This window comes from Jaculus jaculus, chromosome 2 (genome assembly GCF_020740685.1).
Source record: "Jaculus jaculus isolate mJacJac1 chromosome 2, mJacJac1.mat.Y.cur, whole genome shotgun sequence".
NCBI classification, from domain to species: Eukaryota; Metazoa; Chordata; class Mammalia; order Rodentia; family Dipodidae; genus Jaculus; species Jaculus jaculus.
In genome coordinates this window covers 6,219,715-6,287,786 of record NC_059103.1, presented here as the reverse complement: position 1 = coordinate 6,287,786, position 68,072 = coordinate 6,219,715, and the positions used below count along the sequence as shown (strand labels likewise).

At 47.8% G+C, this 68,072-nt stretch overlaps 1 non-coding gene and 1 pseudogene across 1 annotated transcript; both read left to right on the top strand.

The window, feature by feature from the left end:
- Positions 1-10,940: 10,940 nt before the first annotated feature.
- On the top strand, positions 10,941-47,580 carry LOC101601163 (annotated as a pseudogene).
- On the top strand, positions 25,072-25,178 carry LOC123458934. The gene has a single exon (XR_006635868.1). It is a non-coding gene; the product is annotated as a U6 spliceosomal RNA (small nuclear RNA).
- Positions 47,581-68,072: the final 20,492 nt, after the last annotated feature.

The following is a 68,072-nucleotide window of genomic DNA, read 5'->3' as shown; positions in this document are numbered from 1 at the left end:
AGAGAAGGAGAGAGAGAGAGAATGGACATGCCAGGGCTTCCAGCCACTGCAAACGAACTCCAGGTGTATGCGCCCCCTTGTGCATCTGGCTTACATGAGTCCTGGGGAATTGAACCCGGGTCCTTTGGCTTTGCAGGAAAATGCCTTAACTGCTAAGCCATCCCTCCAGCCCTCAATAAAAAAAAAAATTTTTTTTTAAAGGACATCTTCCTTATCTCTTCCCTGGAAAGTTATACTCTCCAGGAAACATTTCTAGATTAAGCTTGCACCCTCCCTAGATCACAGAAACTGATCCCTACCTAAGATTTCTGGAAATGTTGCTCCATGTTTTAGAAAACCAGTCCTTCTCCCCTAGACGCTGTGAAATCTGGGCTTTGTCATCATGTAGTAAGCCATGAGTCTGGTCCTTGGCATGTTGTAACCTGTGCCACATTACCAAAATAATAATAATAATAATAATAACCCTAACCAAAGTCACCGGATGAGTTCTGCTCCTCCCTGGAGACTCCCTCCCACCCATGCAGACAGGCACCCTTCCCTCCTCCTTCTAAAATCTATGTTTCACCCTCCTGTAGTCTGTGAATCTCATTCATCAAGGCCGCTGACTCAATGGAAGCTCCGTGTGACCCTGAGTGCTGGCGTCACCTCCATCCTTCTTCCTCCTCTAGGTGTTCAACGACGCCCCATGCAGGTATAATACCCGAGAGAAACTACTGAGCAGACTGCCCCTGCTTCCTAGGACGCTAGCGATCAGAAGAAAGGATAGGGCTGGAGATGTAGCTCAGTTGGTAGAGTTCTTGCCTAGAATGCATGAAGGCCTGGGTTCGATCCCTAGCACCACATGAAGCAGGCATGGTGGCGTGTAATCCCAGCACTCGGGGGGTAGGAGCAGAGCAAGCAGAAGTTCAAGGTCATCCTATATAGTGAGTTTGAGAGGCTTCCTGGGCTACATAATGCCCTGGAGAAAGAGGGAAAGAGAGAGAGAGAGAGAGAGAGAGAGGAGAGAGAGAGGGAGAAAGAGGGCTGGAGAGATGGCTTAATGGTTAAGGTATTTGCCTGCAAAGCCAAAGGACCCAGGTTCAATTCCACAGGACCCACATTAGCCAGATGCACGGGGGTGGGGGGCACAAGCATCTGGAGTTTGTTTGCAGTGGCTGGAGGCTCTTGGTGTGCCCATTCTCTCTCTATCTGCTTCTCTTCTCTCTCTCTCTCTCTCTGGTTGCAAGCAAATAAAAATTATTAAAAAAGAATAAAAAAAAAAAAAAAAGAAAGAGAGGAGGGGAAAGGAGAGAGAGCAAGAGCTGATGAACAGTCTTTGTGCACAGGAAAGACCAGAAGGGTGGGCCGTGATCGCCATCTGCAGGCGAGCTTTATTCTTTCCATCTACGGGCATAGCAACCTGTCCAGCCTCACAGGGCACCCAGAAAAGAACCAAGGAGGATCACTGAGAGTTCAAGACCAGCCTGGGACACAGCGAGTTCCAGGTCAGCCTGGGCTACATGAGACTCTGTCTCAAAAGCAAACAAAAACTGTGCTGTAAATGACATCCTTTGAAATCTATAGAGTCGTAGCCATTGTAAAGACAACCTAAAGACTATCCTGGGTGTATACTGTACTTTTCTTTAGGTGTCTCTTCTTGGGGCTGGGGATCGCTAGGCGGGTCTTAATAGTGCCACGGAGGGCTGGAGAGATGGCTTAGCGGTTAAGCGCTTGCCTGTGAAGCCTAAGGACCCCGGTTCGAGGCTCGGTTCCCCAGGTCCCACGTTAGCCAGATGCACAAGGGGGCGCACGCGTCTGGAGTTCGTTTGCAGAGGCTGGAAGCCCTGGCGCGCCCATTCTCTCTCTCTCCCTCTACCTGTCTTTCTCTCTGTGTCTGTCACTCTCAGATAAATAAATTAAAAAATGAACAAAAAAATATTAAAAAAAAATAGTGCCATGTAACAAGGGCGCGCCTCTAACTCTAGTCTCGTAGGGGTCAGAGGTAGGAGGATCACTGGGGCAGCCAGTTTGAGAATGAAACAGCAGCTGGGGTTCAGGGAGACTCCATGTTGAGGAGATAGGTAGAAGAAAGCAAGGGAGGACAACATTCTCCCCTGGCCTCTGCATGTGTGTGTGTATCTGTACCCACATGTGCACATCTCATACCACATTACACGCAGAGGGAGGGAGGGAGAGAGAGAGGGAGAGAGAGAGCTTAAATCTAAGCCAGGTCTTGGGGGCCGGAGAGATTGCTCAGTGGTTAAACCAGATACTCTTCCTGCTGATGTCCCGAGATTGGTTCTCCTAGTCAAAGGCATCTGGCTTTACCTGAACAGAGGTCCCCTGAGGGGAAACTTCCCAGGCTGCTGGCCTCAGTGTGGGACTGTATGTCCTTCCTAGCGCCTCCTCTTCCTCCGGGAGGAGTCCAGGATTCTTGAAAAACAAGAAATGCAGGGCGAGGCTCTCTGACCTTCCCTTATCCACCCAGGACAAAAGAAAGCAAGCCCTCAGCCCCAGATCGCCTCCAGGAAGCTTAGCTGCCTCCGCGGACTGGACAGTAGCCAGCCCACACCCAGGCAAAGGACACCCTCGCTTCTAAGGCCCATCCGCCTTCCTGCGCAGCTGTCCGTCCCCCGTGCGTCTCATCTCGTTGGCATTTGAATTTCCTCTGCGCTTGTACCCCACTTAGCCTTTCTTCTGCTTGTTTCCCAGACCTGCTCATGAGGGAGAGAGAGAAGGTCTGCCTCCGCCCCACCAGCAACAGGGGCAGATGTCCTTCTCAGTGAATGTGCCGATGAATAAACTTTTGCACTTACTTGCTTACTGGGAATTGAACCCAGGGCCTTCTGCATGCTAGGTTTGAGCCACAGCCCTAGCTGGCTGATTCTAGGCAAGCACTCTACCACTGAGGCTTTTTTTTTTTTTTCTTTTGAGGTAGAGTTTCACTCTAGCCCAGGTTGACCTGGCATTCACTATAAAGTCTCAGGATGGCTTCGAACTCACGGTGATCCTCCTACCTATGCCTCCCGAGTGCTGGGATTAAAGGCGTGCGCCACCATGCTGGGCTCTGTCTCTATCTCTAGCCCTCACAGGGGGCTCTAGGCCCCTACAAGTCCTGAGGCTCGCCCCCACAGTCTTATGGGAGCTTTGCACCCATAGGCACTAACTCCGTCCTCAACAGCAGAGACTCACCGCCCCCTGGGGCATTGGGGCAGAGGTGAAATGCTGTTACAACACTGTGCACCGTAGATCTTTGTTGTAAGCACACGTTTCCATCTTTATTTTCCCTTTAAATAAGCTATCGGAGGCTGGGGAGATTTGACAACCTAATTGACATTTCAGTTTTTTTGTTTTTTTTTTTGTTTTTTTTGAGACAGGTTCTCACTCTAGCCCAGGTGACCTGGAACTCATTCTGTAGTTCAGGGCTGGCCTTGAACTCACAGTGATCCTCTTCTCTGCCTGGTGGAGTCTTGGGGAGGTGGAGCCTTAATGAGGAGGTATGTTACTGGGGGCCCAGCCTTGAGGTTTATTAATCCAGTTTGCCAGTGCTAGGTAGCTCATTCTTTTTTATTTTATTTATTTAGTTTTTGAGGTAGGGGCTCACACTAGCCCAGGCCGACCTGGAATTCACTATGTAGTTTCAGGATGGCCTTGAACTCACAGCAATCCTCCTACCTCTGCCTCCTGAGCACTGGGATTAAAGACATGTAACACAGTGCCTGGCTCACTAGTTTTGTTTGTTTGTTTGTTTTTGGTTTCTGTTATTTTTCAGGGTAGGGTCTCTCTGTAGCCCAGGCTGACCTGGAATTCACTATGTAGTCTCAAGGTGGCCTTGAACCTCTACCTCCCAAGTGCTGGGATTAAAGGTGTGTGCCACCACACCCAGCTTCCTTTCTCTTTAATTTTTTTTTTTTATTTCTTTCTTTATGAGAGAGAGAGAGAAAGGCAGGGGGGAAGAGAGAGAGAGAGAGAGAGATAAATGGGTGGGTCACTGTCACTGCAGATGAACTCCAGACTCATGCACCACCTTGTGCATTTGGTTTACATGGGTACTGGAGAATCGAACCTGAGTCCTTTGGCTTTGCAGGCAAGTGCCTTAGCTGCTAAGCCATCTCTCCAGCTCTGCAGATTCCTTTCTACGATATGCAATATAAAAGTGCCCCATTCCATCCCTCTACCACACCCAGCTTGAGATACTTGTCTATTTTAAGGTGAACATTCCCTTTTCTGTTACAATCAATCCCTGGTTATAAATGTCAGAATAGGTTATAGGCTTATTTATGTTCTGGAATAAAGTATAATTTTGTAGTCCCTCAGGGGTGGGGCAAAATGTGACAGTCTGTTCAACATATGTCCCTCTTGTAAGGTAAAAGTCAGAGGCACGTAAAACATTTTCTGTCAAGTACACCCATATATTTTCATCTCGCTTAAATGGGGTGATGTTTCCCTGGAGGGATAAAGAATTAGCCATTCATAAAAACATCAATATCACCTCAGCTCTGATCCATCCTATCAAGGGGTAGAAGACAGTGTCAGACTGTGAAATCCCTTCTTGGAAGCCAAGTCCTTCTCTGGCTGGCCTCTTCCTTCTCCTCAGTGTGAGATTTCTGGGGAAACTAATTCTTTGGGGCCCATGATTTCAATGGGTTTGAAGTTGTTTCTTTTAAGCATATATCTTTAAAAAAAATGTTTTATTTATTTTTATTTATTTGCAAGCAGGGAGAGAGAGAGAGAAGAGACACAGAGAGAAATGAGCACACCAGGGCCTCTAGCCACTGCAAACAAACTCCAGATGCCTATGCCTCTTGTGCATCTGGCTAACATGGGTTCTGGGGAATTGAACCTGGGTCCTTTGGCTTTCCAGGCGAATGCCTCTAAAGGCCTTTTTTTCCCCTCAATTTTTATTAACATTTTCCATGATTATAAAAAGTATCTTCATGCCTTTAAATCCAGTGGTGTGTTCAAAGCCAGCCTGGCCTAAGAGTGAGTTCCAGGTCTGCCTGAGCAAGAGTGAGATCCTATCTCAAATAAAACACCTCCCTTCCCCCAGTAATAGCTCTTCGCCTCTTAGGGTAGTTCCATTACAGCTCTTTTTTTTTTTAAAGTATTTATTTATTTTTGTTTATTTATTAGAGAGAGATAGAGAGTGAGTGTATGGTCTCTTTGAACTGCAAATGAACTCTAGACACATGCACCTCTTTGTGCGTTGGGCTTTATGTGGGTTCTGGGGACTTAAACCCCAGTCATCAGGCTTTGCAAGCAAGTGCCTTTAACTGCTGAGCCACCTCTCCAGCTCCTATTACAGCTCTTGGTAGGCTGAGGAGGTCAGGGCTTCTTGCCTCTGGCAGCACCTGGAGTTTCAACATCTGGGAGGGCCAAAGTTTTGATATTTCCAACAGCCCATCACCGCGGCTAGTGTTACCATTCCCAGCCTCAGGAGTTCGGGATCCTTGGTCCTCTGAGCCAGGCCCTGTGGGTTCTCTTGTCACAGCCTTTGGTGAGAGAGTCTCAGCTTTCTGCCCTCCCTCTGATTGCTGCCCTGGCCACTCCACATCACCTGCCTCTTGTTGCTGTGAGGCTCTGCTCTGTCACTTGGAGTCTGGGGTCCAAGAGTGATCACACAATCCTGGCAAGGCAAATGTTATGCTCCTACAGAAGGCATGCAGCCATAAAGAGCTCGGCAAGCAAGCACACCCCAGGGGGGGCAGTCCGGGGCCCTGTGCAGAGTGTCCTTACTTTCACTATCGGGTAAGCTTGGGTTTCAAGCACTGGTGACTCAGAGAGGCCCTTCCTTCCTTCCTTCCTTCCTTCCTTCCTTCCTTCCTTCCTTCCTTCCTTCCTTCCTTCCTTTTCTTTTCATTTTTTTGTTTATTTTTATTTATTTATTTGAGAGCAACAGACAGAGAAAGAGGCAGAGGAAGGGGGGCGTGCCAGGGCCTCCAGCCACTGCAAATGAACTCCAGACGCATGTGCCCCCTTGTGCATCTGGCTCACGTGGGTCCTGGGGAATTGAGCCTCAAACTGGGGTCCTTAGTCTTCACAGGCAAGTGCTTAAGTGCTAAGCCATCTCTCCAGCCCTCTTTCTTTCTTTCTTTCTTTCTTTCTTTCTTTCTTTCTTTCTTTCTTTCTTTCTTTCTTTCTTTTTGATGTAGGGTTTCACTCTACCCCAGGCTGACCTGGAATTCTCTACGTAGTCTCAGGGTGGCCTTGAACTCATGGTGATCCTCCTACCTCTGCCTCCTGAGTGCTGAGATTGAAGACATGCACCACCACACCTGGCTCTTCTTCTTCTTCTTCTTCTTCTTCTTTTTTAATGAGGTAGGGTCTCATTCTAATCCAGGAGGGGCTTTTGTACTAAAAGGCATTCTCTAGACAGGTTTTCCTATCTCATCCAAGTCTTTGATAGTAAAGATAGAATGTCTTTCATATCTCTCACGTGGGGAGGCACAATCTTCTCCTGTCACCCTGCCCTGAATCTCAGCCCTTTAAAAGCTTCTTTGTTAAGCCATCCTTGGTTCTGATTCTGCGTTTGGAAGACGTGAGGTTTCTATCTGTATCTTGGGGCTTTGATACCTATCGGCCTAGGCATGCACTGAGTGCCTTCAAAGCCTGTGCATTTTCACTCCGGACAAAGGAACCTGAATGACAGGTGTTCAGACCCGTTGGTTTGTTAAGCCTGTAACCTCAAGTCTTACATGAGATATGTGTTCATCTAGTTGCTCTTACTTCTTACATCCTCTTGGCAAAATGCAAAAAAAAAAAAAGAAGGCTGGAAAGATGGCTTAGCACTTAAGGCGCTTGCCTGTGGCGAAGCCTAAGGACCCATGTTCAACCTCTCTCCAGATCCCATGTAGGCTAGACGCACAGAGGTGAGGCAAACGCAAGGTTGTGCATGTCCACTAGGTGGCACAAGCGTCTGGAGTTCAATTGCAGTGGCTGAGGCCCTGGGGCGCCAATTCTTTCTCTCTTTCTAAAATAAAAATAAAAAAAATTAAAATAAATAAAAATGAATAGAGCGGGGGCTGGGGAGGTGCCTCCATGGAAAAAACACTCAAGCTGAAGCACTGACATTTGATCCTCAGACCCCACATAAATCTGGAAGTCATATTTAAACCAGAAAAAAAAAACCAACAAAAATAAGCCGGGTATGGTGGCGCACACCTTCAATCCCAGCACTCTGGAGGCAGAGGCAGGAGGATGGCTGTAAATTTGAGGCCAGCCTGAGACTACATAGTGAATTCCAGGTCAACTTGGGCTGGAGTGAGACCCTACCTCAAAAACAAAAAACAAACAAACAAACAAAAACAAAACAACAACAACAAGAAACCCCCCACAAAACTTGGAAGCCATGGTGGGCTCCCATCATCCAGCAGGTTCACAGTGACAGCAAGGTGGGAAGTGAGGCCAGAAGACTTTCCCAGAAACTCAAGGCAGCCCAGCAAAGAACTGCAGAGCGAGACCCCAGAGCCAGGCTTGGCAGTTCATGCTTATCAAACCTGAACCTGGGAGGTGGAAGGAGGAGGATTCCTATGAGTTCAAGGCCAGCCTGGGCCAGAGAGAGAGAGAGAGACCCTGCCTCAAAAAAAAAAAAAAAAAAAAAAAGTGATGGGCTACAGGGATGGCTTAGCAGTTAAGGCACTTGCCTGTGAAGCCTAAGGACCCATGTTTGACTGTCCACAGATCCCACAGAAGCCAGACACACAAGGTCACATATGCAAAAGATGGCACACATGTCTGGAGTTTGATTGCAGTGGCTGGAGGCCCTGGCACACCAACTCTTTCTCTCTTTCACATAAAAATGCCAGTCTGTTAGGCTTGCCTAAATAAATAAATAAATAAATAAATAAATAAATAAATAGATAAATAAATATATGTGACAAACAACAAAAACTATTCAGGGCTGGGGGTGTGGCTCAGTGGTAGAGCACCTTCCTAGAAACCCCCTAGTGAGGGGTGTGACTCAGTGGTAGAATGTCTTTCTAGAATCCCCATGAGGGGTTGGGCTGTGGATCAGTGGTACAGCACCTGCCTAGAATCTGGCTTACAAAGTGTGCCCAGCCCAGTTCATTTGCCCAGGACCCATGTAAACCAGACACAAAAATGACAAAAGCACTGGGGTCTGTTTGCAAGAAACCCAAGCACATGAGTGGTGCATGCATGTGTGTACAAACACACACACAATCAAATTTACTTATTTTAATGTTTATTTGAGAGTTAGAGAAAGTTAAAGAACACATATCTCATGTGTGTATATATGTATATATATATATATGAATATATATATATATGAATATGTATGTATATGTATATGTATAGGTGTATATATGTGTGTGTGTGTGTATGTATATATATATATATATATATATATATGGAGAGAGAGAGAGAGAACCCTCCAGGGCTGAAAACAAACTACAGACGCATGCAACTTATTTTAATAAATAACACTTGTCCATGGAAAGCGCCGGGTGGGGCTGGGTTTCCCTCTCTAGTGGTAGAAGCTGGGCGTTGGGTGCCAAGATGTGGACTCCCCATGTGGGGAGAAGAGCCACTTGGACAGAGTGGACAGAGTGGCTTTGTTTCCTGGATCGTTTGAATTCCTTTAGAGGTTTCAGTTTGTAAACTTCAGCTCTGATCTTTGTTATGTTTTGACATTTATTACCCTGGGGTTTGGTTTGCTCTTGTTTATCAGTGAACTTGAAGTGCCCTCTGAGTTTGTTGGAGAAATATGTGATTAATGATGTAGAAATCTGTGCCTGTAATCTTTCCTTCTCAACCTGCTTTTTATTTTTTTTAATTTTTTAATTTTTTTAATTTTATTTTTTTAATTTTTTTATTTTTTTATTTTTTTTAATTTTTTTGTTTATTTTTATTTATTTATTTGAGAGTGACAGACAAAGAAAAAGGCAAAGAGGGAGAGAGAGAGAGAGAGAGAGAGAGGGAGAGAGAGAGAGAGAGAATGGGTGCTCCAGGGCCTCCAGCCACTGCAAATGAACTCCAGACGTTTGCGCCCCCTTGTGCATCTGGCTAACGTGGGTCCTGGGGAATCGAGCCTTGAACCAGGGTCCTTAGTCTTCACAGGCAAGCGCTTAAGTGCTAAGCCATCTCTCCAGCTCTTTATTTTTATTTTATTTTATTTATTTATTTTTGTTTTTCCAGGTAGGGTCTCACTGTAGCTCAGGCTGACCTGGAATTCACTATGTAGTCTCAGGGTGGTTTCAAACTCACTGCGATCCTCCTACCTCTGCCTCCCGAGTGCTAGGATTAAAGGTGTGCACCACCATGCCTGGCTTTATTTTTTATTTTTACTTATTAGAGAGAGAGAGAGAAAGAGGCAGAGAGAGAGAGAGAGAGAGAGAGAGAGAGAGAGAGAGGGAGAGAGAGAGAGAGAGAGAGAGAATGGGTGTGCCAGGGCCTCCAGTCACTGCAAACGAACTCCAGATGCAGTCAGCACCTTGTGCAGCTGGCTTACATCTGGGGAATTGAACCTGGGTGCTTTGGCTTTGCAGGCCAGCACCTTAAGCGCTAAGCTATCTCTCCAGCCCTCTAGTTTATTTTTTAAAATCTGCATCATGAGTTTCCACCGAGGGTGTACTCACGGAGCAGCTGAGAGAGAACAGTGTTTGGACACCATCCCACGTGGCGAGGAGCCCGCCCAGTACACCTAGACTGTGATGACCACGGGGCGCAGGACCTTTGCCAGGTGAAGATGGCTCACCAACCCCTAACCCACTTGCCAGTGGTCGCTAGGCTCGTTCACGTGGACCAGATCGATGGCGCCTCTGCCACTCAGGAAGTCACGGTGAGGAAGGAACTTCACGGTGCACATGTCACTCAGATGTCCCATGTGATCCGTAGCACACCGATTGTGTGTTGTGAGGGAGCATGCCACGGTGACCAGGGAGGGATGATGGCAGGGCTGGGAGGATTGAGGGCAGCGTTGGCTCAGGTGCTGAGGCAGCTGATTACCGCCACGGGCTGGCCTCGCCCGCTGAGGTTAGCACCAGGACACATCTTGTTCAAATTATGCCACTTTGGACTGGCTAGGAGTGTCACCAAGGGCCACGGCCTGCAGGAGGCTTGTAGCAGTGCCTTGTACTGTACCCCAGAAATCCTAAAGGGTGACCCTACCATGGGTTTGTCATGCTGTACCACATGGGGACGGGGTGCCTTCCTGATGACCAAGCGAGCAACAACTGGACGCTGGGTTTTCAGGTTGTCGCCGCGAATGTCTCTGTTTCATCACAGGCGTCCAGAGGCATCACTGACACACCGTCATCCTTTCACGTCTGCTCTGTGTCAGCCCTGGGGTCAAGCTCGTGGCAGGTCAAATTCTGCAACACCCTTGGGTCAAGGGTGTGCAAGGAAACCCATAACCGTGGGCCAGAGACACAGTCCCAAGCGTGCGGAACCTTAACATTCTGGGCACCATGTGCTGCCTCAGATTTAAGCTCCAGCCACATAGTACAATGCTTATGAGAAGAAGTCTATAATGACATTTCAACATGAACCACCTTGGGCCCTGGGGGACATCAGGGAGTGCTGGGCATTGCCAAGCACAGGCTGGAGCCTCCAGGAGATAGACCGGAGCTGCCAGGCATGGCTAAGAACCTCCCCCCTCCCCCCGCCACAGGAGGCCACTCCCTCTCCAAGCCCAGCACACCTGAATGTAGGCACTACCCATAGCTCTGTGACCTTTGCCAGTTGCCTAGAAAACTCCTTATATGGTGTTAGCCAGCAGCCTTCACATAGCCCATCCCCTGCGACCGTCTTCCCGCTACTATGTAGATCACCTGACGCTCTCCCTAAGTGCTGGAATGAACGTCCCTAGGCATCGGCTTTGAACCTATAAGTCCCCTTAGGATCCTCTTCCCCCTGTCATCTGCTTATAAACCCATTTCCCTATTGAATAAACGAGAACTACTCTCTGAAGTCATCTCCTGGGTATACATCCCTTCGTGCACATGGCCATTCAAGACCCTGCTCTCCACGGTGGCCTGGATGCCTTCAGGGAACCGCAGCCCCGAGGATCCAGGGACCCACGGCTGGTGCCTGAACAGGGACCCTCTGAGATGCGCCAAGGTAAGTGTGTGCTCTCCCAGACAGATGACTGTCATCTGGGGACATCGGACCCTCCTGTGGCCTTGCCTCCATGTTTTGAGGACTGGCAGGTTTCTCTCTCTCTCTCTTTTTTTTTTTTATTAATTTTTTTGTTCATTTTTATTTATTTACTTGAGAAAGAGGCAGATAGAGAGAAAGGGCACACCAGGGCCTCCAGCCACTGCAAATGAACTCCAGACGCGTGCGCCCCCTTGTGCATCTGGCTAATGTGGATCCTGGGCAATCGAGCCTTGAACCGGGGTCCTTAGGCTTCACAGGCAAGCACTTAACCACTAAGCCATCTCTCCAGCCCTTGAGGATTGGCAGGTTTCTCTTTTTCCTCCTTCACTTTCAGTTCATGGCATCATCTTGGCATTTCCACTCTTTTTCTGTCATGAGCAATTTTGTCTCCCACCAAAAGGAATCACAGATTCATGGATTATGGGCTCTCCTGAAAGTTAGGGGAATTAAGCTGTCCCAGAGGGAGGCCAGCTCCTTTGGGGAGGAAGTCCTCCAGGTCACCCCCTGGATGCTTTCTGGGGATCCATGTGACCCAGACACGTGGACCCACATAGTTTATCTGGCTAGGAAACGCAAAGTTCAGGAAGGAAATTTCCCCTCACTTCCGTACCATGTCCTTTCAAGTTTCTCTACTAGGGCAGCAGTGAAACTGCAAGCCGGCTGCACAAGCGTTCCAAAGCGGCCCGGGTTGCAGCGGTCTCTGTGGCCTGGGCCCCCTCATTCCTTTCTCCTTGGGGAAGCCGGACGTGGGAGGCTCCTATCCACTCCCCCGAAGACCATGTTCGATCCCGGCCGGCAAGCATTCCAGCCATGTCTTGGCCATCGCCTCTTCTGGGTGAGAGCCCCGGAGCGGGGTGGGGCTGATCTGAAGGTAGTGAGTCATGCCCAGCTGCCACCTCCAGCGCTGGCACCATGATGTGGCCAAAAAAAAAAAAAAAAAAAAAAAAGAAATGAGAGAGAGATGCTTAGCAGTTACACACTTGCCTGTGAAGCCTTAGGATCCTGGTTTGAGGCTTGATTCCCCAGTACCCATGTAAGCCAGATGCACAAGGTGGCGCAGGCATCTGGCGTTCATTTGCAGTGGCCGGAGGCCCTGATGTGCCCATTCTCTCTGCCGTCTCTGCCCCTCTCTCTCTCCCTATCTGTCGCTCTCAAATAAATTCTTTTTTTTTTTTTAAAAGGTCATGTTTAACTAAAGCCTATGGTGAACTGAAAGTTTACACAAACAATGCTGTTTGTTACATGATATCATAAATATAATTACTGAGTTTATGTTCTAAGTCAACTTCAACTTACATAGAAAATTATTACAAACAACAGAATTCTCTCTGAGGTGGTGACTCATAATTTGCCAGGTATTTTAAAAAGATTGTAATGTCCTGTTACTTAAAAGAAGGAGGTAAGTGGCCTGACTTCTAGGCCAGCCTGGCTCAAGAAACAAAATTTGCCTTAGTTACTCCTAATAAAATCATTTCCAAGTGTGTTTGAGGTATTGATGACATAAAATTGTTTTAATCTAGACTACTTGCTTGTCAGTGAGTATAATAGGATTAATCAATTTGGTGTAGTTTCTCTTAATAGTCTTAGAAGCAAGATGGTTAATTATGGGGTGAGATGAGTTGATTGAAGGAACTGGGAAGGAATTTTTCAATGTTGGACATAGAATGCTCATTAAAAATGTTTTTTTTTTTTTTTTTTTAGTGGTTCTTAGATCAGAATGTTAAAGTATGTGGATCAAGCTGTGTGCGTGTAGGAAAGAATTTTCAGGCTAGTACCTAAATACCATGCCTAAAGTTAAAGATTTTTCAACTGTTTACAAACTCTTAAGGGTGTTCTAAGTGATTTAATTTCAGTCACTATAACCTTTCTGCACCTGTTAGGTAAAATATGTTGGGATAACTTGTTTAAGCTTTATCAAATTTAAGTCATGGGTAAAACATAAAATTGTTTTATGTTAATAAAAATTTATATGGTACTTAAACTCAATGGCTATCAAGATTAAGCTAAAATCATTGGTTGTCAAATGGTATTTGTTCTTTTTTTTCTTTTTTTTAAATATTTTTTTGTTTATTTTTGTTTATTTATTTGATAGTGACAGAGAGAAAGAGGCAGACAGGGAGAGAAGAGAGAGAATGGGTGCGCCAGGGCCTCCAGCCACTGAAAACGAACTCCAGACGCGTGCGCCCCCTTGTGCATCTGGCTAATGTGGGTCCTGGGGAACTGAGTCTCGAACTGGGGTCCTTAGGCTTCACAGGCAAGTGCTTAACCACTAAGCCATCTCTCCAGCCCGGTATTTGTTCTTTCAAGACAGATTTGTCAAGGGTTGTATTAGAATTTAGCTGTCTGGTTTGGTTCAATAAAGACCAGATTCTGCTCTATTGTATGTAAAGTAAGTGGCTCATTTCTGACACCTTAAGTCCAGTGCTTATAACAAAATTAACTCTTAAGACATATTCCCTACTTTATAGTACAGCCTCATGCTCAAACATTGGTCCTCATCTGAGAGAAATAATTTCAAGTTCTGTGGTTCTGTTTCCAATGTTCTCTGGGTAATTGATACCCACACAGGTATCTGAACCAATCAAAGATGCTTTCAAACACAGGTGCTAAGACTTTATACTGTCTTGTCCTTTTCTGACAATTTCTAGGTTAAATTAATTAGTTAGTTTGCAAATTAATTGGTATTGTTTTCAAGACTGATAACAGGTTCTGCCTGTATTTATAAGTATTAGATATTTGAAATGTAAGATGTACCTACTTCCTATGCCTCAGATATGGCTTATGCTACCACAGGACACCAAATTTTAAAAGGTTGGACAAAATGATTTTAGAAGCCCTTGTGCCATTCTTTAACTAAATCTAGTTCAGTAATCAAATGTGCTCTATATGTACATATACCCAGGCTGGTGTAACTTCCTTTCTAAGTGTGTTAATTACCTATGTAGAAGCTAAAGCAAACTGGAACCATCAGAGCAAGAGGCGCCAATATATTGGCCTGTGCTCCCAGGTCATGAGGCCACTGGAGATGATGGGACACTTCTACACTGGGCCCCTGGTAAGTCACCTGTCTTCGTGAGCAGGGAGGATATGGAGACCCAAACAAAATTGTTGTGCAGTCTGAAACAGAAAAATCACAATTGAGGAGCAATCAGTCCTCCTGACTTCCCAAAGAAGAGAAAACTACTTGGCCAGCATGGCCCTGACTCCTCCTAACAGACAGAAAACACCAGTGAGCTATAGGGCTACTCCTGGACCCCTAAACTCTCCTTTGGAGAGCTATTAGTGTCCTCCATAATTAATCCTTGATTAAATTTTGGATATCTGATTGGTCTTAAACACTAAGAGAAATGTATAACCAAAAACAAAGAGATACCTCTAATATATGAATGGCCTATTAAGCAATACAACAAGAGTTTTCCAAGAGGGGAAACAAACAAGACCTTAGGACATTTTCTCCCATCTCTAATAGTTCTAATTCTATTTTAAAAAAACAACAACTATAAAGCTGGGCATGGTGGTGTCTTTAATCCCAGCACTTGGGAGGCAGAGGTAGGAGGATTGCCATAAACTCAAGGCCACCCTCAGAGTACAAAGTGAATTCCAGGTCAGTCTGGGCTAGAATGAGACCCTACTTCAAAAAACACAAAACAAAAAACAAAAAACAACCCTCCCCCCAAAAAAACAAAAGAAAAAAAAAAACTATAGATGTCAAAAGGGTTCTTTTCAAATCTAAAACTATATAAATAAGTTCTGAAACCAAAAATATATTTGTACAGCCTTTAATGGCACCCAATGGCTCTCTATTATCAAGGTTAAATGATGTGTATATGTTTCTGATAACTCTGCTAATATCTCTTCTGTCTTACAAGCCATATGGAAACAGATTCAGGCTGTGTCAAACACAACTGTGACATTCGGTGGACAGTTCTGGAAGAAAATCTCAGCCAGCTCATGCTCAGATGGTCCTGAGACAATCTAAGTCCGTCTACCTCAATCTGTGGTTCCTTCATTTCCCTTGAAATCAACAAACTGTTCCCATCCGTGGGGCGCGTTCTTTTTGTATCACTTCAATAGGACCGATCTGTCCAGTCTGGTCCCGGTGTGTGGAAGCAGAGTGAGCTGAGTAGACGCAGAGAGCGGAGGATGGCTTCTCAGGGAGGACGGGGTCAGCCCACGATGAGTCCCATGTATGTCGGTCACTGAGAAGAGTCCCTCTCAGCCATCTGTGCTTTCCAGTGGAGGCACGCCGTCCACACGGTTGTGCAAATCCCGGATCCAGGCAGGAGGAGGTGCGTACATACCATGGTTCAAAGGCATTGTAGGTGCCAGGGAATCTGAACTCAAGTGTATCATTTAAAATGCAAAATTCATGACCTCACAGGGCCTGACACTACCTATACAAGACCATCATAACAGGAGGAAAAGATCATGATATCAAAGGGGAAAGTGGGGGGAGGGAATCACCATGGGATATTTACAATTATGGAAGTTGTCAATAAAAAAACAAAAAACAAACAACAAACAAGGGCTGGTTAGATGGCTTAGAGGTTAAGCGCTTGCCTGTGCAGCCTAAGGACCCCGGTTCAAGTCTTGATTCCCCAGGGCCCACGTAAGCCAGATGCACAAGGGGGTGCACCCATGTGGAGTTATTTGCAGTGTCTGGAGGCCCTGCTGCGCCCATTCTCTCTCTCTCTGCCTCTTTTTCTGTCTGTCACTCTCAAATAAATAAATAAAAACAAAAAACATTTAAAAAACAAACAAAAATAAAATAAAATAATAAAATGCAAAATTCAATTTTTCTGGTTCCATCCATAACTTACTTTTAGTATAGGCAAGCTACTTAACTTCTGCTTTCTTAGTTTCCTAAGAAATGAGCTATAAAGGGCACTCAGTGTTCCGGGGGTAAAAGCAATTCTAGGTATGACGAAAAGGGCCCATTTTATTAAAAAAAAAAAAAATCTAATACAGCACACACATATACTAAAGCTGTAAATGACATCTGTGAAATCAGCGGTCCACCTCAGTTCAGTCTCTAACCCAAGGTGGAGTCCTGTCCTCGCTTTGCACGGTTCCGGCCCCCATCCCTGGGTTAGGAGCCAGCACCAGGCAGGAAAAGGCCTTGTCCACTTCCTGACCTGGGCTCTCTTCAATCAGTCATTCCTCCCAGCTCTTCCTGGAGACGAGCAGGGTGCATGTAGCCGTGTGCCCACAAGGTGGCGCTCACGAGCGTTGCAAAATCAATTGCTACAGGCACGTTCTGTATCAAATTTTAATTTTAGAAAACAGTAGTTTCACGGGGTGTGGTGGTGCATGTCTGCAATCGCAGAACTAGTGAGGTGGAGGCAGGAGGGTCAGGAATTCAAGGCCGTCTTTGGCTTCACAGAGAATTAGGTTATATAGTAGGTTTGAGGCCAGCTTGGACTACATGAGACTCTCAAGAAACAAGTGTCTATGTGCCTGTTTATGTGGACATACGGCCACAGCATGAATGTGGAGATTTAGAGGACAACTTTCAAATGAGCCCTTTCCTTCCAGCTCTTTAAAAAACCATGTATTTGGACTCAAGAGATGGCTTAATGGTTAAGGTGCCTGCCTGTGCACCCTAAGGACCCATGTTTGACTCTCCAGATAACACATGAACCAGAGGCACAAAAGGTGAGGCAAGCGCAAGGTCGCCCGTGCCCACTAGGTGGCACAAGCGTCTAGAATTCGATTTAAGTGGCTGAGGCCCTGGTGAGCCAATTCTCTCTCTCTCTCTCTCTAAAATAAAATAAAAATACCCATTTATTTAAGCCCATTTATTTGTGTGTGTGTGTGTGTGTGTGTGTGTCTGTGTGTGCATGCCAGGGTCTCTTGCTGCTGCAAATACCAGATGCTTGCACCTCTTTTGGTATGCACACGCCACATACAGTGCACATATTACAGATATACATGGACACACACACACACACACACACACACACACACGCCATTCCCCTTGGCTGGTTTGGATGTTGGTGCGGGAGAGGTGCTAGAGAAGGCACAGGAATGGTCTGGAAAGCTTGGAACCTGGCAGAAAGACCTAGTGACTTGAAAGTTTAGAGCTTACAGTTGCACTAACTTGGGGGTCTTGCCTCTTCCTATCTCTCAAACCACCCCAGTATCACTCCCCACTCTCCCGTTTCAGCACCATCCCTGACTGCCGGCTGCCCCGGGCGGACCCTCACCGGGGCTCCTGTGTCTCTGCTACCCACTCCCCCAGGGTCATCCTTCTTTTCTCTCTGGGAAAAACTTCCCCACCTTTTCCCTCTGTCACCCTTCAGGCCTTAGTTCTTAGACCTCTGTGCCCTCTCTCTACCTTCCAGTCATGGCCCCAAGATGAAGAAATGGGGGGCATAAAGAGGGGTGACATATGTGTAGACAGTCCAGGGCAGACTGGGGCAGCTTAACCCCACGGAGAGCAGTGGATCCTGGGGAGCCGTGGGCTGGGGAGATGCAGAGAGCATTTCCTGGAACAAGCTACTCTTCACGCTATGACTAGCCCTGGCCCCGGCCCCCAGGCCCCCAGCCCTGTGGCTTCTGTCTCGCCACAGCTACCTTGTGGTGTTAGCACCTGGCATTGTGGAAACAAAAAGAAAGTGCACAGCCCACAGAAGGCAAGACCACTGCAGGCCAAGAACTTGACAGTGGACTCTGGAAGCAACACCCTGTCCCCAGCTCCTGACTCCAGCCCCTTCCCCGGGGCTCAGACCCAACTTACCTGAGGCTCTTTTGGAGAACCTTGCAAATGATGAAAGGGCGGGGGTTGCAGCTCAGTGGGTAGAGAGCTTGCTTAGCACGCATGAGGCCTTGGGAATGCTCCATCCGCAGCACCACATAAACTCGACACAGTGATGCACACCCGTAATCCCAGAATTTGGGAAGATCAAGAGTTGAAGGTCGTCAGGCTGGAGAGATGGCTTAGCAGTTAAGGCGCTTGTCTGCAAAGCCTAAGGACCCGTGCTGGACTCTCCAGATCCCACGTAAGGCAGAGGCACAAAGGTGAGGCAAGCGTAATGTCGCACACTCCCTCTTGGTGGCACAAGCTTCAGGAGTTCAAATTCAGCGGCTGAGGCCCTGGTGTGCAGAGTCTCTCTCCTCTCCCTCTGTCTGTCTCTCAAATAAAAATAAACTTAAAAAAATTTTAAAAAAATAGTTAAAGGTCATCTTTGGCTACGTATCAAATTCTAGGCCAGTCTGGGCTATATGAGACCTTATCTCAAAAAAAAAAAACAAAAAAACTTATAGGCAGTTTCTTACAGATGTTCACTGCTTAAGCCTAACCTTTCCTTTTCCTCTCTCTCTTTTGGATGGATACAAGCCATGTATGTCCCGACACTAGGCTTTCTTACTATGTTCTCAACAGATCTCCTTTGCTTTACCAGAAAGAATTATGAAGATGGAGACAAATAAACTAACCCTCTCGTACATACCCAAACCTGATATCACACTTTCCCAGATTTCCTGTGTCCTGTGAGCTCTGTGCTTCAGGACCACGCCACCCTCCTGGTCTCTCCAGTGAGCCCTGACCTTTCAGCTTCAGGAAGCGTGGGCTGTCTTCTTAAGCCAGACACCTTCTGCACTGGGCTAGTAGCTCAGTGGTATTCCATTCCCAGTTCCACATTTTTTTAATATACATATATGTATTTAATTTATTAAAGAGAGCGACAGACACAGAGAGAAAGACAGGTAGAGGGAGAGAGAGAGAATGGGTGCGCCAGGGCCTCCAGCCTCTGCAAACGAACTCCAGACGCGTGCACCCCCTTGTGCATCTGGCTAACGTGGGACCTGGGGAACCGAGCCTCGAACCGGGGTCCTTAGGCTTCACAGGCAAGCGCTTAACCACTAAGCCATCTCTCCAGCCCCACATTTTTATTTTTTAAGGAAACTAAGAAAGAAAACAAAATAACCCCTTCTGATGAACCACAAGCCTTTGACCTCACCCAGCAAAACGACACTATTTCCCCAACGACCTCCTGCTGGACTGTGGGGCTGTCTAGACATCAACAGATTCAGGCTTCACCTGACCTCCTAAGACAAGACTCCCTGGCTTCCCCATGTTCCCAGGGACTCACTGGTCACGGCAGTCAGAAAAAGTTTCTACCCAGTGTGTTGTGGGTTGAATTGTGTTCCCCCCACTCAAAACATTTTACATGTTGAATCCGGACTCCCAGAGCCTCAGTATGAGATTTTATTTGGTAATCTGGTGGCTGTGGTCACAGAGAGGGGAGGTGACATTGGAGTCACAGGGCTAAGACATCATCTGGAAGCCCAGAGAGAGGCACTGGGAGAAAGTGGCCCGCCCACACCTTCATCAGGTTTCAGAACCTTAAGGAAATGGACCGGTCTATGGTTCTATGCCATGGCGGTCCTGAACTACGAACCTGCAGTGTGACTTCAAAGCCCACCCCTGCTGTTCAGAAAGACCCCTGGCTGCATGCACAGGTTTGTACGATGGTCGGGGGTGGGGTTCAGGCAGCCTAGGTGCTTCGGGGATTCAAGTGAGCAGGCGGGTTCCCCACTTGGCCATCTCTCCCTGAGGAAAGGCTGCAGACGAAGCAGGGGAGACAACCATGCCCCACAGCAGCGTGGCGGCTCTGAAGTGTGGACCTTAGGGTGGGCTCCTGGGAGCTTGTTAGGGGTGCCAACACTTGGGCGTCACCCAGAAAACCTCTGGGGTGGCTTTGGAACCAGGTGAGTACATTGGAGCAAATCCCCCTCCCAGCCTGGGCTCTGAAGGAGGGAAGCCCACACCCACCCTTAACACCAGGCGTTCCTTTTCTGAGGCAGGAGCATGACCACTTGTGCCGATCATGGTCACTCCATGATCCTGGGTTTGCTGGATCGTTTGTCTTATTTTTATTTTTTTTTCAGGCAGAGTCTCACTCTAGCCCAGGCTGACATGGAGCTCATGGCAATCCTCCTACCTCAGCCTCCTGTGTGATGGGATTAAAGGGGTACACTATCACTCCTGCCTAGATCCTAGTTCTTGAAACATTTTATGTTACTCTTAACATTATTGCTGATATATATATCACATACATACATACACACACACATATACATATACATATATATGTGTGTGTATATATGTGTGTGTGTATATATATATATATATATATATATATATATATATATATATATATTCTATGAGCATATATATTACTATTGTCTGTTTTGGCGAGTTCTGGGAATACAAACTCAGGCATTTATTTACTTATTTTTGCATAGGTTATAGTCTTCCTGTCCCCATTTCCCTTAGGGCCCTCCTTAACAGGCTTATTGGAGTTCACTGTTGGGTAGTTAGTGCCTCAGTCTGTCTTTGGGGAGGAGGCTGTGCCTCAGGATAGTTCTACCCGCCCTGTGTCTCTTATAATCTTCCTGCCCCTCTTCTGCAACAACCCCTGAGCAGTTTGTTTAGGTGTTGAGTTCTCTGTAGCCTCTGTATTTGTGCTTTGATGTGATGAACTCGGCAAGTGCTCTGCCCACTGAGCAATCTTCCCAGCCCGCTCTTAGTGCTCTGATACCTGTATTTTAATACAGCTGCTTTCCTTTACAGCCCTATTATTTTATACTTCTGAAAACATCCTGAGAACGCTTAATCTGATTTGAGATTCATGGTACCAAGGTCGTGGAGCAGTCCCTAGCTAGGCCCACAGGGACAAGGGGAGGGGTGGGAAACTCTCTTTTCTGATAGACAGATGAAAGGACTATTCTAGGACCTTCAAAGGAAGGATCCAGGAGACAGCTTCCAAAACACTCCTCCTCCTCCTCCGGCTCTTACATTCTTTCTGCCTCCCTCTTCCATGACTCCTGAGCCCTGAGTGGAGTGATGTAGGCGCCTCATTTAGAGCTGAGCACTCACAACAGTCACTTAGTCTGCTCGCTGGACATGAAACAGCCATTGAGAGCAGAGCAGTTGTCATTAGCTACACAAGACTCACACAATACCGGGTTCACCAATATTCTATTCAATATGATGGAGGAGGGCACCCCCAAAAAACACATAGAGGACCAGTTGGAAAGAAGAAAGGGTGCAGTAAAAGGAGCTGGGGAGGGGAGACAAAGAATGTGTTGGGGGATTATGATCAAAATACATTCCATCCATGTATGGAAATGGTCACTGACATTTTTTTTTAAAAGGATTCAGCAGAGTGTGGTGGCACACACCTTAAATCCCAGCACTTGGGAGGCAGAGGTAGGAGGATTGCCGAGAGTTCGAGGCCACCCTGAGACGACATCATGAATTCCAGTCTGAGCTAGAGGGAGACCATGCACACCTTTCCCCCCAGCACTCAGGAGGCAGAGGTAAGAGAATCGCTGTGGAAAGACTCACCAGAGACTTCCGGTTAAGATGGCAGCCTAGGAACCAGGCCAGAGCAGCCTAGGGGAGAAAAAGCCAACAAACAAACAAACAACCACAAAACACCCAGAAAAATACACTCTTCTACTAAAAAGTGAGGGCTATAAGAAATTGTCAACTATAGCAGAGAAGTAGGAGAGATTCAGCCGCGGCGGCACCAGGTCCGCGGGGCCACAGCCGCAAGGCTCGGCCTGAGCCACAGGAAAAGCCAGGGGAGGGGATTCTCCACTCACACCGGCCTGCTCACAAACCCAAGAAACGTGACGGGAGGACCGCAGTGACCAGTGGAGAAGCAGCTTGTGAGGAAGATGATCACGTGGACCAGCAGGAGAACTAGAGCCACCATCCAAAGCCTCCCCTCCCCCACAGCCAGTATAAGCACCAGCAAGCACCAGAGACCTGGGGAAGGGAGCTCACAGCACCCAGCACCGGCGACCAGAGCAGTGATCCAACGACCCAGCCAGCCTACTTCATCCCACAGTGCACCAAAGAGGGACCCAAGAAGGAGTGTGGCATAACTAAAACCAAAATCATCCCAAAAGGTACCCGGGATTGCACCACATCAGTACCTGCCAAATAAGCCTGGTATATAGGCCTGGACCGGAAGTGCAAATTGCACCTTGCATATCAGGATAAATTATATGTTGAATGGTTGGATTTTACATTCTTAAATAAGATATATTGTGGGCTTGTTATTTGTTGCTTCTTGATTTATAGTGGCTTTGTTTCCTCTTCTGTTGTTCATTAGGGAAGGGTCTTACTTGGTCACAAGCTGACTTGGAACCCTTAACAGACCAGAAATCTTAACCTCCTAGTTGTCAGGATTAAAGGTGTGGGGCAACACACACCCTAAGGGACTGTGACTTTGTCAGAGGATCTGGTTGTCATAATACCGCCTCTTGTATAAATAAATACTCTGTGCTGTTTATCATTTAATGTGTACATTGCTTAGTTAAATTTTAGAATCTTCCTATATTTTGTTCCACTCAGCCTACTTGAATACTCTCATAGCAGGCACACCCAACATCAAGGGTCACTTTTGTAGATACTCTGAGAGTCTTAAGAGCCACATCTAGCACCATAAGCTCCTGAAAATATATAACATCCGATTGATTGATACCTCTAATAATACTGCAGCTCAGCTAACTAGAAAACCCAAGCATTAAATTAATCCAAGATGCAAAATTATGTACATTATAACACAAGAAACACCAAAAATCAAGACAATGTAAATCCACTAAAAAGTATTAATGTATCAGAAATGACCTATAGTGAGAATGAGTTAGAGGAAATGCCTGAGAAAGATTTCAAAATAATGATTATAAAGATGCTCAAAGAAGTCAAAGAGGAAATTAAAGAATAAAACAGGAAATCAAAGGAATCAAAGAAGACACAGGACACCAATTTAATGAAATAAAGAGGTCAATACTAGACATAAGTAAGGAAATAGAAATAATAAAGAAAAACCAGTCAGATTTACTAGCAATGAAGAACACAGTTAATGAAATAAAAAAAATAAAACTCTGTAGAAAATCTCAACAGTAGAATGGATGAAGGAGAGGACAGAATTATCTAAACTAGAAGACCAGATGGCAGATCTAATACAATCCAACAAAGAGAAAGACAAATAATGAAAGTATGAATGGGAATTTCAAGATATTTGGGACACTATGGAAAGATCAAACATAAGAATTCAGGGTAGGACTGGAGAGATGGCTTAGCGGTTAAGCGTGTGCCTGTGAAGCCTAAGTACCCCGGTTCGAGGCTTGGTTCCCCAGGTCCCACGTTAGCCAGATGCACAAGGGGGTGCACGCATCTGGAGTTCATTTACAGAGGTTGAAAGCCCTGGCGCGCCCATTCTCTCTCTCTCTCCCTCTATCTGTCTTTCTCTCTGTGTCTGTCGCTCTCAAATAAATAAATTAAAAAAAAATTAAAAAAAAAAGAATTCAGGGTATAGTAGAAGGAGAAGAATTTCACTCTAGGCATTTTCAACAAAATCTTAGAAGAAAACTTCTGCCAAATTGGGAAAGAAGTGCCAGTGCATATACAGGAATCCTTTAGAACACCAACCAGACAAAACCTGGAAAGAACCTCTCCTCACCATATTATAACTAAACTACCAAACATGCAAACCAAAATAAAAATATTGAAAGCAGTTAGAGAGAAAAATCAAGTTACCTACAAAGGAAAGCCAATCAGGATCACAGCAGATTACTCAATACAAACTTTAAAAGCCAGAGAAGGACTTGGAGTGATGTATTCCAAGTTCTGAAGGATAACAACTGTCAACCAAGATTACTTTATACTGCAAAGCTATCCATTCAAATAGATGCAGAAATAAGAACATCCCACAACAGGCTAAAGGAAGATTTGAAAACAAAACCAGCTCTACAGACAATACTTGAAAGAATCCTCCATGCTGAAGAGAAAGAAAAGCACACATATAAGGTACCTGGAAAAAGCAAGCCATGCTCAAATACTAGTTAAAGCAAGAAAGCAAAGTAAAATTGGAAGAACTACAAAAAAATGGCAAAAATAAATGCACACCTTTCAATAATATCTCTTGTTTTATCTATCTATTTATTTATTTTTTTTGAGGTAGGGTCTCACTCTAGCCCAGGCTGACCTGGAATTCACTATGTAGTCTCAGGGTGGCCTCGAACTCATGGTTCTTCTCCTACCTCTGCCTCCTGAGTGCTGGGAATAAAGGCGTGCACCACTATGCCCGGCTTTCAATAATATCTGTTAATATCAGCAGCCTCAATGCCTCAACCAAAAGATATAGGTTTGCAGACTTGGTTAACCATCAGGCACCTTCAATTTGTTGCCTCCAAGAAGCTTACCTTTCTCCAAAGGATGGACACTATCTTAGGGTGAAAGGTTGGAAAACAGTGTTTCAAGCAAATGGGCCTAGAAAACAAGCAGAGGTTGCTATTCTAATATCTGACAAGGTAGACTTCAGTCCAACATTAGTTAGGAAAGATAAGGAAGGTCACTTTATATTGATTAAAAGCACACTCCAACAGGAGGACATTATAATCCTAAATATATATGCACCTAACATGGGGGCTCCCAACTTCATCGAACAAACACTATTAGAACTAAGGTCACAGATAACACCAAACACAGTGGTAGTGGGTGATTTCAACACCCCACTCTCACCAATTGACAAGTCATCCCAGGGAAAAATAAACAGAGAGGCATCTGGATTAAATGAGGTCATAGAAGAAATGAACTTAACAGATATATACAGGACATTTCATCCAAATGCTGCAGAATACACATTCATTTCAGCAGCACATGGAACATTCTCTAGAATAGACCATATATTAGGACACAAAGAAATCTTAACAAATACAGGAAAATTGAAATAATTCCTTGCATTCTATCTGACCACAACGGAATCAAACTATAAATCAACAGCAAGAAAAGCTACAGAGCATACACAAAATCATGGAAACTAAACAATACACTACTAAATGATGAATGAAAAAATCAAGAAGGAAATCAAAAAATTCATAGAGTCAAATGATAATGAGAACACAACATGAAGAGGTAAATTTATAGCCTTAAGTGCCTATATTAAGAAATTAGTGCTTGCTTCGGCAGCACATATACTAAAATTGGAACGATACAGAGAAGATTAGCATGGCCCCTGCGCAAGGATGACACGCAAATTCGTGAAGCGTTCCATATTTTGAGTGGTTAGAATTGTCAGACTTGGGGCTGGAGAGATGGCTTAGCGGTTGAGTGCTTGCCTGTGAAGCCTAAGGACCCCGGTTCGAGGCTCGGTTCCCCAGGTCCCACGTTAGCCAGATGCACAAGGGGGCGCACGCGTCTGGAGTTCGTTTGCAGAGGCTGGAAGCCCTGGCGCGCCCATTCTCTCTCTCTCCCTCTAGCTGTCTTTCTCTCTGTGTCTGTCGCTCTCAATTAAATAAATAAAAAATGAACAAAAAAATTAAAAAAATAAAAAAAGAATTGTCAGACTTGGAAACTTGTCCCTGACTATAGTTGTTGGACTTGGAGCTACAGAATCTGATGTTTGCCCTGTTTAAATCTTGTATTGGCCGAATATTTCTTTGCTATGCCCAATACCATCTTTTGCAGTGTGTTTATTTTTGTGTCATTGTGGGTTTGGGGGGGATTTTTTTGGTATTATGGCTCAGCTAAAAGACCTTAGATTATGGGGATTCTTGACCATCATTAAGATTGATAAAAAGTATGGGGACTTTGACAGTTGGACTGAATGCATTGAATTTTACATCACATATGGTTATCAGTTTATGGGAGCCAGGGGCGGAATATGGTGGTTTGATTCAGGTGTTCCCTATAAACTTGGGTGTTCTGAATACTAGGTTGCTAGCTGACAGAGATTTGGGAATTAACACCTCTTGGAGGCACTGTATTGTTGGGGGACGGGCTTTATAGCAAGTGTCCCCTTGCCAGTTTTGGCACACTCTCCTGTTGCTGTTGTCTACCTGATGTTGGCCAGGAGGTAATGTCCACTCTCTGCTCATGCCATTGGTTATTTATTTATTTATTTATTTATTTTATTTGCAAGCAGAGAGAGAGATAGAAGATAGACAGATAGAGAATGGGTGTGTCAGGGCCTCCAGCCACTGCAAACAAACTCCAGATGCATGTGTCCCCTTGTGCATCTGGCTTACGTGGGTACTGGGGAATTGAACCTGGGTCCTTTGGCTATGCAGGCAAGCACCGTAACTACTAAGCCATCTCTTCAGCCCTCATGCCATTGTTTTCCCTGCCATCATGGACCTTCTCCTTGAGTCTGTAAGCCAAAATAAACCTTTTATCCCACAAAAAAAAAGAAAGAAATTAGAAAGGTCTCAAGTAAATGACCTAATGCTTCACCCTGAAGCCTTGGAAAAAGAAGAACAAGGCAAACCAAAAGTCAGTAGATGGGAAGAAATAATAAAAATTAGGGCAGAAATTAATGAAATAGAACACCCCCCAAAAATTCCAAAGAATCAATGAAACAAAGAGTTGGTTCTTTGAAAGAATCAACAAGATTGATAAATCCTTAGCAAATCTGACCAAAAGAAATAGAGAAGAGACACAAATTAATAAGATTAGAGATGAAAAAGGCAATATCACAACAGATAACCAGAGAAATTAAAAAAAATAATAGGGACATACTATAAAAAATATACTCCACTTGATTTATATGGCCTACCTAAATTAAATCAAAATGAGATTAATCACTTAAATGGACCTATAACAACTATAGAGATCCAAGCAGTTATAAAAAAAAAATCTCCCAACTAAAAAAAGTCCAGGTTCAAATGGATTCACTGGTGAATTTTACCAGACCTTCAGGGAAGAACTAACATCATTGCTTCTTAAGTTTTTCCGTAAAACAGAAAAACAAGGAATCCTACCAACCTCCTTCTATGAAGCCATCATCACCCTGATACCAAAACCAGGAAAAGATAGAACAAAAAAGAAATTACAGACCAATCTCTCTCAAGAACATAGATGCAAAAATTCTCAACAAAATATTGGCAAGCAGAATGCAAGAATATATCAGAAAGATCATTCACTCCAACCAAGTAGGCTTTATCCCAGAGATGCAGGGATGGTTCAACATACGCAAATCGATAAATGTAATACATTATATAAATGAACTGAAGGACAAAAATCACATGATCATCTCATTAGATGCAGAGAGAGCATTTGGCAAAATCCAATATACCTTCATGATAAAAGTCCTACAGAGACTTGGAATAGAAAGAACATATCTCAATATAATAAAGGCTATTTATGACAAGCCTACAGCCAACATATGACTAAATGGGGGAAAAAATGGAAGCTTTTCCACAAAAATCAGGAACAAGACAAGGGTGTCCACTGTCCCCACTTTTATCTAATATAGTACTGGAAGTCTTAGCTGTAGCAATAAGGAAAGAGACACACATAAAAAGGATACAAATTGGAAAGGAAGAGGTCAAGTTATCATTATTTGTAGATGACATGATTTTATACATAAAGGACCCTAAAGACTGTACCAGCAAACTGTTAGAGCTGATAAACACCTACAGCCGTGTAGCAGTATACAAAATAAATATACAGAAATCAGTTGCCTTCCTAGATGCTAAAAATAAACTCACAGAGGATGAAATGAGAGACTCACTCCCATTCACAATTGCATCAAAAAAAAATAAAGTACCTTGGAATAAACCTAACCAAGGAAGTGAAGGATCTCTACAATGAAAACTTTAAAACACTCAAGTGAGAATTACAGAAGACACTAGGAAATGGAAAATCATCCCTTGTTCTTGGATTGGAAGAATCAATATTGTGAAAATGGCAATCTTACCAAAAGCAATCTACACATTTAATGCAATCCCCATCAGAATTCCAATGGTATTCTTCACAGAAATAGAAAAAACAATCCAAAAATTCATTTGGAATCACAAAAAATTTCAAATGTTTAAAAACAATACTGAGCAACAAAAATAAGGCTGGTGGTATCACCATACCTGATTTTAACCTATATTACAGAACCATAGTAACAAAAACAGCATGGTACTGGCACAAAAACAGACATGTAGATCAATGGAACAGAATAGAGGACCCAGATGCAAGTCCGGGTAGCTATAGCCACCTGATATTTGATAAATATGTCAAAAATACTCATTGAAGAAAAGACAGCCTCTTCAGCAAATGGTGCTGGGAAAACTGGATATGTATCTGTAGAAGGATGAAAATAGATTCTTCTCTCTCTCTGCACAAGAATTAAGTCCAAATAGGTTAAAGACCTAACATCAGACCTGAAATTCTGAAACAACTAGAGGAAAAAGTAGGGGAAACCCTTCAACATATTGGTCTTGGCAAAGACTTTCTGAATATCACCCTAACTGCTCAGGCAATAAAACCACAGAATAACCACTGGGACCTCATGAAATTACAAAGATTTCTTATGGCAAAGGACACTGTGAATAAAACAAGGAGTCAACCCACAGAATGGGAAAAAAAAATCTTTGCCAGCTATACATCTGATGGAGGATTAATATCTAGGATATATACAAAACCCCAAAAATTAAATAATAAGAAATCAAGCAAGTCAAAAAAAATGGGCTATGGTACTACATAGAGAGTTCCCAAAAGAAGAAATACAGATGGCATATAAACATCTAAAAAAAAGGTTCTACATTCCTAGTCATCAGGGAAATGCAGATTAAAACTACATTGAGATTCCATCTCACTCCAATCAGATTGGCTACCATCATGAAAACAAATGATCATAAATGTTGGTGGGGATGTGGAAACAGAGGAACCATTCTACACTGCTGGTGGGAATGCAATCTGGTCCAGCCAGTGTGGAGAAATCAGTGTGGAGGTGCCTAAGACAGCTAAAAATAGATCTACCATATGACCCAGCTATAGCACTCCAAGGCATATATTCTAAGGACTCGTCTAATTTCCTTAGAGACACTTGCTCAACCATGTTTATTGCCCCTCATTTCACAATAGCCGGGAAATGGAAGTAGCCTAGATGTCCCTCAACTGATGAGTGGATAATGAAGATATGGCACATTTATACAATGGACTTCTCAGCAGTAAAGAAAAATGAAGTTATTAGGTTTTCAGGAAATTGGATGGGTCTAGAAAGGATTATACTAAGTGAGTTAACCCAGACCCAGAAAGTCAAGCATCACATGTTCTCTCTCATATGTGAATCCTAGCTACAGATGATTGGACTTCTGTGTGAGTAGGAAGAAAACTTAGTAGCAAAGGCCAGTAAGCTAGAAAATAGATATAAAGGGAAGAGACAGGAAGGGAGGGGGGTACTTAATAGGATGGTATTGTATATATGTTAGTAGAAGAATAGATTAATGGGGGTGAAAAGGCCCAAGTGAAGTCAGGGGAAGAGATTGAGTAAAGGGAAGGTGGAGGGAGGGCTAATCAAAATCTAAGAGGACATAAATAAGTCATATGGAAACCTACTTTTTTGGACATTGGAACACTCAGGAGCTGTAAATTGTTGCTAGAAAAATTTCAGTACCAGTGATGGGATACTTTCCAGTGAGTTGTTGGCCAGGGAGGTCCCTGATGCCCCCAAAACATTACAGGCCATTGCTGAGGCCCTTGGTTTCCCACCAGGAATAGATGGTAAGACCCTATTGCTGAAGACTCCACATACTTGGGCTGCAAGACCACTGAGAAATCCTGCTGGAACTGAGCTGAAAACCTCTTCCATGTAGACCAGTTCGCAGAAAGCTAGAAGAATCCATTCTGCATGCAGTTCAATGGGAGAGAAAGAAATCACCAGTGAAGATATTCAACAGTGGACACTGCAAGTCTTAAATTTTGCCAGCCCCGCCAAGTGAGCCAACTGCCCTCCAGTTGGACTGGAGGCCCGCTCTATGGGAGGGAATACATCCCTGATACAGAAAACTTAAAACGGGTGTCATGAGAGCAAGGTTTTAACATCTACTTTTGTCTGGATAAATGTATATATTATGCTCATCAAACTGCCCAGTAAGCACTTCTTTCAATGTTCATACCCATATATTAATGCTACTCTCACTTTGGGTAGAGAATCTTCTCTTTTCAGATGGCAGTGACCTTGAGATGACTCAGTATCATGGTTCTGGGAAGAAGTGACAGGAGTGCTCAGCACTGCAGTATCTCTATCACACCTTCCAAGGCTCAGGGTCTATTGCGGAAGAGGTGACGGAAAGAATGTAGGAGCCAAAAGGAGGGTAGGATTCCTTGCAACCTGCTCCCCCCAGACACAGAATGGCCTGGATATCCATGACCTCACAGTGCCTGATACTACCTACACAAGACCCTCATAAGAGGAGGGTTATGACATCAAAATAAAAGAGAGACTGATTGAGAATGGGAGGGGATATGATGGAGAATGGAGTTTCAAAGGGGAAAGTGAGGGGAGGCAGGGCATTACCATGGGATATTGTCTACAATCATGGGAGTTGTTAATAATAAAAAGGATTCAGTAGGCAAGCCCCACAGCTCTCTGTATGCTGTTCCCACGCTGACCGGAAGGTGGCAGCACTCACCCATCCCGGCCTTGGCCAAGTATGCCAGCAGGGAGGAGGGACCACTGATGGGCATGAATTCTGCCAGCTGAGGCACCCACAGATGCTCACACATCTGTATACTTGCATGAATGAGTGGTGTGACCTAATAAGACACATCCATACAGGTGAGGGAGCCCATCAAGCAATCAGCTTCCAAAACACTCAGCCCCTCAGAAATCCAAGGCAATTTGGGGGGAACCCTGTCCTGTGGAAAGTTCTTTAAGAAGAGGGGGTCTTCTTTGTTCTGCTTATTTTATTCTCAGTATACTTTTAAGTATCCATCAGTCAGTTCCAGCCACAGTCTAATCTAAGACCAGCCTGGACTACATAGCAAGACCCTGTCTTAAAAAAAAATCCAAGTGGGTGTGGCTCAGCAGCACAATGCTTTCACAGAATCCCCAGTGAGGGGCTGGGGCATGGCTCAGTGGTAGAACTCCTGCCTAGAATCTCCCAGTGAGGGGCTGGGGGTGTGGCTCAGTGGTAGAGCTCCTGCCTAGAATCCCCCAGTGAGGGGCTGGGGGTATGGCTCTGTGGTAGAGCTCCTGCCTAGAATCCCCCAGGGAGGGGCTGGGGTGTGGCTCAGTGGTAGAGCTCCTGCCTAGAATCCCCCAGTGAGGGGCTGGGGTGTGGCTCAGTGGTAGAGCTCCTGCCTAGAATCCCCCAGTGAGGGGCTGGGGCATGGCTCAGTGGTAGAGCTCCTGCCTAGAATCCCCCAGGGAGGGGCCTAGGGCCTGGACAGCTGCTCACTGTCTGGGTTCCTAACACTGGGTCAGCTCACCACCACTATTCTGGCTTCTAGGAGTCACTTGGTATTTGGTGTACCAGCAAACTGGACATATGTTTATGTATCCACGTAAATGCATGCATGTGAACATGTATGAGTGTCCCCAAGGCACACCGAGGGCTTTTGGGGGCATGTGGTAAGACTGTCAGGTAGCAGCAACACAGGGACTGTGGTATCTGGAGACACATGACTCTGTGAGGCAGGACTTCCACGATGTGTGTGCGGTGAGGGAGCAGCCATGTGGGATTGCAGCTCCAGGAGCCAGGCCTCTGGGGGACAGCTTATGTGTCCCTGTCTGTAACAGGCTACAAGGGTCAGGGCTGATCTGACCTCTGGCCTTCCCTTTGCATGGAAACACACATGCACACCCGGCTTTCTTCATTGTTTTCCATGTTCACAAAAACCCCTCAGGTTTGCTTTCCATCTAAACACCCCTAAACTTTGTCTCCCACTAGATGACACATACCTGATACTTAGCTATGGCTGTCTGAGATTTCCCCATTTCACCTCCAGAAGTGGACTCAAGTCTGAGTTTCAACTTTCCCCAGTAATCAAGAAAAAACTTCATTTTCAAAAGTGATCCTTCCTAGCAGGGCGTGGTGGTGCACACCTTTAATCCCAGCACTCGGGAGGCAGAGGTAGGAGGATTGCCGTGAGTTCAAGGCCACCCTGAGACTCCATAGTTAATTCCAGGTCAGCCTGGGCTAGAGCAAGACCCTACCTTGAAAAACAAAAACAAAAACAAAAACAAAAACAAAAGCAAAAACAAACAAAACAAAACAAAAATCCTAAAAGGTTAAATAAAACCCACTCACCCATCCCACCACCTCATTTTTAGTTTCTTCCAGCCACTTCAGGAAGACCCAGTGCAACCCCATGAATCGACACCAGGGGGCGGTATAAGGTCATGTGTGAGGTAGCCCTAATCAGAGACAGGTTGACTGAGCCCTTGTAGTCCACTAGGCTGGATGCCAGCACCCCAAGGCCTCTCCATGTTTGGTGGGGGGCCACAGGCAGCCTGGTTCAGAAGGAGGCTGGAGGCACGTGCCCTGTGGCGCCTCTCCCAAACAGGAACCCCAGCACCTGGCCTGGTCCATCTGTTGTGTCTACTATCAGCTCACCCCCTTCACGCCCCCAGGGACTCCCCAGGACCTTCCGTGTCCTTCCACACTCCCAGAGACAACATTCAGCTCCCCGCCCCCGCCCCGTCTCACCTTACAGCCCCACACTTTCTGGTATTTACCCTGCATCGTGCCCACCTGGCCCATTCGGTGGCTTTGTTACTATAACCAAATATGCAACTTCATGTGTAAAGAGAAGAGGTTCATTTTGGCTGAGATTTGGAGGTTCCAGTCCAAGATTGGGTGGGTTTCTTGCTTTGGGCCTCTAGTGGGGGTGCTCAGAGCCATGGTGTGAAATGAATGAGCTAATAGCTCATGCCAGGCCCAGAAGGCAGAAGAACATATGGGTTCCTTCCATTCCCTCCAAGAGCAAACCCCAGCGACCTTAGGACCTCCCAATCGGCCTCTTCCTCCTAAAGGTTTCGTTGCCTCCTCACACCACCACCCAGGGGAGTAAGGGTTTCTTTTACATGCCAACTCACTGTGTTTGCATGTTTGTGATTGCATGCGTGTGGGCGTGCAGGTACACACGTAAGCTTGTGTGTGGAGAGGAGAAGCTCGGCGTCATTCCTCTGAAATGCTGGCTCACTCTTCTCTCCCCTTCTCCTCTTCTTCTCTCTCCTCCTCTCCTCTCCCCTCCCCACCCCTCCTCTCTCCTTCCCTTCTCTCTTCTCCTCTCCTTTCTTCTCCTTTACCTTCCCCTCCCCTCCTCTCCTTTCCCATCCCTTCCCCTCCCCTCCCCTCCCTTCCTCCTCCTTCCTTTTCTTTTCTTTTTGAGACAAACTTTCTCATTGGCCTGGAATTCACCAATTAAGCTGACTTGGACGGCCAGCTAGCTCTAGGGATCCTTCTATTTCTGCTTCCCCAGGCTGGAATTACAAGCCTGTGCCACCATGCCTGGCTTCAAAGAAATATTTATCCAGAGAGAGAGAGAGAGAGAGGCGCACATAGAGGGAATGGGCACGCCAGGGCATTCAGCCACTGTAAACGAACTCCAGATGCATGCGCCACCTTGTGTATCTGGCTTATGTAGGTACTGGGGATTCAAACCTGGGTCCTTAGACTTCACAGGCAAATGCCTTAACCATTAAGCAATTTCTCCAGCCCCCAAGCCTGGCATTCAAAAATATTTATTTATTTATTTTGTAAGCTAAAGCTTTGTAATTTCAAAATGGTTCTTGTCTTGTTCATGCTGGTTTTTCTGGGTGATTTATCACTGATGTTATAAACTAGGTCTTATACAAAGTGACTTATTGGGCTGGAGGGATGGCTTAGCAGTTAAGGCATTTGCCTGCAAAGCCAAAGGACCCTGGTTCGATTCCCTAGGACCCACAAAAGCCAGATGCACAGGGCGGTGAATGCATCTGGAATTTGTTTGCAGTGGCTGGAGGCCCTGGTGCATCCATTCTCTCTCTCTCTTGAATAAATAAAACTTATTTATTTACTTATTTATTCATTTTGTTTTTTTGAGATAGGGTTTTACTCTGGTCCAGGATGACCTGGAATTAACTATGTAGTCTCGGGGTGGCCTTGAACTCATGGTGATCCTTCTACCTCTGCCTCCCGAGTGCTGGGATTAAAGGCGTGTGCCACCACGCCAAGCTAAACTTCATTTTATTTTAAAGTGACTTATTGGGGCTGGAGAAATGCTTGGTGGTCAAAGTGCTTGCCTGCAAAGCCAAAGGATCCAGATTTGATTCTCCAGTACCCACATAGGACAGATGCACAAGATGGCGCATGCATCTGGAGTTCATTTACAGTGGCTACAGGTCCTAGTGTGCCCATTCTCTCCCTCTCTCTCTCCCTCTGCCTCTTTGTCTCTCAAATAAATAAATAAATAAAAAATTTTAAAAAGTGACTTATTGTGATTTTGTTCTTAGAAAAACTGAGGAAGCTCCCCATGTCTTACAGAAATCCACTGTATACAAACAATGTTAATATAGTTTTTCTAAGCCTTATATATTCTAACAGTCATAAATATTTCTTTATGTTAAGCTATAAAATTGTTCAATGGAAAAAATTGTTCAACGGTTAAGGACATTTGTTTAAGAAATTACCTGTCAAAAATGCCTCTAATGTATGCTTAAAATCAGGCTAGTTCAGCTCAACAATGACCAGGTTTGACTTTATTCTTTTTATAAAATTAATTAATTTTTAAAATTTTTTTGTTCTTCCAAATTTTCAGACTTTATTCTTAAGCTATGCATAATCAGTCTCAGTGAAGGTTTACTTAATTGTCTCATTTCTGGTATCTCAAGTTCATTGCTTATAGATATATTGATACTTAAGACATGTTTCCTGCTATAGAAAAATAAGCTTAAACTCTGCTGCTCTGCTTCCAGTTTGGGGGGTAATTGGTACCTGCATAGGTATACAGACTAGCCAAAGTTGTTTTCAAACATGGATGCCAAGTTTTTATACTGTCTTGTCTTTCCCTGACATACAATTTGTAGGTTAAATGAACTGGCTTAAAGTTATTGCTAAAATGATTGGTAAAATATTGTTTTCAGGGGCTGGAGAGATGGCTTAGCGGTTAAGCGCTTGCCTGTGGACCTAAGGACCCTGGTTCGAGGCTCGATTCCCCAGGACCCAAGTTAGCCAGATGCACAGGGGGGCGCACGTGTCTGGAGTTCGTTTGCAGTGGCTGGAGGCCCTGGTGCGCCCATTCTCTCTCTGTCTCTATCTGCCTCTTTCTCTCTCTCTCTGTCACTCTCAAATAAATAAATAAAAATGAACAAAAAAATTTTTTTAAAATATTGTTTTCAGGGCTACTAAAATGTTCTGCCTGGGCTGGAGAGATAGCTTAGCGATAAAAAGGCGCTTGCCTGTAAAGCCAAAGAACCCACGTTAGCCAGGGGCACATGCATCTGGAGTTCCTTTGCAGTGAGTGGCTGGAGGCCCTGGCACGCCCATTCTCTCTCTCTCTCTCTCTCTCCCCCTCCTTGCCTATTTCTGTATCTCTCTCAAATAAATAAGTAAAAATAAAATATTAGCAAAAGAAAGAGGGGCAGGAAGAGCGTTAGGGCCGGAGGGCGGGGAGGAGGCCGCGGAAAGCCGTGGTCCACTCCTGGGCTCGCGGGGGCCGCGGCTTCCCGCACCGCACCCAGCCCGCATTTCATCACGGGCGCGGGAGGGGCGCACGAGCGCCCACCGCTCCCAGAGGGGCCGTTGGCAATAATTACTGCTGCCAGGAGAGGGAGTGGTGATCTTTAGTGGTGTAGACACGGCTGAGCTGCCCATGCTTCAGAAAACAAACCCCTCTTCTGCACTTACGCGAGCAGCCCTCATTGAACCCCCATAGGAGCCAAAGATTCCAATGGGGGAAAGCAATCTTAGTGCTGGAAAAAAAATGCGACTGTATTCTTACATCGAGTCCGTGAGACCTCCCTAAGCAAAACCCAGTCAGTAGTAATGAATAATAACAATTAAAAAAAAAAACTGACAAATTCACTAACATTTTTTTAAAAAAAACTACTTTAGAGTGGATAAGATAGCTCAGCATTTAAAGGTGCTTGTTTGCAAAACCTGCTGGCCTTGGTTCAGTTCCCCAGCATAGACCCCACATAAAGCCAGCTGCACAAAGTGGTGCTTGTGTCTGGAGTTGGTTTGCAGTGGCAGGAGACCCTGACATGCCCATAGTCTCCTTCTACCTCACATAAAGAAAATTTAAAATAATAAAAAAAAAAACTTTAAAAAATTGTTACAGATAAAACAGTGTCTGGGACTAGAGAGATGGCTTAGCAGTTAAGGCATTTGTCTGCGAAGTCTAAGGAACCAGGTTCGATTCTTCAGGTCCCACGTAAGCCAGATGTACATGGTGGCACATGCGTCTAGAGTTCGTTTGCAGTGGCTAGAGGCCCTGGGGCGTCCATTCTCTCTCTCTCTCTCTCTGTCTCTAATAAATAAAAATAAATCTTAAAAAAAAAGAATGACTGTTTCTTGGCAGAGAGACACACAGACCTAAAGAGAAAGTTGAACATGGTTCCTAAGGACGCAGGAGAAGGGTTTAAAGATTCAGCTCAGATAAAAAAAAAAAAATCAAAAATATCTATAAAATACAATTGTGCCTGAGTACTACTTTCTTCCTCAGCAGCCAACCATTCCAGTTAACAAGTTGAAGGACCGTGTTGCTTAGAAATTGTGTCCAGTTGTAGCACCAGAGATGAGAAGTAACTGTAGTTCAAACAAGAGAGCTTTCATTTTTTTTTTAAATTTATTTATTTATTTATTTATTTGAGAGCGACAGACACAGAGAGAAAGACAGATAGAGGGAAAGAGAGAATGGGCACGCCAGGGCTTCCAGCCTCTGCAAACGAACTCCAGACGCGTGCGCCCCCTTGTGCATCTGGCTAATGTGGGACCTGGGGAAGCGAGCCTCGAACCGGGGTCCTTAGGCTTCACAGGCAAGCGCTTAACCGCTAAGCCATCTCTCCAGCCCGAGAGCTTTCATTTTTTAAAAATATATTTATTTATTTATTTGACAGAGAGAGAGAGAGAGAATGGGCACGCCAGGGCCTCCAGCCACTACAAACTCCAGACGTGTGCGCCCCCTTGTGCATCTGGCTTACATGGGTCCTGGGGAAGCCAACCTGGCTCCTTTGGCTTTGTAGACAAACACCTTAATGGCTAAGCCATCCCTACAGCCCTATACAAGAGAGTTTTGACTTATTTTTCATCTACTAAAAAGAAACAAAGACAGACAGCAGAGGCCAGTATTCTTAGGGTCTGAGGCTCCAACATTCATAACACTATTTCATCGTGAAGTCGGCCTCATGGTCTGAGACAGCTTCCAGGGCTCCGTGCAGGGCGGCAACGGGGCTGAGGAAGAAAGGACACACAGGTTACATGTCCAGCTGCTCACCGTCCTCCTAGGGTCTTCTTCAAGGCGGCATCTACAGCTTCTGCTGGATCTTGTCAGCTGGAATTTAGCCATATGCCCCTCGCCTATCTGTTATACGCTAGAGTTCCGCAACTGAGTGTGAAAGCTGAGTGGATCATCACGACTGCAGGGAGCTAAGCGTGGCACACGGGACTCAGGAAGTCAAGGAGCCAGTAAGGGAACACGGAGGGAGAGCAGAAGGCTCTCAGCTTGGATTCATGAAGGAGGAAGCAAATTCACTATACTACTATATGTGTATCTATATATATGTATATCTATCTATCTATCTATATATTTTTATTTTTTTTTATTTTATTTGAGAGAGACAGACGCAGAGAGAAAGACAGATAAAGGGAGAGAGAGAGAGAGAATGGGTGCGACAGGGCTTCCAGCCTCTGCAAATGAACTCCAGACGCGTGCGCCCCCTTGTGCATCTGGCTAATGCGGGACCTGGGGAACCGAGCCTCGAACCGGGGTCCTTAGGCTTCACAGGCAAGCGCTTAACCGCTAAGCCATCTCTCCAGCCCCTATCTATATATATACATACATACATACACATATATACACATACATACACAAGACAGTTGGGTGAAGCTCATCTTTCGTGGCACCTAATGGAGAAAGACTGAAAGCTGTGTGCAAGATTGGGAACAAGGCAAGATTATCCCCTCTCCCTGGAGTATTGCAAGTTAAAGCCAAAGCAGTTAAGCGAGAAAAAAGAAAGAGGAGGCATGCAAACGGGAACGGAGGAAGTCAAGTGGTCTGCTTGCAGGGAATATGGTCTTAGATGTTGAAAACGCTAAAACCTTCACCACACATCTGTTGTAGCTACTGGATGGATTTCAGCGACGCTATAGAGTCAGCACAGAAAAATCACTTGTGTTTCTACTGTCCAGACCGAGGGAGAAACGCTGTCTCAAGGAAGTACACGGAGGCGCGATAGATAGAGAGAAGCACTCCAAGTTCTCCTCTGGCCTCACAGTGTGCACACACATGTGCGAAAGATTGCAGAAAGCAATTACAGAAGACACACATAAATGGAAGGGGCGGGCTGGAGAGATGGCTCAGTGGTTAAAACGCTTGCCTGCAAAGCCTAAGGACCTGGGTTCAATTCCCCAGGTCCCACATAAAGCCAGATGTACGAAGTGGCACATGCATCTGGAATTCATTTGCAGCAGCTAGAGGTCCTGGTGTGCCCATTCTCTCTCTACTGGGCGCTCCCGGCACTTGGGAGGCAGAGGTAGGAGGATCGCCATGAGTTCAAGGACAGCCTGAGACTACCTAGTGAATTCCAGGTCAGCCTGAGCTAGAGAGAGACCCGATCTCTTTTAAAAAATTATTTATTTATTTGAGAGAAAGAGTGGACATGGGTACTGGGAAATCTAACATGGGTCCTTTGGCTTCACAGGCAAATGTCTTAATCACTAAACCATCTCTACAGCCTGAGAGACCCTATCTTGAAAAACTGAAAAAAAAAAAAAGATAAATAAATCAATAAATGAATGGAAGTCATCTCATGTTTGTAGAATGGAAGGACTGATACACTGAGATACATTGCCCTCCCCCACAGCCTACAAATTTAATACACTCCTCGCCAGATCCCAATGGCATTTCTTTCTTTTTTTTTTTTTTATAAATATTTATTTATTTATTTGAGAGTGACAGACACAGAGAGAAAGACAGATGGAGGGAGAGAGAGAGAATGGGCGCGCCAGGGCTTCCAGCCTCTGCAAACGAACTCCAGACACGTGCGCCCCCTTGTGCATCTGGCTAACATGGGACCTGGGAAACCGAGCCTCGAACCGGGGTCCTTAGGCTTCACAGGCAAGCGCTTAACCACTAAGCTATCTCTCCAGCCCCCAATGGCATTTCTTCCGAAATGAATAGTTCATATTGTAAAATTCACAAGGATTCCAAAATCATAGCGAATGGGGCTCCCACTGCCTGATCTCAGAATATATTAAAAGCTACAGCATCAGGATTAGGATAAACAGATAGTGGGACAGAATAGACAGCCCAGGGACAAAGCTTTGAGAACACTCGCATGGTCTTCAGGAAGAGTGCCCAGACCATTCACTAGGGAAACAAGTCCAGGACCCCCCGGGGCGGCAGGAGAATAGACCCCAGCCGCTCAAGTCTGAGCTGAAGCTGTATGGGAGAGAGGAAGGTGGGGTGCATGCAGGGAAGGGAAAGCAGGTATGTGGGGGTGAGCAGGGAGCCGTGGGAGAGAGGGCAGGATGGCGACTATGCATCTCAGGGGGAGGGCGACCTTGTGCTCTGGCTGATTTCCAGGCTGGGGCGGGGCTTCTCAGAGGACCCTCTCCCCCTGCTGGCTGTCTCCTGTCCCCCCCACCCCCCCGCTGCCCGTCTGGAGCCCAGCCAGGAAGGTGGGGTGCAGGGTCACCATGGCCGTGGCTCTGACACAACCCTTCCTCTGAGCCAACCCATTCCAGCAGCTAACCTAGGACAGCCTCTACTCTACCACGGTCCTCTGAGACCGGACCCAGCGGAAAACCTCATTGCTACATCCTCTGCCCAGCTGTCACGGCAACCTGCTTCAGCACGCCCTGATGTTCTCTCTTTGTGTGTGTGTGTGTGTGTGTGTGTGTGTAGGTGAGTGCACATGCATGTGGAGACCAGAGGTTATCGTTTCATGTCTTCCTGTGTCGCTCTCCACTTTCCTCACTAAGACAGACTCTCTCACTTGGAGCCCAGAGCACACTAGATTCAGCTAGGCTAGTCTACCTCTGGCATCCCCAAGCTAGAGGGCTGCGATTACAGGTGCCCGCCCCTCCCCCCGCCAGTATTTACGTGGGTGCCGAAGATCCAACCTCCAGTCTTCAAGCCTGTGCTTTATGCACGGAGCGTCTTGCCAGCCCCCCCCGGGACGTTTTCTCCCTCTAGGGCAACATCCAGACCCCAGATGGACCCCAAAGGCCAGCAGCTCAGACTCAGGCCTGAAGGAAGTGACGGGCGGTGGGCAGGGCGTGGCGGGAGGATGGGGGGCTGAGGTGTGGGCAGGACACTCAGGTCAGAGGTGACCGGCCGCTGTGAGACAGAGACAGCGCCGTGACAGCCACGCCTCTGCCCTCTCTCGCCTCCTTCCCGGTCCTCCAGGACGACAGCAGCATCTACATCTCCGTGGTCCTGTCCAACCCAAGCTCACCAAGAGCATCTGCTGACCCCTGTCCACAGGAACCTCCGGGAGGACATCTACACTCTGTCCTAGAGACCTAATGAGCAGGACTGGAGGAGTCACGTATGCTTCTCATAGGAAGACTCCCGGCATCCCATCAATTCTCAAGGCCAGAGGCAGACAGCTCACAAGTTAGCCAGTTTAGAGGTTACAAAGGAACTCAGAGAAACTATGAGCTTTGTTTGTTTTCTGAGGTAGGGTCTCACTCTAGCCCAGATTTACCTGGAATTCACTATATAGTCTCAGGGTGGCCTTGAACTCTCCATGATCTTCCAAAGGCGTGCACCACCACGCCCGTCTCTAGAATTCTTTTGTTGGAGGGGGGTTGCAAGGAAGGGTCTCACTCTAGCCCAGGCTGACCTGGAATTCACTCTGTAATCTCAGGCCTCAAACTCATGGCGATCCTCCCACCTCTGCCTCCCGAGTGCTGGAACTAAAGGTGTGCGCCACCACGCTCAGCAAGTGTTCATTTTTGATGGGAGGGAAGTTGAAGGTGGCTTCAGTTTTCTCCTTTCATTTATTTAGGCAAATTCTGTGGTTGTATTATTATTATATATCTTTTTTTGAGCACCGGGCAGGAAGTTGTGAAAGAACTCATAGTTTTGGCCAGGCTTGGTGGCGCACGCCTTTAATCCCATCATTCGGGAGGCAGAGGTAGGAGGATTGCTGTCAATTCGAGGCCAGCCTGAGACTACAGAGTGAATTCTAGGTCAGCCTGGGCCAGGGTGAGACTCTACCTCAAAAAACAAAACAAAACAAAACAAAACAAAACAAAACAAAACAAAACAAGAACTGTAGCGGACAACTGACGTTCATGACCTCTCCTCCAGGATTTTTTTTTTTTAAATTATTTATTTATTTATTTATTTGTGAGCGACAGACACAGAAAGACAGATAGAGGGAGAGAGAGAGAGAATGGGCGCGCCGGGGCTTCCAGCCTCTGCTAACGAACTCCAGACGCGTGCGCCCCCTTGTGCATCTGGCTAAAGTGGGATCTGGGGAACCGAGCCTCGAACTGGGGTCCTTAGGCTTCACAGGCAAGCGCTTAACCACTAAGCCATCTCTCCTTTTTTTTTTTTTTTTTTTTTTGACATGGGGTCTCATGTGGCCGAAGCCGGCCTGGAGCTCACTGTAGCTGAGGTGACAGCGCACGTGTGATCTTCCTGCCTCCTCCTCCCAAGTGGTGGCATTACAGGCTGCGCCACCAGCCAGCGGTGGTTCGAATGTACAGTGTCTCCCGCAGCCCCAGTGTGTGAGGCGGCTCCTGGCCCCACTGGTGGAGCTTGTGGGAGGTAGGGTCTTGATGAAGGACGGATGTCACTGAGGGGCGGGCCCTGGGGTGCATTGGTGCCGCCCACTGAGGGCTGGGAGCCGGGCTGCTTCCTCTGGCTAGCCCTGTGAGTCAGCTCCCTGTTCCTGCCGCCAAGGAGCTCCCCTGCCCCTCGCCCCGGGAACTTGTAAACTGAGATAAACCCTTTCTTTCCTTAAGCTGCTTCTTTGTCTCAGCAGCCAGCAGGTAACCCTAGCACCCGGCTTCCTCAGGCCAGGGACCACACATCTCAAAACACGGGTACCCCGGGCCAGAACCCAAAGTCTGCTCTCCAATCTAACTGTCATTTGCCCTTGACACAGGTCAGAAGTACACAAGTCTCTCCCTGGAACTACTTGGCTAGCGGTTTACTTGCAGTATCAGACATCCACTCACGCAGCGGCTGCGGAACATTCTGGAGCCGGCTATCTGGGGAAGAGTGCAGGGCCTGGGATGTGTCGCCACCAAAAGTTATTCCTGGGGACATCAGAGCCAGTGACTCAAGGAACACAGTGGAGGGGGGAAGAAAAAGCTTTATAGCAACAAGTTCACAGCTAACAGGGGACAACGTCCAAAAAAAAGTATGAAATGAACAAAATAGAACAGAAAAGGGTCAAGCAGCAGCAGCAACAAAATGATCGCGCTAATAGGTTGCAGACACGAGGTTTGTACTTTGGCAGGAATATCACATGAGAGGCTCCAGGACAGTCACAAATGCCCCAGTGGTCTGCTATTCCGAATGAAGGTCGCCACGTGTCCCTGGGGTCAGAAATCTATCTCCTCAGCAATTCTTGTCCCTTGTTCTGTTTATGACCCTGGTTGGAGCTCACTGTGCAGTCCATTATTGAGCTATGGTGGCATCTTTTGCAGGAGAAAGGTAGCTTTCTCTTTTTTTTTTTAATGTTTTTATTAGCATTTTCCACGATTATTAAAAAAAATCCCATGGTAATTCCCTCCCTCCCCACCCCCCACACTTTCCGCTTTGAAATTCCATTCTCCATCATATTACCTCCCCATCACAATCATTGGAGAAAGGTAGATTTCTTTTTGCACAGCAAAACGGTGACAAGTCTTTAAACATTGGTGGAAGCTGACTACTGGAGGAGGTTAAGATTGTCTAGCCTTGGGGGCTGGAGAGATACCTCAGAAGTCAAGGCACTTGCCTGTAAAGCCCAAGGACCCAGGTTCTATACCCACGTAAAGCTGGATGCATCTGGATGCATGCATCTGGAGTTTTTCAGTGGCAAGAGGCCCTGGCACACCCATTCTCTCTCTCTCCACCTGCCTTTCTCTCAAATAAGTAAATATTTAAAAAAAAATTGTCTAGGGCTGGAGAGATGGCTTAGTGGACTTTCCTACAAAGCCAAAGGACCCATGTTCTTACTTTCCAGATCCCACATAAGCCAGACGCACAAAGGTGAGGCAAGTGCAAGGTCGCACATGCCCACTAGGTGGCGCAAGGGTCTGGAGTTCAATTACAGTGGCTGAGGCCCTGGGGGACCAATTCTCTCTCTCTCTCCCCCTCGTGCTGTTACTTTCTCTAACACAAAATTGTCTAGCCTTGGGAGGGGAAGTCTTCTTTCAGGTAAGATCTCAGTGGCCAGAACTTCACCAAGGCAGGAGAGGAGGAAACAGCAAATGAACTTGAAGTTGTCTGTGATGAAAAGAAGCCACCGTGGACGCTCAGCAAGACACAGTCCGTGAGCCCAGGTTGTGCACGGAGGGCCTGGGGGCTGTGGCAGGGACGGCTCCAGGGAGGAAAGGAGACAGGGGCTCAGGGAGATCAAATGCGGGTCACAGCCGCCGCCCTTTGTCCTGTCCTGCTGCTGGACACACTGGACCTGATGTTCCTAATGGAACCCAAACTCCAGTCCCTTCTCTTCATGGGGTTCAGCTGGGCCCAGATAGCTGAAAGTGAAAGCGTGTGACACTTGGATCTCAGGGGACAGCAGATGGCAGCAGAGGGGCCTGAGCACCAGCTGAAGCTTCCAGACCCTGTGCTGTGAAAGTGGCTTAGCAGCTGGCCTGTGGTACCCCTGGTGGCATCCAGGCCCTCTTTAGGTGACTTTGTACCCTCAACACATACAGTGAGGCAGGGCCGATGGAACCTGGGACTCTCTCAAGACCCTGCTTGGGCTGGGGATATAGCTGTCCAGATAGAGCTACCAGGTGCATCCCCGGGACCAAATACGTTGGTCCTGGTGGCTCATGCCTGTGATCCTAGCATTTAGGATAAGAAGTTCAAAGTCGCAGATGGAGAGATGATTCAGTGGTTAAGGCACTTGCCTGCGAAGCATAAGGACCCAGGTTCAATTACCCGGTACCCATGTAAAGCCAGGTGCACAAGGTGGTGCATGCATCTGGAGTTTATCTACAGTGGCAGGAAGCCTTGGCACACCCATTCTGTCTCTCTCTTTCTCATAAACAATAAGTAAATAAATAAATAAATAAGTTCAAGGTTGTTAGAAACAGAATGACACCAAGTCTTCTGTTGAGCTGAGTCTCCCCTTTGGCCGCACCAGGGTCTTCAGCAAGTGTAAACAACTCCAGTTGCTTGTGCCACTTTGTGCAGATGGCTTACATGGGTCTTGGGGAATTGAACTTGGGTCATTAGGCTTTGCAGGCAAGTGCCTTAACCGCTAAGCCATCTCTCCAGCCCCCGTCTTTTATTTTTCGAGGTAGGGTCTCACTCTAGCCCAGGCTGACCTGGAATTCACTCTGTAGTCTCAGGGTGGCCTCGATCTCACAGCGATCCTCCTACCTCTGCCTCCTGAGTGCTGGGATTAAAGGCGTGCGCCACCATGCCTGGCATCTCCAGGCCTTTCTTGTGTTTTTGAGACAGGGTCTCACTAAATAGCCATGGCTGGCCTGGAACTTGCTATGGAATCTAGGCTAGTCTTGAGCTTGCAGCCATCCTCCTGCCTCTGCTTCTGGAGTGCTGGAATTGCAGGCACGCACCACTACCAGCACTCAAGACCCCTTTTAGCTCTTTTCTGAAGCTCCCGAACTTTGCCAGCCTACAGGGAAGACATCATGCCTTTCCTACCCTGTCACCTGCTTCTCTGCTCTTGGCTATTTCTACCTTTGTAGAAAAACAGGAGGGCTGGACAGATGGCTCAGTGGTTAAAGGCACTTGGCTTGCAAAGCCCGCCAGCCCGGGTTCCATTCCCCAGTACCCGTGTAAAGCCAGATGAACAACGTGATATATGTGTCTGGAGTTTGTTTGCAGTAGCAGGAGGCTCTGGCACACCCACCCCCTCTCATAAATAATAAAAAATATTTTTAAACTTCTTTTTATTGACAACTTCCATAATTATAGACAATAACCCATGATAACTCCCTCCACCACTTAAAATATTTTAAAACCAAACATTTTTGTGTTCAACGTGTGTGTGTGTGTGTGTGTGTGTATGTGTGTGCTGCACACGCGTACAAACACCAGATGCTTATGCCATGTTTGGGTCTGGCTTTATATGGATTCTGGGTGGCAGGTTTTGCAAGCAAGCACCTTCCCCCCCCCCCGCTGCCTGAGGTAGGATCTCGCTGTAGCTCAGGCTGACCTGGAATTCACTACGTAGTCATCTCAGGGTGGCCTTGAACTCATGGCGAGCCTCCTACTTCTGCTCCCAAATGCTGGGGTTAAAGGTGTGCGCCACCACTCCTGGCTTTCAAGCAAGCGCCTTTAACACTGATCCATCTCCCCAGCCCTGCGCTTAACTTTTAAACTGCATGCAGACCTTCTGGCCAACATCTGCCCGCTTGTAATAACCCCTCCTTTCCCGCTGGCAAAGATCCTTTCCAATAAAGGCTCTCCTGACTAAGCCGGATTTGTTTCTATTTGATACTCTTGAGAGAACAAGAGGAGATGGATATGGCTGACTCAGATTTCAAGAGGCCCAGCAGGTGTTTGGGATGCCTGACGGCCCTGATCCCCAACCGCCTAGGATGTGCAGGCAACTGTTGGGGCAAAGTGGTTTCCTGTTCAAAGTGAAAAAGCCACAGGATTTTTATCAACACAGACACAGGGGAGCCATATAGCCCAGCAGCTTCATGCTCCTTAACTCCCAGGGCATTCCCTAGAGACAAGGCAGGAAGCAGGGATGATTTGATGCAAAGACGGAGAGTCTGGGTAATACCATCCACCGCCCCTTTCTTAGGAGCCAAGAAGAGAAAACGCATCAGAGCAGAAATTAACTACTCGGTGATTTTCGCCTATCTGAACACCTCTCAGAAGTCACGGAGCCAGGGCCAGCACAAGGGGGTCTTCTACCCTGGACTCCTCCGATGGGCTCCCCAGCTACTGACCCTCAGGCCAAGGGCAAGTCCACCTGTGCTGGGAGCGGCCCCGGGGAGGCTTGCATAGGGAGGACAGGGCCCAGCTGCAGGCCTGTGACCACCAGAGGGCGTGTAGGCTCCAGAGAAGGAAGACGAAAGTGCTCGGAACCGTGGGGCAGAACCGCAGGTTTGAGACCCTGTCTCTTGGATTCTTTTTTAAAAATTATTTTAATTTTTTGTTTATTTATTTGAGAGTGACGGGGGGGGGGAGAGGGGGAGGGAGAGAGAGGGAGAGAGGGAGGGAGAGAGAATGGGCACAACAGGGCCTCCAGCCACTGCAAACGAACTCCAGACATGTGCGACCCCCTTGTGCATCTGGCTAACATGGGTCGTGGGGTATTGAGCCTCGAACCCAGGTCCTTAGCCTTTACAGGCAAGCGCTTAACCGACAAGCCACCTCTCCAGCCCATTCTGGATTCCTTTTTAAAAATATTTTATTATTAATTTGATTATTTAGAGAGAGAGAAAGAGAGAAAGGGGGAAGAGAGAGAGAATGGGCACGCCAGGGCCTCTAGCAGCTGCAAATGAACTCTAGACACATGTGCCACCTTGTGCATCTGTCTGGCTTTATGTGGGCCCTGGGGAATCAAACTCTAGTCCTTAGGCTTTGCAGGCAAGCACTTAACTGCTGAGCCATCTCTCCAGCTCCTCTCCTGTATTCAGGGTAAAGCAGGGTGGCCTAGGAGCTGAGTGACTGTGGACAAGTCATCTTGCTCTCCTGGTGCACCTTCTCTCTTTCAACTAGGTGAAATCATGGTGCCTACTGGCCAACTCTTCGATATACCATCGACCCCAAACTTTAGATGGGGAAACTGAGGCACAAGGAACTGAGCCTACTTGCACACAACAATCAGGGAGTGAAACTTCCTCACCCAGTTCTGAATAAAAATTTAAACTTGCTTTTCGCCAAGATGGCTCCAAAAGTGAAGAAGGAAGCTCTGCCTCTCCCAAAGCTGAAGCCAAAGCAAAGGCCCTGAAAGCCAAGAAGGCCATGCTGAAAGGCGTCCACAGCCACAAAAAGAAAAAGATCCGCACGTCACCCACCTTTCGGCGACCCAAGACACTGCGCCTCCGGAGGCAGCCTAAATACCCTTGGAAGAGCGCCCCAGGAGAAACAAGCTTGACCACTGTGCCATCATCAAGCTCCCCCTGACCACCGAGTCGGCCATGAAGTAGAAGACAACACCCTGGTGTTCATTGTGGACGTCAAGGCTAACAAGCACCAGATCAAACAGGCTGTGAAGAAACTCTATGACCTTGATGTGGCCAAAGTCAACACCCTGATCAGGCCTGATGGAGAGAAGAAGGCCTATGCCCGGCTGGCTCCCGATTATGATGCTTTGGATGTTGCCAACAAAATTGGGATCATCTAAACTGGATCCAGCTGGTTAATTCTAAATACACCTTTTTTTTTCTTTCACTAAAACAAAAAAATTTTAAACTTAACAGGCACAGCCCAGACAGACCTTCAAAGTTCCAGAACCTTCCATGTCTTTGAAGCAGCAATTTGCAGTGCAACAGGGAGCAGTATAGAAAGCTGGAACCGAGTGAAGGCGTGAATCTCAGATCTGAGCTCTAATTCAGCCACACGCAGCTAAACGGAGCTCTCCGAGCCTCAGTTTCTCTGAAGATAAGGTCTTGGAAGTGATTGGAACGGAGGTAGGGAAGAGCGGGAAAGTGTTTTGTTCTGAGGAACACTGGCCCCAGTGTGGCGTTTCCATGACTCTTAGATGTGTCCAGCAATGTTCCGGGGAGACAGAAGAGGTGAGGAAACCTGAGTCCCTGGATCACACAATCTCTGAGGATAGGGGACCAGAGTGGGGACCTTAGAAGATGAACACTGCTGCCCTGACCGCTCCGGGGAGCCTGGGCCAGGGGAGCAAGTGCTGCGATGTGGCCCTGCATGCTGGCTCCGTAAGGTGCCCCGCAATGCTGACCTTCCCCTAAGGGCCTGGTGACCTTCAGGAGTAACTGTCGGCGATCTTCCTCATGGCCTTGTCTGCAGCTCCATCTTTAAAAATAGAAAATCCCATTGCTTATTCAATGAGCTCTTTTGTTGAAAGAAAGAAAGGAAGAAAAAAATCTGCGGCTTCAGTTTGTTGAGTTCGTTGAAAGACGATTATCAAAGAGCAAGCTCATTAAAGACCAGCAGAGGGATGGGAAGGAGCCGGAGCACAGGGGAGGGGAGGGGAGGGGAGGGAGGGGAGGGGAGCCTAGCTGGGCCATGGCCTAGTGGACAGGGCGATCTTTGAAAACTCAGAGAGGACAGTAGTTCTACTCTGCTCAACCTCATTTTTCACTGCATTGCCAGAAAGGATAAGGAATAATATTGGGACTGCCAATGGCAATCAGGAACTCCTGGTGACATAGGACTGCCATCTTAGCCATTTGGGAGGCTGAAGCAGGAGGATTGTGAGTTTAAGGCAAGCTTGGGCTACAGGGTGAGTTCAAGCCCAGCCTGGCCTACAGAGGGAGTTGATAGCTAGCCCAATTACCTTAGCAAGATCCTATCTCAAAATAAAGAAAAACGGGCTCGGGGCTGCAGCCCAGCGGTGGTAGGGTTATTGATCAGTATGTGCAAGGCCATGGGTTTGATCTCTGACACCAGGCATGATACCTAAGTCTTCCAAGACAGAATTGGAGATTGATTTTAAAATGTAATGTTAATGAGATAAAATTGAGTTCCTCAGCTACACGCAGTGGCACATCCCTGTCTTGGAAGGTTGAGGCAGGAGGATCATGAGTTCAAGCCCAGCCTGAATCACATGGTGAGACCTTGTCTCAAAATAGAAACAATGAAAAGGAAAACCGAGGCTATAGCCTAGGAGCTGCTTGGAACACTTTACCCCTGTAGCTCATTTCCTCTCGTGTCAATCCTATGATGCAACCAATATATTTTTAAAAAATTTACTACGGGCTGGAGAGATGGCTTAGTGGTTAAGGCGCATGTCTGTGAAACCTAAGGGCCCAGGTTCGATTCTCCAGGTCCCACATAAGCCAGATGCACATGGTGGTGCATGCACCTGGAGTTCACTTGCAGTGGCTAAAGGCCCTGGCATGTTCTTTCTCTCTCTCTCTCTCTCTCTCTCCCTTTCTGTCTCTAATAAATAAATAAAAATAAATCTTAAAAAAAATTACTTATTTGAAAGAAGACAGTGAGTGATAGGAGCACCCCAGAGCCTCCTGTCACTGCAAGTGGCCTCCAGACATGCGCACCACGTTGTCACTCTGGCTTTTTGTGGGTACCGGGGAAACAAACCTGGGCCATCAGGCTCTGCAAGCAAGCACATTTAACCGCTGAGCCATCCCCACAGCCGCAACAAATATTTTTAGCTGCATTTTAAAGATGAAGGAGGAACTGAAGGTAACACATCCCGTAAGGGGCGGAACCAGAGGAGGTAAGCTGGTTCCAAAGGTCATGTTGACATCAACCAAGAGGAATCAGTTTTCAGCTCTTTTGCCCACGACCCCATAGAAAGGAGTGTGCTGTATATTCGGGTTCAGCCTCTCTTTCTCTCTTTCCTGAAAAAAAAAAATTACGAAGTATTAACTACAACAGTACATGGAGTTCTGGTGTGCTCTATTTTATTGTTTTTTTTTCTTTTAAAGTAAGCTCCTTAAGAGGACTTTTTAAAAATTTTTATTTATTTTTTATTAATTTATCTGAGAGTGACAGACAGAGGGAGGAAGAGGCAGAGAGAGAATGGGCACACCAGGGTCTCTAGCCACTGCAAAAGAACTCCAGATGCGTGCGCCCCCTTGTGTGCATCTGGCTAACATGGATCCGGGGGAATCGAGCCTCAAATCAGGGTCCTTAGGCTTCCCAGGCAAGTGCTTTACCACTAAGCCATCTCTCCAGCCTGTGTGTTCTATTTTAGATTATTCTATTTCCTTCTGGCTCATTTACCAATACTGGTTGTGACCCATTAATTTTATTTCATGACCTATTCCATTAGGATATATATTTAAACATTATTTTTATTTATTTATTTGAGAGCGAGAGCAAGAGCAAGAGCGAGAGTGAGAGAGAGGGAGAGAGAGGGAGAGAATGGGCACGCCAGCTCTTCCAGCCACTGCAAATGAACTCCAGATGTGTGCGCCCCCTAGTGCATCTGGCTTACATGGGTCCTGGGGAAATCAAGCCTTGAACTGGGATCCTAGGGCTTCAGAGGCAAGTGCTTAACCACTAAGTCATCTCTCCAGCCCTCCACTATAATATTTTAACAAAAAAAAATTGAGACAGGCTCAAATTGTATAGCTCAGAGTGGCCTAGAACTTACAATCCTACTGAGTTCTGGTGTTAGAGGCATACACACAACAGACTTGATTCTTCTCCTTAAAAGGACACTATTCTTGTGGAATAGTATCCCACACTTACGACCTTACTTAACCTTGTTGGCTGCTTATAGACCCTCCATAGCCCCACTAAGGGTCAAGTCTTCAGTGTGGGAATTTTGGAGGAGGGGCACAAGCTTTTCACCCACATATGGTCTGTAATGCTTTCAGCAAAGGTGTGTGTGTGTGTGTGTGTGTGTGTGTGTGTGAGAGAGAGAGAGAGAGAGAGAGGGAGAGCGCATACGCACACGTGCAGATGTGAATACCTCACATGCTCACGTGCAGAGACCAGAGGATGATGTCAGGTGTCCTTTGCCACTCTCTAGCCTGAGACAAAAATCTCTCGCCGAACCTAGAGCTCGTACCATTTTTTTTGTTCGATTAGATAACTAGTGAACCCCAATGATTCCCCTGTCTCCAACTCCCTTGGCGCTGTGGCTCCAGGCATGCATGGCCATGCCTGGCTTTTTATGTGGGTGCCGTAGGATTTGAATTCACGCTTGTGAAGCGAGCGCTCTGAGCCACTGCTGCCATCCGCCGAGCCATGTCTCTAGGAGGGCGAGGCTGTCCTGTGCTTTGGGGGCTAGATGACAGCAAGGTAAGCGTGATGCTGAGGTCTGCCCATGTCATGGTTTAAGACCCCTGAATCAAGAGGGGGGGGGAGGGAGGGAGATTGAGAGAGAAGGGGAGACATGGATTTTGGGCCAGTTGTCATCTCCAGCTATAATAGTGCCGTCCATGAAGGACCCTGACCCACAGCTCGTTGTTGGCCCTGCCGGTTGGGATGAGGCTCTCGGTAGACCTGGATTCTTATTTCGCAGAACCACTTATTCATGACATAACTTAGGCAAGAGCATGTTCCCTCTGGCCTCAGTTTCCCCTCTGTACCATCAGGGGCTTCAAAACTGGCTGCCTCATCTTGTCCCTCTGTGGGTCCCCACCAGCTGAGCTCAAGGCTAAAACGCCCCAGGCACACCTCAGTGGGTGTCTTGGGCTTGTGTTTCAGAAGGATCCAGAGATCTGCTGACTCAAGGAGGAGAGGCAGGGAAAACAGCAGGGTTTCAAGGGAGATTGATCTGGAAGATTCCATTTAAGGTGGGAGCGAGAGGCACGGAAGGACTATCTGTGTGTGGTGGTTTGAGTCAGATGTTCCCCATAACCTTGTGTTCTTTTTTATTTTATTTTATTTTATTTTAATTTTTTTTGGTTCATTTTTTATTTATTTATTTGAGAGCGACAGACATAGAGAGAAAGACAGATAGAGGGAGAGAGAGAGAATGGGCATGCCAGGACTTCCAGCCTCTGCAAACGAACTCCAGACACGTGCGCCCCCTTGTGCATCTGGCTAACGTGGGACCTGGGGAACCGAGCCTGGAACCGGGGTCCTTAGGCTTCACAGGCAAGCGCTTAACCGCTAAGCCATCTCTCCAGCCCAACCTTGTGTTCTTAATGCTTGGTCCCCAGCTGGTGCCAGTTTGGGAGGTGGAGCCTTGCTGGAGGAGGTGTTTTGTTGGGGGTGGGCTTAGGAATGTTATAGCCAGCACCCCCTTGCCAGCTCAGCTCACTCTCCTACTGCTGTTTTCCACCTGCAGTGTGACGTCCAGCCTCTCTGCTCATGCCACGCTGTCCTCTTGAGACTGGAAGCCAAAATTCTTTTCTCCCATCAGCTGCTTTTGGTCAGGTGCTTTGTCTGAGCAAGAAGGTCACTACAACTGTGCGTGCAGGCCACTGGACAGTCTGCGGTGTCATCCTCACGTACGCCAGCCACCCTTTGTTGGAGACAGTCTCTTACTGGCTTGGGGCTGGCCAGTTATGCTGGACTGGTTAGCCAGGAAATCCAAGGGATCCCATCTCTGCCTCCCTGGTGTCATGACTGCACTTGCTGCCACTCAAGATGCCCCCGTCTGTGCCTCTCCAGAGTCGTGATTAGACTTGCTCTTACACCTGACATTTTAAAGTGGATTCTGGGAATCAAACTCAGGTCCTCATGCTCGTGACAAATACTCTACCATCTGAGTCATCTCCCCAACCCAGAAGACTTTCTTCAACAAACCTCCAGTGGTCCGTGTTGATGGGCAAGGGAGGCTTGAGGCTAGATTCTGGCGGGAGGGGGAGGGGGAGGGGGAGGGGGAGGGGACAGCTCCCAAAGGCAGGGCTGCCTAAGGGACACCTAAGATCTGGATTTCCCCGTTTCAGTTTAAAGACATCTGAGGCCTTAATGGAGCCCAGACAAAGCCACCTACAGACAGCATTGTGTCCCTGACTCTCTCTGGGTGTGGCGCCTGCCTGAGCAGGGACTCCTGGCACAGGGCATACCCCATCACGGGGCAGATGGAGAATTCAGCGAAAGCCTGAACTTGCTGCCAGGTGGGCCTGCAGCCATGTCAGCCTGCAGACAGAGAATTCCCAGGGAGCCAGTGGGAGCCTGGCATCCCTCCCAGGCCCTGGATGGGTGCCAAGTCCAATTTTGTTGAAATGTAACAGGACAAGGTGACCCCAGATGGCTGGCAAGCTGGAGGGTGATGGGAGAGGCTGGCAGATGGGCGAACGGTACGAGGAAGCCTGTGTCAGGATGTCTGCTGGCTTCTCAAGCTCAGTCCCATGCCTACACATGGCCGGTGGTGCGCACACGGGTGTAGGTGTGCACCAGTGGGCACAGATGCAGGGCAGCCAGCTCACCTCCTCTCCAGCTTCACAACCTGCGTGCTTTCCTGGAGGTGCTGTCCTCGAAATCCCTCGCCACTCCAGGATTCTCCGACACTGCGGCCAGTTCCAGGACCGCCTGCAGCTCCTCGCAGAGCCTGCAGGGACATCTCTTCATTTGTTCCAGCTCTGAAGAGGCAGTGAGAGGAAAGCCTGGCTCTTGTGTCCCTGATATTTTCACCAGCACGACAGCCTCCCAGCAGGTCCACAGTGGAAACTAGGGCCTGGCTCCAAAGAGGCAGAGCCCAGTCCATACACAATCAGGCCCACTTAAGCAAGGGGCCCCACTCCAGAGCAGGAAGAGCCCACTCCAGAGTAGGAAGAACTCACTCCAGAGCAGGAAGAGCTCACTCCAGAGCAGGAAGAGCTCACTCCAGAGGAGGAAGTGCCCACTCCAGAGAAGGTAGAGCTCACTCCAGAGCAGGAAGAGCTCACTCCAGAGGAGGAAGAGCCCACTCCAGAGCAGGAAGAGCCCACTCCAGAGCAGGAAGAGCCCACTCCAGAGGAGGAAGAGCCCAGTCCAGAGTAGAAAGAACTCACTCCACAGCAGGACGAGCCCACTCCAGAGGAGGATGAGCCCACTCCAGAGTAGGAAGAGCCCACTCCAGAGGAGGAAGAGCCCAGTCCAGAGTAGAAAGAACTCACTCCACAGCAGGACGAGCCCACTCCAGAGGAGGATGAGCCCACTCCAGAGGAGGAAGAGCCCAATCCAGAGTAGAAAGAACTCACTCCAGAGCAGGAAGAGCCCACTCCAGAGGAGGAAGAGCCCAGTCCAGAGTCGAAAGAACTCACTCCAGAGCAGGAAGAGCCCACTCCAGAACAGGAAGAGCCCACTCCAGAACAGGAAGAGCCCACTCCAAAGGAGGAAGAGCCCACTCCAGAGCAGGAAGAGCCCACTCCAGAGCATCTCTCCAGCCCCTGACAGTCCATCTAAATGGCCTCTGGGATGGGCATCTTATAACATCTGGTTAGCATTACATGGCTCCCCCATATGTTAATGAGGGATCAGTGTACAGCTTTTTTTCACTTGCCCTTTGGAGCCTACAGAACTTCTGGCCATTTCAGGGTGCTTTTGGGCACTTCCTTTGCCAATATTGCTTATTCCAATGACTCGGCCTTTGTGGGAACTTTGTCAGTGGTCGCCATTCTTAGGGTGGCTCCGCTCTTCACTCCTTACCTTCTTTGTACTCAGCTTTGTCCCTCAGAAAGGGGAGGCGTGACCACAGGAATCCCCCAGGGGCTGGAGGTACAGGGGTGGGAGAGCAGTGGCCAATTGGAGGGGTGGCCTGGAACTCCTGACCTGCATCCTGCCTGCCTGTGTCCCACTAACCTTCTCTCACTCCAGAGCAGAGAAACTCTGCTGTAAAACAGAAGAGGCCTGCTCTAGAAGAAGTAGGAAGGTCCACTTCCAGGAAGCAGAGGGTGAAGCTATTCACCCTCAGAGCCCACCCCCCAGTGACTCTCACCCTCCAGTGTTATGCCCGTGTATGCGCAATGAGAAACATTTCACATTCAAATCACAGCAAGAGGTCTTCAGATCAGACCACACTCATTTGTGTCACCCATTGCAAATGTGAGGGTTCTCAAGACTCCTAGAAGTCACCAAGAGCTGCTACACTCATAGGCATCGTTAATTCCTATACGAGGCACCTCTGAAAACCAGCCCGGGGAAGAACTGTATCAGGGTTTGAGTCCAGTAGGCTCCAGACATGGAGCTTCCAGTTGCCCACCCCAGTGGCACAGCGGGCACCACGAATGGCTCCCAGCAGCGACGTGTGACGGCACACAGCCAGAGGCTCACCCAAGCCTGATCCACTGGGACTTCATCAGAGAAACATGGTGGACTTCCCTTGTGACTGACAGGCTCTGGCTCCTCTGGAGGTCAAGTTCATCCTACCTGGTTCAGAGCCCTCGCCTAAATCTCACGGGTAGGCTAGCTGATGTGGCCCAAGGGCCCAAGGTCAACTAAGATACCCTTGGAGCAGTTTCTTTCTCATTGCTGGGACAAGATGCCAAAAATCACTTAGAGAAGGAGAGGGTTTGTGTCCATGAACAGTTCCAGAGGGTAGTGACTATCATGATAAGGAAAGTATGGCAATAGTTGGAAGCTGGCGTCACGTTGGTAGGGAGGAAGCAGGGAGAGAGAACAGCAAGTGGGGCTGGACTCCAACCCCCCAAGTCCCACCCCCAGAGGCACACTTCCTCCAGCAAGGGTCTACAGCCTTCCCCAACAGTGCCACCAACAGGGAATCACCACAGCTCTTTTTTTCTTTTCTTTCTTTCCTCTAGGTAGGGTCTCACTTTAGCCCTGGCTGACCTGGAACTCATCCCAGGCTGCTCTTGAACCCACAGAGATCCTCTAACCTTTACTTCCCAAGTGCTGGGATTAAAGGCATGCACCACCATGCCTGGATCCACAGTTCTTGTTTTTTGAGACAGGCTGTGGTGGTTTGAATAGATGGCCCCCAATATATTCAGTTTTCTGTTTGTTTGCAGTTTGCGTCTACAGCCACCTGGCTGGAGGCAGTGTCACTGGGTGGATCTTAAGGTGTAGTGGTGTGTTTCAGGTTTCAATCTAAAGATTTGCAAAGTGGCTGGGTGCGGTGGTGCATGCCTTTAATCCCAGCAGTCAGGAAGCAGAGGTAGGAGGATCACCATGAGTTGGAAGCCACCCTGAGACTACATAGTTAATTCCAGGTCAGCCTGGACCAGAGTGAAACCCTATCTTGAAAACCAAAACCAACGCACACACACACACACACACACACACACACACACACACACATATGTAAAGTGTGCCTAGCTGGAGTTCCTGACGTGTGCTGTGCTGTGTGGCTTTTGGCTTTTTGGCTTGTGCTTCTCTCTCTCTGTCTGCTTGGGCCTGTGAAGGCAGGCCAGCTTCTTCTGCCATTATGGAACTTCCCCTGGATCTGTAAGCTTCAATAAATCCCTTCCTCCATAACTGTGCCTGGTCTGGAAGTTCATCTCAGCGAACCTGAAGCTGTCTGCTACATAGGCTCTCCATGGATACCTCTGGCTGGCTTGCTACTTGCTATGTAGACCAGCTGACTTGATGTTTGCCATGGTCCTCCTAAGTACTGGGATTATAGGCATGTGCCCATACACCCAGCCAACCCAGCTAGCACATTCCCAGGCCTTAGAGACGACCTGCATGCTGATGGCAAAACTGACTCTGTTTTGGAAAAGGTTCATTATTTTTATTTGAGATAGGGTCTCATGGAGCCCAGACCGGACCTCAAGTCCACTACATAGCCTGGGCTGGCCTTGAACTCCTGATCTCCTGCCCTTACCTTCTAAGTGCTAGAGTGAGAGGCGTGTACCGTTAGAGGTTTAGCTACACGCCATCCAGGTGAACTTAGAAAAGAGGTAAAATGGGCCTGTGAGTACCTGAGACAGGGCACAGTTAGGGTGACTGGACCCCTGAAGGTAAAAAAGGCAGGGAAGTCTGCACTTGCTAGAAATCAACGATGACCTACCTGACTTCTTATTTCTTGCCTAGTTCCCGAGACCTGTTTTTCCACAAACAACCTGGACCCCTCCTGGGAGGGAGGTCTTTCATAGGATTTAAACATTGGGGTTGATCAAGTTAGGCCCCTGGAGATGGTATGGGGCCTAGCCTCTTCTTGAGACAGCCCCTAGCCCTAACCAACCAGCTGTCCCTCTGGTTCACCTGAGCCGGAAGACAGCCCACCGCTATAAGGTTATAAATACCTTTACAAGGTGAGGGCAGGCTCTCTGACCACCTGGGAACATCTAGCTGTGCGTGAGTTTTTCCCCTCAGCTGGGCCTCAGTTGGCTTGGCCCAGGCCCAGGCAGGAGGGCTCCCTAACTCTTACTCCCCACATGGGTTCTTTATCCCCTCCAGATCCCCACATGGCGGAAACCCCTTGAACTTTCTTTTCTCGCTCCTCTTTCCACAGTTTTCCACCAGGCTCCCCATGTGGGATTTCTAGTCACGTGGGTGCCTTTCCTTGGCACTGTACTTTGCTCAATAAATACGATAATTTAATAATTATCCTTCTCAATTTTCTTTTTTATTCAATTCTTTGATGAAAATTAGAAACGAGGGCTGGCGAGATGGCTTAATGGTTAAGGCACATGCCTGCAAAGCCTAAGGACCCAGGTTTGATTCTCCAGGTCCCACGTAAACCAGATGCACATGGTGGCGCATGTGTCTGGAGTTTGTTTGCAGTGGCTAGAGACTCTGATGTGTCCATATTCTCTCTCTCTCTCTCCTGTCTCTAATAAATAAATAAAAATAAATCTTAAAAAAATTAGAAACAAACCTAGGGTTTGGGGTTCAAGGACTTTCCTGGATCCTGAGCACCCCATTATATGCTTTTCCCCTCAGCATTGGCAGGAGGATTATGCTAGAAGGCATCTACCAAAGGTCCTAGCCCTTGGAGATAGCTAGCTCAGTCGGTAAGGTGTTTGCTTTGCATGCATGAGAACCTGGGTTTAATCTCGAGAACCCATATAAATAAGCGAGTGCCTTTACCTGCTGAGCCATCTCTTCAGGCCTAGAGCCATATACAAAAGCCAGGTGTGGTGGTGTGCTCTTGCAAACCTAGTCTCGGGGTGCAGAGATAGGTGGATCCCTGGGGCGCACTGGGCAGCCAGTCTAGTGTAAATGGTGGGTTCCAGGCCAGGGAGAGATGCTGTCTGATGAGAAGGTGGATGGTGCCTGAGGGTTTTCCTCTGGCTTCTGCACACACGCACCTGCTCACCAACACAACCCTGTACAAACACGCCATCCCTCCAGCCCTACAAACACACAGTGAGACACACACACACACACACACACGCACACACACACACACAGTCCCAACTCAGTGCCTGGCACACAGCAGGCACTCTGAGTGAGAATGAATGACTGAACAAATAAATAAATTCCCCCCGCCCCCAGCTCGGCCCCTCACATACAGTTCAAAGATGGGTGCAGCTGAGGACAGCGATGCTGGCTCAGCCCGAAGCCTGACTCAGGACGTCATCCTCCTCCTCCCCAGCCTCCCTCAGGACCAGGCGATCTGAGGGTCCTCCGCCACTGCGTGGGCTTCTGAAAAGGGGAGCTGGCCGCTCGGCTGGTGCGGGGGGGGGGGGGCGCTGGGCTCACTCCCTGTGGTCCTTCTGATGAATTTATAAAGGACCCACGCTGAGATGGAGGAGGAGGAGGGGAAGCCACCCGCAGACATCTATATTTTATTTCTGAAGCGAGAGGGATTCTGACTCCGGGGAAAACCAACCTTTGCTCAGAATGACCAAACAGGCCGAGGGCTGGGAGGTGCTGTGCAGCAACACGAGGCCCCGTTAGGGAGAAAACACCAGGGCCAAGAGCCAACCTTCCCGTCTGGGGGACAGGCCTGGGGTTGTGTTATCTACTGACAGCAAGAGAGTAGCTCAAAACCAAACCCCAAACCAACCAGACAGACAGAACGCTCCTCCTCAAAAAACCCGGGCAAGCGTGGTGGCGCACGCCTCTGATCCCAGTCCTGGGGAGGCGGAGGTAGGAGGATCCTTGTGAGTTCAAGGCCAGCCTAGGACTACAGAGTGAGCTCCAACAACAAACAAAATCCCCCAAATGGCAGGCTAGCCCAGGCCTGCCTTCCCAGACTTGGGAAGAAAAGGAGGAGGTCGGGAAGATGAAGGTCAGCCTCCCGTACTTTGCGAGCTCCAGCCCCATCTGCTGTGTGTGTCTGCAGGAGGAGGAGGGAAGGAGGAAGCGGAAGCGGCTCCACTCTTCCCCCTTGAAGGGCTTTTCTCTCTCTTTCCTGAGAAATGTGCCAACGGAGCAGGCTGCGTGCAGGAAGGGGAGCCCTGTGCTTTCGATGGAGGCTTTACTGGGAAGCTATCTTTGACAAAAACCCAGAGAACAGATGGGCAGTGGGTAACGAGGTGGGGGGTGGTGCTGGGATGTGCCAGTACCTTGCCCTCCACTCCTCCCTGTCTGCTGACACGTGCTCCCGATGGACTCCTGGTGGACACTGGTTCCCTTTGGTTTGGTTCTTCCACACTTCTTCCTGGCTCTGTTAATGACAAGTCTACTCTTCTAGTGTCTCAGTCCAACTTTTGGGGTCACCCTGCCTGAAAATCAATTTTTAAAAAATGTTTGTTTATTATTTATTTATTTGAGAGTGATAGACAGAGAAAGTGGGAGACAGAGAGAGAGAGAGAATGGGCGTGCCAGGGCACACCACTGCAAACGAACTCTAGACGCATGCGCCCCCTTGTGCATCTGGCTAATGTGGGTTCTGGGGAATGGAGCCTTGAACCAGGGTCCTTAGGCTTCACAGGCAAACGCTTAACCACTAAGCCATTTCTCCAGCCCAATTTTTTTTCCCTCAGATCAGAATTGGTAACTCTTTTCACCACTGTGTCCACATACCTGGCAAGGAACTAGTTCCTGGGTTCGGGGAGGAGGCCCAGTGTGTAAAGCGCTCGGCTCACTGAGTTTGGATCCCCAGAGCCTGTGTGAAAGCCAAATTCAGCTGCTGCTCTGCAATCCCAGGGCTGCTATTGTGAATTGGAAGGCAAAGATGGGAGAATCCACAGACTTGCAGGCCAGCTAGCCTGATGTACACAGTGGCATGCCATAAAGAGACCTTGCCTTAACGGAAGGTGGGCCTGGCATCAAAGTCGTCCTTTGAGCTCCACATACCACCCACGGTGTGGCACACATGTACACACGTGAACACACAGAAAGGAGAGAGAGAGAGAGAGAGAGAGAGAGATTAAGAAAAGCAGCAGCTTGAGGGGCGGAGAAGGTCTTGCTCTGGCTCACTGTGAAGGCTAAGCGCGCCATGATGCCATGATGGCTCTGCGACACAGGGCCTGTGAGGCTGCCTGCTCACGTGGCCAGAAGCTGGGCTGCACTCCAGCAACCTACGCTCTCCAGGCAGCCCCACATCAGGGCTCTAGGTGAGCAGGCTTCCCCTCCGCTAGGGCAGGAGACAGCATAGGTAGGACCAGATGTCCACACCCTGGAAACACACTGGCGCCGTGTTGATGCACATGGAAGCCAGGATCTCAAAGAACAGTGGCTGGGGAGATGGCTCAGTGGCTACAACGCTCGCTGCACACGGCTCATGTCCCACGTTCAGACTCCCCAGGCCCCCATAACGCTGGATGTGAAATACAGGTGTCTGTCATCCCAGCGTGCCTATGGCAAGGAAGGAGACGGAGACAGGAGAAGCCTCAGTCTGTGGGTCAGCCAGCCTGGTGACTGCAATGGCAAACAGCAGAGACGTGCCTCGAACAAGGAAGGAAGCAAGGACCAACGGTCAAGGTTGTCCTCTGACCGCCACCTGTGCACCGTGGCACATGCATGCCCACATCCACATGCCACGCACACGCGAGAAAGAAAATTCTCATTCTAAATAGTTATATATGTGCACATACATGTTCATACATCTTGGGTCCAAGTCCTTTTTATTCATTTATTTATTTATTTTTTTTTTTGAGGTAGGGTTTTGCTCTAGCTCAGGCTGACCTGGAATTCACTATGTAGTCTCAGGGTGGCCTCAAACTTGTGGCGATCCTCTTTCCTCTGCTTCCCGAGTGCTGGGATTAAGGGTGTGTGCCGCCATGTCTGGCCCTCTTTTTCTTTATTTTTGAGACAAGGCCTCACGTGATGCAGGCTGGCTTTGAACTTGCTATGCAGCCTAGGATGTCCTTGAACTCCCAGTTCTTTGGCTTCTGAATGCCAGGGTCACAGGCATGAATCACCACAGCCCAGCACCTAAGGTACTTGTGAGACTCCTGTCATTGACTCGACGCAGCAGCTCATGAGACTGGCCCCTAGCCTTGTTTTCCAATGTTTGTATAAATTATATTCTCCTATCAGCCCTGCATGGGTGGTTAACAACATAGCTAATTCCTGGGACAGGGCAAGATGGCTGGGGGGGGGGGGTTGGCATCTTTGTGCCCAGCAGAGAGTACAGGCACCTGTTCTATGAGACTCTGGCTGGTGAGGGACTGCCACCCAGTCCAGACTCTTGTATCTGTTTCCCTCACATTTTTCACAACCTGCCAAGCCCCGTGCCCCTGGGGCCACCTGTCATAACCTTCCAGCAGCCCCGTCATTCCTTCTCCTGACTCTCTAGGCTCTGCCTAGGGACCAGTTTCCAAAAATACACATTGGCTCTGTTGCATGGTTGAAGGGCGAGGCAGCCAAGGATTTGGGAAGGTAGTGGCTCTGTGAGAGAATGGCTGGAGGCTCTCTGCGATGGAATCCTTTGTGTGTGTGTGTGTGTGTGTGTGTGTGTGTGTGTGTGTGTGTGTAGTGTGCATACGTATGTTTGTATGCACGTGGACTTGCACATGTGTATATTCATGCATATGTGTGCATGCATGTGGCTGTCAGAGTTTGATGCTAGCTGTCTTAATCGCTCTTCACTTTATTCTTTGTTTATTTGTTTTTTGAGGTAGGGTCTCACTCTAGCTCAGGCTGACTTGGAATTCACTATGTAGTCTCCGGATGGCCTTGAACTCACTGTGATCCTCCTACCTCTGCCTCCCAAGTGCTGGGATTAAAGGCATGCGCCACCAGACCCAGCTTCTCCATCTTATTCTATGAGACAGGACCTTTTGGTGGATGTAGAATTTTCCCACTGGGCTAGACTAAGTAGCCAGGGAGCCCCAGGGGTCCCCTCTCTGCCTGTCCAGTTGGGGGATTACAAGCACACGTCACCGTGGCCCCACCCTCCCCGGCCCTCACATTGACGTGGCTGCTGGGGATCCGAACACAGGTCCTCATACTTTACCCACTGGGCTGTCCCTCCAGCCCTGCGATGACAATTTTGCCCAAATACCCAGAGTCATGGAAAGAAGCCACCCCAGACTCTGAGGTCACACCTGGGGATAGGTGACTTAAGCGTCCACACGCCCAGCGTCCCACCTACAGCCTCTGTTGCCTGAGTGATGGCGAGAAGTCTTTTCCCACTGCCAAGGCACATCTGTGTGGAGGGCCATAAAGCCTAATGTAGTTGCCTCTGAGAGGACACTTTAATAAAAGCCACTGCGCTCTCCATTCCAGACAGGCTTGTCTGATGAATAGCTCGGATGAGCCTAATAAAGTTATAGGGGAATGGAAATTAGGTCTTTAATGGGTCCAGCAGCAGCAAGGGATTGCCCGCACCTCCTTTTTATGAGACTGGGATGGAATTTCCCCTCCTCCTTCTTCATTCTTCAGTTCCACCTTGGAGCACACATCCTCATGGCTGAGGCCTAGAATGTTCTGTTAGTTTCCCTCCTTAGTCACCTGACTTTCCACCTTCATTTTTTTTTTTTTTTTTCCCCAAAGTAGGGACTCACTCTAGCCCAGGCTGCCCTGGAATTCACTATGTAGTCTCAGGGTGGCCTCGAACTCACGGTGATCCTCCTACCTCTGCCTCCTGAGTGCTGGGATTAAAGGTGTGCTCCACCACGCCTGGCTGTTGTTTTTTTTTTTTTTTTTAAGATTTTTTTTTGTTTGTTTATTAGAGACAGAGGGAGAGAGAGAGAGAGAGAGAGAGAGAGAGAGAATGGGTGCACCAGGGTCTCTAGCCACTACAAACAAACTCCAGACGCATGTACCACCATGTGCATCTGGCTTACATGGGACCTGAAGAATTGAATCAGGGCCCCCACCTTGTTTTGACTCTGTAAGCTAAGCAGGGGATGGATGGTCCCAACTGCCTGCTGGATTGAAACAGAATCTTGAGATTTCTTTTCATAACTTCCCCTTCTGTTGTTGTGTGCCGTATATGAGTTGGAGGGTGTTGGGCATTCTTCTATCTTACTCTTCCACTTCATTTCCCTGAAGCAGCTTCTCACCACACCTGGAGCTCCCCATCTTTTTTATTGGACTGAACTGCGAGGATCCTCCTGCCTCACCCCCCTCCCCAGAGGGATACATACAGGTGAGAGGAGGCTCCATTTTGGGCTTCACAGTTTCAGCTCTGAGAAGGTTCCAGAAGACTTCCTTTGAAAGAATTTGGAGATACTTTCTTTATTTTTTCCAATTTTTATTAACATTTTCCATGATTATAAAAAATATCCCATGGTAATACCCTCGCCACCCCCCACTTTCCCATTTGAAATTCCATTCTCCATCATATCCCCTCCCCGTCTCAATCATTCTACTTACATATATACAATACCAACCTATTAAGTACCTTCTTCCCTTCCTTTCTCTTCCCTTAATATGGAGATACTTTCTTAAAAAATAACTTCCACTTAAAACCTAGCTAGGCCGGGTGTGGAGGCGCAAGCCTTTAATCCCAGCACATGGAAGGCAGAGGAAGGAGGATCACCATGAGTTCGAGGCCATTCTGAGACTACATAGTGAATTCCAGGTCAGCCTGGGCTAGAGTGAGACCGTACCTCAAAAAAATCCCTCCCCCCAAAAAAAGCAACCAAAACCTAGCTAGGTTCTGGATTTCCATGGTTCACACTTGCTCCCACCTTAGCTTTCCTTCTCCATGCTTCCTGCTTTTTTTTTTTTTTTTTTTTTTTTGAGGTAGGGTTTCACTCTAGCCCAGGCTGATCTGGAATTCACTCTGTTGCCTCAGGGTGGCCTTGAACTCACGGCGATCCTCCTACCTCTGCCTCCCGAATGCTGAGATTAAAGGCATGCGCCACCACGCCCGGCATCGTACTTCCTGCTTTTTGTGGTGGTTAGTCTTCATTGCTAACTTGACTGGATTTAGAATCACCAGGGACTGGGGAGGCACACTTCTTAGTGCTTTGTCTGTGGTCTTCAGAGAGGATTACGTGAGTGAGAAAAACCCACTCTGAATATGGCGAGCACCCTAGTGCAGAGGGCACAGGCAGGCTAAGCGCGGCAGCATGCTGGCTTTTCCTTTTGGCTGAGCTGCTGAGCTCTGTGTTTTTGCCGCTAGAAACTAAAGCACTTTGAGACTGCCAGTGAAAACCAGCATTCCTCCCTCAAGGTTTTCTTGTTTCCTTCTCTCAGCGATATAAAAGTAGCTAAGAGGGCTGGGGAGAGATGGCTCAGTGGTTAAAGAATCTGGCTTGCAAAGCCTTTCAGCCTAGGCTCAACTCCACAAAACCCATGTAAAACCAGATGCACAAAGGGGCTCATGCATCTGGAGTTTGAAGTGGCAAGAGCCCTTGGAACACCCATTTTCTCTCTGTCTCTTTCTCTCTGCTTGCAAATAAAAAAAAAATTATATTTTAAACAGTAACTCATACATTCCACAGAAGGTAGGTTTTTTTTTTGTGTGGGTACGCATGCGTGTACATATATGGAGGCCACAGGACAATCTTGAGTGTTGTTCCTCAGTGCCATCCACTGTATTTGGTTTGCATGTGTACATGTGTGTGGTGTGTGTGAGTATGTGGGCATTTTTATGCCTGTGGGTGCACATGCACATGTGGTAGCGTGTACAAACATGGGCCTGTGTATGTGGAGGCCCGAGGTTGATGCAGGATGTCTTCCTCAATCCCTCTTCCTCTTATTTTCATGAGACATATCTCTTACTGAACTCACCAATTTTAGCCAGACAGTCTAGTCAGCAAGTCCCAGGGATCTTCCTGTCTCCGCCTCCCCAGTGCTGGTACGACGGGCGTGTGCCACCACGACAGACATTTCTGGCAGGTGCTGAGGTTTCAACTTAGGTCGCCATGCTTGTACAGCAAGCACTCTCTCCATTGAGCCAGCTCCCCAGCCCTGTTACTTTGCTTTGACACAGGATCTCTCATGGGCATTGAATTCCCCAAGTGGCTTGGGCTGGCGGGTCAGCAAGCTCCAGGGTTCCGCCTGTCTCTGCTTCCCAGGCCTGGGTTGTAATAAGTATGTGCCACCGTGTAGGCACAGTGTGTTCATTTGTTTTTAAACATGGGTCCTGGGGATCGAGCTCAGGTCCTATGCTTGTCAGCCAAGCATTTTACCAACTGAGCCATCTCCCCAGCCCGGAAGGTAGGTTTGAGGGCGGATGGCTGTGGATAGAGAGGTGGGCCCCAGGCCGCGGAGACAGGATGCTGCATGGTCAGAGTCCAGACCTCAAGTCCTCTGCCCTCTGACCCCTCCGGGGTGCTGCAGGCTTAGAAACTGCCCCCTCCCCCCGTATTACCACAGCCCTCATGCTGCCTTGGGTGATTTTCCTGTCCCTGCGGTACTTGACAGAGCGTGGCTGCGGGGTGGCATGCTGTCGTTTACTAGCTTCTGACGACCTGCAAAGTACATTTTGTGTAGAGTAGGATGAAAGAAAGTGGAAATTTTTTTTTTTTTTTTTAAAAATGACCCAAAGATAGCTACACCTAATTTTCAGAGCACAAACATTCACCGGCCTTCAAGTCCTCCCAGGGGCCTCCTCCCAGGCGGAGGGCTTCAAAAGCTTATTCAGCCCTGACGTAGGGTGGGGAGCGTGGGCATGAATCAACGCTTCAGTCGAGATGTCACATTCATTTCTCAAGTGCATCTGATTGCCATCTTACCAGCATTGCTGCCTCAGAGAAATCTCATGATGCAGTTATTTTTTTTCCCCTTTAAAAAAATATAGGGTTTTTACTCTGTAGCCCAGTCTTGAACTTGTGATCTTTCTGCTTCATTCTCCCATGTGTCACCAGCTTAGGTTGAACGTTACTCCCCATTGTGGGGTCCTAAGAGATGGAATCTTCCTCCCTTCCTTCCCTTCTTCCTTCTTTCCTCCCTCCCTTCCTCCTCCTCCTTTTTTTTTTTTTTTTTTTGTGAGGTAGGGTTTCACTTTTGTCCAGGCTGATCTGGAATTCACTAGGCAGTCTTAGGGTGGCCTCCTACCTCGGCTTCCTGAGTGTTGGGACTAAAGGCATGTGCCACCATGCCTGGCCTTTCCTTCTTTCTTTTTTTCTTTTTTTTAAATTGCGCAACTTCATGTTCATTAGAGTATTTCTTTAAAATTTTTTTTGTTCATTTTTTTAAAATTTATTTGAGAGCGACAGACACACAGAGAGAAAGACAGATAGAGGTAGAGAGAGAGAGTGGGCGCGCCAGGGCCTCCAGCCACTGCAAACGAACTCCAGATACATGCGCCCCCTTGTGCATCTGGCTAACGTTGGACCTGGGGAACTGAGCCTCGAACCGGGGCCCTTAGGCTTCACAGGCAAGTGCTTAACCACTAAGCCATTTCTCCAGCCCCTTTCCTTCTTTCTTGATGATATTTATGTATAGCTTTAAGTTGCTTTAGTTTTATTTATGTATTAACATTATTTTTATTTATTTATTTGAGACAAGGAGAGAGAGAGAGAGAGAGAGAGAGAGAGAGAGAGAGAGAGAGAAAGAGAGAATTGTGTGCACCAGGGTCTCCAGCCACTGCAAAGGAACTCCAGACACATGCGCCACCGTGTGCATCTGGCTTACGTGGGTCCTGGAGAACCAAACCTGGGTCCTTAGGCTTCACAGGCATGCACCTTAACCACTAAGCCATCTCTCCAGCCCCTTATTTATGTGTTTTAAATGTGTGTGGGGGTGTGTACGTGCACAGGTCAGAGGACAACTTTCAGGCTGGTCCTCGTTTCCATCTGATTTGAGGCAGAGTCTCTCCGGGTCTCGTTCCGCAGTTCTTCTCCTGTGCGCTCACAGCGAGCTCCTGGCAGTCTCTTGTCTCAGCCTCCAACCTCACTTCCAGTGTGCTGGGATCACAGAAGCCTGCCACGCTTCTGGCTCTTTCCATGGGGCTGGGGAGGATCAGACTCAGGTGCTCAGGCTTGAGCATGGAGCACTGTCTCCACAGAGGCATCTGCCCAGCCCGCTGTATTTCTCGTTTTGAGGCGGGGTCTCCTGTATCCCGAGATTGCACTCAGTATGGAGCTGAGGATGGCCTTGGGCTTCTGCTGCTCACACCTCTGCCCTCGGACCTTCTTAGTGCTGAGGTAATGGGCGTGTGTCGCTATGCGCCCTTTGTGCAGTGCTGGGGCTCGAACCCAGGGCTTCATGCACACTAGGTGAGCACTCTACCAACTGAGCCACTTCCTCAGCTCCGGATGGGCCCTTGAAGAGACGTTTAGATGGGGGTGGCTCTGCCCTCAGGAATGCCTTGACCCACTCATGGACTCATGGACTGATCTATAGGTTGATGTGTTGATGGGTGTGTCAGTTAAGTGTGATGGCTTTGCTGTGTGTGCCTCTCTCGCGCCTCAGGTATCCGCATAGTCTCCCCTCCCCAGCTGGGCAGCCCCCCTCCATCTGGCCCTTCAATTTGCACTTCTTGTCTTCTAGAATCACGAGCCCATCAGTCTTTAGGTTAGCCTGACTTTCTGTTGCTACGACAAACACCGGCGAGAAATGATTTAAAGTTCACTTTGGCTCCTTGTTTGAGAGGTTTCGGGCCACGCTTAGGTGACTCCATAGCCTTGGGCCTGTGATCCGTCAGGACATTCAACAGAGCTGGCCAGCGGTGTGTGTGGTAGAATGCACGCCTCACCTCATGGCAGCCAGGAGCCAGAGAAACAGGTAAGAGGAGGCTGGGACAGGTGTGCTCCATGGGCACACCCAGGGCTGGGCAGAGGGCTCGGGGTCCTGCAAGCGTGAGGACTGGAGTTGGGTCCCCAGCTCCCACGTCAATGCAAGGGTGGCGTGGTGGCCGTCCTGTAACCACTGCTCTTGGCAAGAGACAGGATGCCCATGACAAGCTGGCTATCTGAACTAGAAGAAGTGGGAGCTCTGGGTTCCAGTGAGAGACTGTGCCTCAGTACATAAAGTAGAGAGCAATTGACGAAGACACCCAAGGGCAACCTCTGGCCTCCACATGCTTGTACACGCACATGTATTCCCTCCAAACACACGTACACACCAGCATGCACTCCACACATGCATATACATATATCCCCCCAAACACACCAGCATGCTCACCACACACACATACACACGT